This window comes from Gastrolobium bilobum, unplaced genomic scaffold (genome assembly GCF_033153095.1).
Source record: "Gastrolobium bilobum isolate Gb01-03AN ecotype WA unplaced genomic scaffold, APGP_CSIRO_Gbil_v1 utg14792, whole genome shotgun sequence".
In the NCBI taxonomy this organism is placed as follows: Eukaryota; Viridiplantae; Streptophyta; class Magnoliopsida; order Fabales; family Fabaceae; genus Gastrolobium; species Gastrolobium bilobum.
The window spans coordinates 46,562-118,650 of NW_026900099.1; the positions used below are offsets into that span (position 1 = coordinate 46,562).

The following is a 72,089-nucleotide window of genomic DNA, read 5'->3' on the forward strand; positions in this document are numbered from 1 at the left end:
AAGGTACTGTCAGCATTCATTTTGCATACTCATCTCCCCCCCCCCCCCCCCCCCCCCCCCCCCCCTACCTATAACTTTCTTTGAACCTGTTCTCTTGAGATGTGTGCTTATAAGAAAAGTTTGCCTGGTTGATAAGGAGGGTGATTTATTTTGAGCCGTTGAAAGTTGAAACTCATTGCCCATTTGCATGATATAATTCTTGCAGGGCCTTATAAAAGGTGGTTCTGAAACTGAGTTTATTGCCTGAAAAACTGTTTTATCATATGGAAATTCATCTTTGTATTAAAATTCATATCAATGAGCAGTATCTACCATATTGGGTCTTTAAATTTAAGTGGTCACAACACGTCTGTCTTTGAATTTGCAGGAACAACAAATGGTTATGCCTGGACATCGTGAGTCAAACTTGCAGAAAGAGCTGAACAGATACATTCCCACCGCTGCAGCATTTGGAGGCATATGTATTGGTGCCCTGACAGTGTTGGCAGATTTTATGGGGGCAATTGGTTCGGGGACAGGGATATTGCTTGCAGTAACAATCATCTATCAGTACTTTGAGACATTTGAGAAGGAGAGAGCCAGCGAGCTTGGCTTCTTTGGTTTCTAAGTCCCTCTTAGCAATTACTGTTGGTTTTGAGGGATCGTTGTACTTGTAGGTCGTTTAACACCGTAAGGGAGGACAGAGTAGTTTTTATCATGTTTTATCAACTGATGAAGTAGTATATCATTATAAACAATTTTGGATTCCCTTGAAATATACTTTGTGCTTATCGTTGAATCTATGAAAGTCTGACAACAATGGTTAAAAGTGGATCTTAAATTTATCAGCTTTAGTTATGGAAATCGCTTAGTGTGTAATTTGACGAAGCCTGGCGGTAGTTTTTACGTGAACTTCTCTTTTGAAAGAGTTTTTTTTGTTGTTGTTGATAAATCACTAAGTATTTTCTACATTAGGCAATCTTGTTCAAGGTGAGTCCATGATTAAGGCTTTAAATCTTGAGTTTTTTTATCTTTTGTAATGGAGTTTGATGATTCTTATGTTGTAGAGATAAAATTATTTTGTGAGGTTATGAGAAGAGAAGAGAGAGAAAAAGTAAGCATAAGTTCCATCTGAAACATGATCATACATATATTAGAAGTCACTTAAAATTATTTAGAAGTCACTGAAAATCATTAAGATGCATTAAAATTTAAAAATCAGCATGAAAATTGATTTTTGCATAAAAGTAATTGAATATTTTTCTGGGTAGAAAAGTAATCGAATACATGATGAACAATATTCGAATAATTTCTAGGTTTGAAGAAGTATTCGAATATTTCCTGAAAAGTAATTGAATACTTTCTGTTATTAGTGACTTAAACTCGAAGAAATTCAAATTTTTTGATGTCCACGACTATAAACAACTAATAACTCAATGGACACCTATAAATATATCATTAGGGTTCTGAACACAAGAATTAACACTGAAACACTCAGAATCAAGAAATCTCAGAATTGAACCCATTTTGGCTTGCTTTTGCACATTCTTGAGAAAAATCTCAATTACTCTCCCATCTTTCAATCTTTCTATTCTTTTTGTTTTGTTTGAACATAGAGAGGTGACTCTACATCTGTTTAGCAAGAGTGAATTGCTGTAATTATTGGAGAGACAATTGGAGTGACCCTAAAGGCATAGGTTAAGTGTGATCAAGGTGTGATCATAGACTTGTAAAATTCCAGTTGTAAAAATGTTTCTTCAAGCACCTGTTGGAAGCTTGATGATAATGAAAATGATCAACCTCAGTCTGGCGTAGCTCTCAAGTGGTTTAGAGAGTGAATCAAGATAAACCCCGATGTGATTCTTCCTTACCCTATCTCTTTTGCTTTCTATCAATTGAATTTCATTTTGATTCTTGATATATGTTATATTGAATCTATATAAGGATATATGATCATTACTTTTCTGTTTTAATTCGTTCTTGCATGAATTCTTGAAAAAGGTGTGCATAAATATTGAAATTATTTATTTTCCCTCTCAAATCTGATCTGCTGCATATTCTCTCTGAATTGATGTTATAAGAATTGTTTTAATTCTGTTTTGTATTGGAAAATAAGATTACATTCTGTTTGTATTGATCTTGGTTGAATTTCAAGTAACACACAATTCACCCTCCTCTTGTGTGATTGTTTAGCCATCTTTTCTTTTCAAAAAGAATTTTAATTAAAAAAATGTGGGGTTGAGATGTTGTTAAACTGTTATATGCTGTCATAAGTTATCTGCAGTTGCGATTTAAGGGAAGGGCTATGTGTGAGGCATCATTTATGTTGTAAATAATATTGATTTAGTTATTATTTAGTTTTTATTTAGTCATTTATTGTTGTATTGGGCCAAGCCCTTTGTTGTATTGGGCCAAGGTCTTTAGGTTAAAAGTAAGTCAAATATTCTCTATAAATAGAGAACCCCTTATACACATTATTTACAATTCTAAAATATATCAGAATACCCTTTTTCAAGTTGGTATCAGAGCTCTCGATCTGAGGGCTTTGCTTCCGCACATATTATCTTCTTTTTTTAAAAAAAAACCCTAATTTCTTTGCCTCTTGCCGCCATTAGCCGCCACCGGAAAAATTTTCCGGGGACCTTTTGGACCAAGGGGACCATTGTTGACCTTATTTTTCCTCCGATCTATCATTCTACGCAGTGTTCCTCCGCCACAAACGACCGAAACACCTCTGACCGCCTCCAATCAGATCTGTCTTCACAGTTTGGACCACTTTCCGGCGACTTTTCAACCGCGACCACCCACAGACAAGTGCACGCTCATCGGACGACCACACCAGAAAAATCTCAGCCGGCGAAGCCCATCCACGCGCTCTCACGCGCCGCCCCTTTCCCGGCGAGTGAATCCCACGCGCAGCTCCTTTCTCCGACGCGTGGAGGCGCGTGCGGAAGTGTTTTTGGACCGGACCACCACCATTCTTCTCGTCTTCTTGTCTTCTGTCTGGATCTGTAATTATTTTTCTGATCAGAGGTCATTTGATATTCTGTTTGGTTGATTTTATCGCTGGTTGTTAACTTTTTTTGTTAAAGAATGGTCGAGCATGATAGTTCTTCGATCTTATCTGGTAAGAGCACACGTTCTATATCTCTTCTTGCTTCTTGCACTGATTTTAAAACCTCATGGATTTTGGATTCTGGTGCAACTGATCATATGGCTTGTCGTACTGAGTTGTTTTGTTCTTATCATCCTACTGTTGGTAGTCATACTATATCCGTAGCTGATGGATCCCATAAATCAGTTATTGGTTCTGGTAACATTCAGATTCAACCTTCCTTGTTTCTTAAAAATGTTCTTTATGTTCCTCAGCTTTCTACTAATCTTATCTCCACTCAAAAACTTACAACTGATTTGAATTGTTCTATCACATTTTTTCCTTCTCATTGTCTTATTCAAGATCTTACCACGAAGAAGACAATTGGAGTTGCTAATGAACAGGATGGGTTGTATCATCTCCTTCCAGACCATGCTAGCAAAAATCAGTTATTAATGACACGTCATCCTTCTACTGCAGAGTCTATGATTTGGCTCCATCACAAGCGTCTTGGGCATCCACCATTTAGTCTTTTGAAGTCTATGTTCCCCTCTCTGTTTCTCAATAAGTCGGTTGAGACCTTTCATTGTGATGTTTGTGAATTTGCAAAACACCATCGAGTGTCATTTCCTTCTAGAACTATTAAAAGCAGGGAACCTTTTTCTCTTATCCATTCTGATGTTTGGGGCCCTTCTAAAGTGCACAGTGTTTCAGGTGCTAGGTGGTTTGTTTCTTTTATTGACGATTGTACTCGGATAACATGGATATACTTGATGAAAGACAAGTCTGAAGTACCAGAGATATTTATTCGGTTTCATCACATGGTTGAGACTCAGTTTGGTAAGGGTATTAAAAGACTCAGATCTGATAATGGTATTGAGTACGTCAATCAACGCCTGTCACAATTCATTTCAGACAGAGGTATGATTCATGAGCTCACATGTGTTGATACCCCTCAACAAAACGGGGTTGCTGAAAGGAAAAATCGTCACCTTCTTGAAGTTGCTAGAGCACTGCTTTTTCAGACATCTGTTCCTAGTTCTTATTGGGGAGAAGCAGTATTAGCTGCAACTTTTTTGATCAACCGTTTACCTTCACGGGTCCTTAACAATATCAGTCCTATTCATTCCATGACTTCCTTCTTTCCTTCTGTTCCCATATTGCAGAGCCTTCCACCAAGAGTGTTTGGATGTGTTGCCTTTGTCCATGTTCATAAACAACATCGGAGTAAGTTGGATCCTAGGGCTCTTAAGTGTGTCTTCCTTGGTTATAACCCTTATAAAAAAGGGTACAAGTGTTATCATCCACCAAGTCGGAAATTTTTTGTTTCTATGGATGTCACCTTTCAAGAATCTGAATCTTATTTCCTGGGTCCTCATCGTCAGGGGGAGAATAGTTCTTCAGAAGACTCGTCCCCTTCCTTCTTTGAGTCTGGATCAATCTTCTCTCTTCCTAGTGTGTCTGCTCCTGGTGTGTCAGAACCTTCAAATACACCTGAGATACAACCCATACTGTCTCACCAGCAACCTCAATCGTCTGAACCACTGGTAAGTCCTGAATCTCTTATTTCTTCTGAGTCTCCTGAATCTCCTGTTTCTGATTCTAATATTATTTCCTCTCATGATTTGTCTATTTCTTCTGATATCTCTAATGACTTACCCATTGCTTCTACTTCTGATGACTTACCTATTGCTCTTAGAAAAGGAAAAAGATCTTGTCACAAGAAAACTTGTTCCTCCTGTCCCTCTTGTACTCTATACCCTATCTCCCACTTTGTTTCCTCTGCTAATCTTTCTGTGCAGCACAAAAGCTTTGTTTCAGTACTAGATTCTATTGCAATCCCAAAATCAGTACATGAAGCCTTGAAAGATAGGAATTGGGCTCAAGCCATGCAAGAGGAGATGAATGCTTTGGAGAAAAATAAAACATGGGAGGTTATTGATAGACCCAACGGAAAGAAAGCAGTAGGGTGCAGATGGGTTTATGCCCTGAAATAATTCTGATGGCACTCTTAAGAGATATAAGGCTCGATTAGTGGCCAAAGGTTACACTCAAACCTATGGCATTGATTATGAAGAAACCTTTGCTCCAGTTGCAAAGATGAATACAGTGAGAATCTTGTTATCCCTTGCTGCCCATTACAATTGGGATATAAATCAATTTGATGTGAAAAATGCTTTCCTCAATGGTGAGTTAGAAGAAGAAGTCTACATGGAAATCCCGCCTGGTTTTGATTTTGTGAAGGGGGAAAATAAAGTTTGTAGATTAAAAAAGGCCTTGTATGGATTGAAGCAGTCACCTCGTGCTTGGTTTGGAAGATTTACTAAGGTTATGATGACCTTAGGATACAGACAGAGCCAAAGAGATCACACTCTTTTCTTCAAGCACTCCCAAAATGGGAAGCTTACTGTGCTCCTTGTATATGTTGATGATATTATTATCACAGGTGATGATTTTGTGGAGAGACAGATTCTGCAAACACGGCTTGCCTCTGAGTTTGAAATCAAAGACCTTGGGAAACTGAGATATTTCCTAGGGATAGAAGTAGCTCATTCAAGCAAAGGAATTTTTATCAGCCAGAGGAAATATGTTCTTGATCTTCTCAAAGAAGCAGGAAAGCTCGGGTGTAAACCCTCTAATACTCCTATTGAGCAGAATCACAAGATGGGCTATGAAGAAGAGAGTCCTCCAGTTGATAAAGGACAATATCAACGGCTAGTTGGGAAATTGATATATCTGGCCCATACTAGACCAGACCTAGCTTATGCTGTTAGTGTTGTCAGTCAGTTTATGCACGATCCAAAAGAAAAACACATGCAGGCAGTAGAGAGAATTCTTCAGTATCTTAAAGGTACTCTTGGTAAAGGATTGTTATTCCGACGTGATGGCAATCTATCTTTAGAAGTCTACACAGATGCTGATTATGCTGGATCTGTCACTGACCGTCGTTCTACCACTGGTTATTGCATGTTTCTTTGCGGTAACTTGGTGACATGGAGAAGTAAGAAACAAGATGTGGTTGCCAGATCAAGTACAAAAGCTGAATTTCGAGCTATGGCTCAAGGCATTTGTGAGTTACTGTGGCTGAAAATTGTACTTGATGATCTCAAAATAAAATGTGAGGGACCTATGAAGCTGCTATGTGATAATAAGTCCGCTATTTGTATAGCTCATAATCCAGTTCAACATGATCGGACTAAACATATTGAGGTCGACCGCCATTTCATCAAAGAGAAACTTGATAGCGGGTTGATTACCACTCCATACATTCCCACTGGGCGTCAATTAGCTGATCTATTAACAAAGGGGCTTCCTTCAGACAGATTTCAAGAACTTACTAGCAAGCTGGGAATGATAAATATCTATTCCTCAGCTTGAGGGGGAGTGTTGTAAATAATATTGATTTAGTTATTATTTAGTTTTTATTTAGTCATTTATTGTTGTATTGGGCCAAGCCCTTTGTTGTATTGGGCCAAGGCCTTTAGGTTAAAAGTAGGTCAAATATTCTCTATAAATAGAGAACCCCTTATACACATTATTTACAATTCTAAAATATATCAGAATACCCTTTTTCAAGTATTTATTAGGGACGGTGGTGTTGGTGGGGGATGCACAGGAAAGCTGATAAGGGATTGGTTCATACTTTATCACCCAACTCTCACTATTCTTTTTGATTCTTCTTCTATATCTTTCACTTTTCAATCAAACAAAATATATTGAATGAAGACAATATAATAAAACTTCTCTACACAGAGAAGGCCAAATTCAAATGTGGTTCAAGTTTGGTACATTGAGCATCTATTTTGAGGTAATTAATTAGGATGAAACTTAGATAAATATGATAGCTACTTATAATGTTGTTTCCTAGAAAAAACATATTATATATAAATATGTTGTTTCCTATGCATATAATAAAAATTTATTATATGTTTACGGAATATATATGTTCGCTATAACATCTTGGAGAAACAGTATAACATCTTGGAGAAACAGGCAGAGACGACTCAAACTTGTTGTTGTATGAATACATGTCAAATGAGAGCTTGGGAGAGTGGCTGCATGGTTCAAAGGAATTTACGGAGCATATATATATTCGCTATAACATCTTTTGTTTTTTTTAGTGTATTTAAAATTTTCTTTAAATTTTTTTTTGAGGGCACCACCACTAAATGTGCAGACATAAATAATATTTTCTGTGTCTGCCTCCCCCATGTAAATTCCTGATTTCGCCATTGGGTTTCATATATTTTTATATATGTTTAGGAGATAATTTTATCTCCTGCAACATAAAAGATATGGAGTAATTAAATAGGAGTGGGTAGTACTCTTTCAGATATTAAACGGTTTTTTTTTACCATTGTAGCCCTTATGTAATAATTAATTATCAAATTGACCTTGATTATAAACTATTTCAAAAATTTAACCTTGTTTAAAAACATATCACCAATCTGCCTCTGTTTGACCGTTGACCATCAAACCTATCCGAATATCCCCTCCTTACCCGGGTATTTTTTGAAAATTTTACTCTACCGGGTAGGTAGGGGATACCCGGGTATATTTCATAAATCTGATAAAATGGTTGAATTATTTACCCGAGTAGGGAGGAGATACGGGAGAAATTTATACCTAGACCGTTTGGAAGATTGAAGAAGATCTGGGAATGGGAGGTGAACCCTCAAGGCGGATCTAGTGACTGTATCTTGCTATCTTGCCCAACTTCGTGTTATCGTGTATACCGAAAGGAGTTTCAATGTCAGAACCCATTGTGGCGGACCCTCGTTCAATCGTTTGGTGCTTTTGTATGTATAATTTTTTTCCTTCAAATTTTGTGCGCCTCTGCTTTAAATACTACAGGAAAATTCCGAATGCATTTGACGTTTCAAATGATGTCTGCAACTGTCGAGTTCATTCATAATGATCTGATAATTTGGTAGAAATTGGGAAACGGTAATTATCATTCATCAGGATTCATGTGGGGGGAAAAGTCTTTAAAGACTGGAAAAGCAAAGCCATAAGCATGAATTTTCCAATACAAAGCTAAGAGAAAAGGAGGAACGTGAAAGAAGACATGCTACTTACATTGTAGATAAATATCTCAGTTAATAGAGGGAGATTATTTGCTACCTTTAAATGAAGACATGTTCAAGGAGATGCTGATAGAACCACTGCATCATATCACAGCCTTAATAAGAAATCCACTTTTACAAAAATAGCATTTAAAATGTAGGAATTAATTAGCAGGACTCTGCACACAAGTAGTTAAAAGCTTAAAAAATGGGCGTTGCTAGGACATAGTCAAATCATTGCTGGGTAACATCTTTGTGATTTACCTGGCTAGTACTTTCCTTACTTGGATAAATAATTCAACTATATTCTTAGATTTATGAAATATATCCAGGTATCTCCTTATGTCCGGATAGGGTAAAATTTTCAAAAAATAACGCTCAAACATAGGTAGATTGGTATTATATTTTTAAACAAAGTTAAATTTTTAAAATAGTTTATAATCAAAGTCAATTTAGTAATTAATTATTACATAAGGGCTACAGTGGTCAAAAAGTCGATATTAAACCCTTTGTAATTCCAGAGTAATTAAATAGGAGTGGGTAGTACTCTTTCTGGTACCAATGAGGCTCGATGTTCTTAGCAATACTTCTTCATCCATAATGCCTAAATTTTCTTCCTTTTTTATGTTCAAGTTGTGAAGCTTATTAATTGTAAAAAGGAACCAAGCACATAGATCAACTGAATGAATTGTATGGATAGGTATGATGTTCTAAAGCAGCCAGTAATGTAAAATTTGTTTAAACTCATTGAGCAATTATAATGTTCCGGCTAACTTGGATTGATTGTCCAACCAAGGATAGCTATGATGTTCTAAAGTTGTTCGTAATTTGGTTTATTTTGTTGATGTTACTTCTAGTTGTAGAATTAACTTGCTCTTTGGCATTCTTTTCCCTTAGTTTATAAAAAAAAAATACTAAATTACAAGAGATTATAATCAAAATTTTATTTTTAATAAATAATAATTATCCAAAATAAATATAAAATTTTATCTCATGAAAATACTAAAATATATAAAAAAAAATATAACTCATTTCTTTTAGTATTATCATTATCTTAATACTAAAGGTTTATCGTTTTCTATCAACATGAGATAAATTTATCACCGTTAACTTCAAAACTATGTCGTATTGAGAATTGAAAGAATTAATGAACAGTATTTTGATAAAATTCATATAACAAAAATCAAATAAATACGTAAATACATAAATATATTACAAGCCAACTTATTTTTTATGATATCAAATGACTTTTGCCTCATAACTCCAATGTGCTAAAAAGTGATATATAAAATTATGTACATGACAAATTTTCAATATATTTTGAATATCTCATAATTTGTATAGTTATAATTCATGAAACCAAAATTAAATTTGAGACAAGTGATTTTCTCTAGTTAATTTTATTGCAATATTTTTTAATCAAATTTATTTCAATTGCCTGAATTGAGCGACCTTATTAGGCGTGCGGGTTGAAGCTGAAATATTGAAATTGACATAATGTGCTCGAATCTTATCTTCTTTTTATGATTTTTAATAAAGTTATGTACCATATAACATGCAATCAAAATAAGAGCTTACTTTTAAAATTAAGAAAACAAGGCATGAAGAAAACAAGGCATGAAGAAAACGAGACATTTTATCCAAAATTGAGAATCCATTTGATCACATCTTTCACATAAGGGTGTCCATGGTCGAACTACTCCTTAGCATTGTAAAGGAGGTAATGAAGCCCCTCAATGAAAAAGGAGAAAAAGAGTGAGGGGAGGACAAATATTTTAAAGAGATTGAGAGAAAGAAGAGAAGAGAGAAGAAGACGAACTTACTAAAAAAAGTGGAGAAATGTAGAACAAAAAGTTTCTAGAAAAGTTGTCATTTATATACCCCTTTAATAACGGAAAATTGAATTACGAGACATTCAGCAATTGAAAACTGAGGCTGCAATTAAGGGTGCAGAAACCCCAAGGATCTGAGGCTCCCTTTTCAAGCCGTAGAAATTTCACCCTGAACTACAACCTCACTATTAATTTGCTCAAAGATCTAGATCAAAATAAACCAAGAAACCTTTGCAGGGACAAATAAAAAACAAAGTACGTAACTTGAGAACAAGCCATGTTCCATGTTTTTTTATTAGCTTGGAGTGCAGGTTATCTATGCTTTTTTTCTCTGTTGGACATTGACACACACAAATCAAGAAAACAAAAAAGAGAAAGGGAAGAGAAAATTCACACAGAGGTTTACCCTGTTCATCCAATATAAATTAGGTCCAACTTGTCTGTACTATATTCATCTCAATATAAATAGGATTTAGAAAACCCTAATAACAGCTATTCATGGACCCAAACCAAAACTACTAAGAAAAAAACAAATTACAATAAATTAGAGGCCCACAACGTCAATACCAGACATCTAAGGAATTGCAGTTGACTTTATGCTGACCCCACCAACAAGAGTTCTCATCTGAATAAGAAGTATGAGTCATACCTAAGATTCTCTGCCATGCATTATTATAGTAGACGCAACCTTTGGTGTTTCGGTATTTGTTTGTTTTTTTTTTTTTTTTTTGGTATCCTAGTATTTGGTTTTCAATTTAGGATTAAAAGTTGGTTTTAAATTTTTTCTGGTGAGCGAGATAATATTCTGTTTGTTAACAGATAAATATGTTTAGGTCATTTTTGAATTTTAAAATTTGAAGTGAAACTTTTAGTTGAAATAAATAAAAAATATAAGAACAAGATTGCAAAACTCTATATGGAAATCAATTATTTTGGAATCATCTCAAGATAATTCATGTATCATCTCAATTTTGGTTGTACAAGAAAAACCACGTTTTGAAAAATCAAAACAAATCATGTTACAAAACCAACCAACTATTATTTATATAATGTACACGTTTCCAAATACAATACATACAATCAATAAAACAGACGAAAACCCGTTGGGTTAAAATTAGATGAGTGAGTCTAAAATTAAAATTGTTTATTCGTTGAAATTATTGTATTTGAAGTCTAACTCATTTAACTTGTGTATCAAATAGACCAAACTTGATTTTGTCAACGAGTTGGTCATTGATTTGTTTATTTATTTATCTTATAAATTTCAAATAATATTAATATGGAGTTTGATTTTATAAATTTAATATGCCTTGAGTTTATAATTTATTTCTTTTTTGAGAGACATTTGAATTTTTGTTTCATTTAAGCCTTGTGATTTAAATTATATGTAAGGATATTCAAATTTTAAATTTCTACAAATAAAAGAACAGCTTAAAGGGGTGTATTGGATTGAGATTTCAAAGGATTTTAATGGATTATTTTTGGACAAAAAAATTTATTGGTATTCAATTAGGATTTTAATGGATTGAAAAAAAGTCACGTGGTATTCGATTAGGATTTTAAAAGATAATTTTAGAGTCCGTTCAAATTCGTTGGTATTCAATCAATATTTTAAACAATGAAAAAATAATCTTGTGATATTCAAAAATCTAATTATTTTAATGGATTTTCTATTGTATGAATTTCGTGAGACTTTTTAGTAAGAAATATAAATAGGGTGTCTCTCTCACAATCTCACCATAATCCTTAGGATTTCTTGAGATTTTTCTATTGAGTATTTTCTTCTTCCTTTAACAGGTTGATCTGCTCGAAATCGGGTTGCCATTGGAGCTTCGTCAAAACTCAAAAATAGTATATTTTTGAGCGATTTTCATCACAAAATAATCCAGAAACAACAAACCAACGATATTTTAATATAATCTATTTCAAAAATAGCATATTTTTGAGCCATTTTTTAGAAATGTTGGAAGTTTAAAAAATGATTTTTCAAGCTATGGGTCGCAGTTTTTTTTTGGGCACAAAAAGGTGTGATTTTTGTATTAAAAACAACATAAAAACAGTGAAAAAATAACAGGGGAACTAAAACCCTCAAACCAATTTTTCATTTTACATCAATTAAACAATATCAATTTAAAAAAACTTTCATAATATGAATCCCATATTTCGTAACAATACATTCATGAACGAAATTCATTCACTGTAGAAATCGATTTCAAACAATTTTTGTGTCAATATAAGCCCCAAAACAATTTAAGGTTTCAATGTATAAATTGAAAAAAATTTGAGAAATTTTCTATACTTTCATGTAATAAAACCCATAAATTTAGATTCAAAATTTTCTTAAGATATTCAATGAAAATATGCATATGATATATGGTTAGAAAACTTTCATCATGTAGAACAAAAATTCCAAGGTTTTCAATATCAATTGAAAAAAATTCCAAATGAAATTTTATCATGAACTTTAGGTTCTATATGCAAATTTAGAATTATTTTAATAATAAAAAAATTTAGGTCTTATAATCATATATGCATAGCTTTAATACCAAATGAAGAAGATAATTTTTAACCCATTGGTCAAATCCAAGAGCATGAACGAGAAAATGTTAATGCGTGGAGGACTAGTATAACTTTAAATATGTGAAGAGTTGTTGCTTAGTAATTTTAAATGTTTATTAAAATTTATATTATGTTTTACTAATTAAGAAAATTATATTAGGTTTTACTTTTTTTATTAATTTTATTGCATTTCTTTGTTATTTTTTTTAATGACTCTTGTAATTTTGAATGTTTGTTAAAAATTTATATGGTTTTTTAAAATGTTATAAATTCATATTGTCCTTTCAAATCTAATAAAATTTATTAAAATTCTTTAAAATCCAAACTTATGAAATCTTGATTGTAAAAAAAAGTCTTTAGAGTCCCTCCAATTCTAAATAGTCTTTTAAAATTTATAAACAATTTTCTTAAAAAAATATTTTAAAATCCTAATCCAAAACAGTCCCTAAACTTACAAGTTATCCTTATATAACTTGGTAACAGAATAAAATAGGTGAGACAATTTATTAATGCCCTGTAGGCCTAACATAACATAAGTAATAAAGTTGAGGGAGTCTTAAAAAAGAAAAAACTACATAATAACTTGCCAAAAGGCCTATTTTAAAATGCTCGTCTTTAAAGCCTACTACTAGTCTTAAAGCTAGATTTAGCAGAGGATAATAACATTTTTTATATTTTAGATGGTTTATGATATTTTCTGTTGAATATTACAATTTTGCAAAGATGGATTTATCCTTTTTTAACTTCTTGTATATTCATCTAATAGCTCAAATTTTTTAGACAATTTGTTCACGTGGAAGGATTCATTTACAAAATTTTTTTATAATTTTTTGCAAATTACATTATGTATATCCGGGAGAACATAGTGCAATCTAGTGTTCTCCCAGGAGAACATAGTGTAATTTGTAAGAGTTTGTAAACAAAAAGTTTGTAAATATAACTCTCCCCTTTGTTCATAACATCATTATAATTGGGATATGTTATTCTGCCTACTCTTATTTTGACTACATTTGCCAACCTCTTTCAATACCGTTAAATTACAATCTTATCCAATGGTGGAGATTTACTATATAAAATAAACTCTTTTACTCCTTTCTCTCTCTCAGTGCCTCTCATTCTTTCTTTCTCCTCTCCTTTCTCTATTTTTAATGGCGCTTCAACATCAAAAATAGGTGCAAGCTTTTTTCTCAATTCATCCAACCCAACCATTGTTATGAGCATTTACATAAAAAATTAAAAAGGGGTGTCAAGAAGAAATAAACTCAGATGCCCTATGTTATGGGATCAAGTATGCATGTTGTTGGGCGTAACATAGAGAGAACATAGATCATTTTCCCATTTCAAGGTAAAAAACAAGATAAGAAAAAGAAGGAGATAATTTGATTCGATTTCAAATTTCAACAATAAAATAGAAACGTTACGATAATTGTGGATTAATTCAAATGAAGGGATTCTTCGTAGTTTTCATTTTTTTGTATTTTTGTGATTTCTGTCGTGTTCAATTATATCAGATTCAAGAAATTTTGAAAATTATATTCATCCAGCAGAATTATCATGCCATTAATCATTGATTGTATTTAGATTTAAATATAAATTCAAATTATAAATTATGCAAATCGATATAGAGAAAAGGGAGGAGAGAGAAAGAGTGTGAGGGGTAGTAAGAAAAAAGAAAGGAAAAAATAGTTTATTTTATTCTGCAAATGTCCACCATTAGATAAGATTGTAATTTAACGGTGTTAAGAGAGGTAGGCAAAGGTAGACAAAATAAGAGTAGGCCGAATAACCTATCCATAATTTTGAGAGAAAAAATAAGTAATAGTTTATTTCAAGCTAGTTATTTTCCTTTTTTTTGTTTTCTAAAAGTTTTTTATTTTATTTTCCAGGGTGTTCTCACCCATTTCGATGAGATTAATCCTTTTCATGGCGTAAAATGAGAATTTTTTTCTCAATAATCCCAAAATACTTCACCTAAAAATCAAACAATTTTTTTTCAACTCCAATAATTCATTACCCCATTTACCAATGGTGCCACCCTCGGAGTTTTGTTTTCATTGTTTTTGTCGTATATCTTAAACACTTCTAGTTACAAGAGCCCAACGAAGGTGCATGCAGACCTATAGATGAATAAAATATAGGTTGGTCTCTTTTAAACAGAAGATTGTTGTTGCCTGCAGGGCCCTTTAACCCAACCAGTATCGAAGTGATGATCCACAGTTCCACAACACCTTTCTGTATCGTGAAATACCCCGAACGTGCGGTCCTATAATCTATACACAATCTAAACAAAATCCTATACCTATTAAGAGAATCCAATGAACTTTGTGTTTTGTGTCTTTTCCTTTGTTGGAGTTTGTAACTTTCTTCCCCTTGTTAAACACATTGTGACCAACCCGATCTACATGGTCGAAACTTATTAAGAAACAACATTTATGTCTTCTACTGGATGACTTGATACAAAAGATGAACATAATAAATTGTGAAATTTCCTTTACTAACTCTTGGCACGCACAAATGATTGTATTAGAAATGGGCATATACAATGAAAAATAAACAAAGAAAACGAATCTTTAAGCGTGACTAAGATGTCACTATATATGCAAATGAAACAGAAAATTTGTGTATTAAGAAGTATTAAAATAAAAAATAACTTCAGTTGGTATAAATCTCACGGAGCATTATTTCCCCCTTAATTGAATGACACGTATTATTTTTACTTGATCAACAATCCACATAGTTGGGGGGCTTTAAAATTTGACCAATGTTTTGAAACTCGAGGCTCAGCCTAAAGTTAAAAAAAAAAAAAAAAAACAAATTGAAAAACAAATTACAATTATCAAACTCGATTAATTACAAAGCTGATGCTAATTATACATTGTATACTTTAGAATGCACAAACTCATTATTTACAAATTTAAATAATCTAAACCGTTGTTTAGTGGCAGCTGTCCAGGGAACGGAGAAAATATCTTAATACTACCGTAATATTGTTGATTCATTATATCATTTTCTAAATTAGAAAAAAGAAAATAATATACTTGACTTTACTTATGTCATCCATTTTTTACTGATAATGACACAAGAATCCTATTTTTAGTAAGGGAGTACGTAATGCTCTAGCAGTGAAAATATGGTCAAAACTGGGATAGTCAAGCCTTGTAAAATTATTGTCTTTTGTCTACAACTTCCATCAATCACTCAATATACAGTTGTGGAGTCAGGGACTGGTTAGAAGGGACTATCCTCCCCCAAATTCATACAAATCTTTATATTAGACTATAAGAGTCGTGTGGTTCACGAAATTTTTTTGGAATAGTAGGGAAATGAGATAGATAGAGAAATGATTGGAAAGATAGATAAAGTGAGATAGGTAAAAAAATGTAAAAAAAAAATTATTTGGTGGGAAAAACTTTACTAGAAAAATTAGGTAACTTTATGAAATCAACAGTGCATTAAAAGCCAGATAACCGATTTTTCGAAAAATCCCACCTTCAAATTGGGTTTCTAAACAGTGCGGATATCTATGTTTCTCATAAACCTAGACAAATTGGATAGATGAGTTTTTAGTGAAAAACGTTGAAACAAACATGGTATTTCTAAAAGTCATACTTGAGAAAGATAGATATCCGCTAAAAAGCTCCCAACCAAACACCATCTAAGGGGCGTTTGGTTTGGATTTTCTTATGAAAAATCCAAGCATTACATATTGGTATTTTATGAATACAATGTTTGGTTCAATGTTTTTAAAAAAATTCCCAGCCAACTGATTCAGCTATGCTTTCACAATTCTTTGCAAAAAGTAACAATAAACACATACCAACAATGACACTTTGAAAGTGATATTGTAAGATAACTAGGCAAATGGGATACATAAAATGAAGGATTTGACTGAAATATCCTTCTATTATGGGCGAGCTACGTGGAAACACTCTACAACTTCAATTATGGGCTTTAGAAATTCTAAATTTCTAACTCTGCAAAATCAAAAGCTAGTCTCTGGCTTTTGTGTTAAAATTCAGTTATACTCTAGTGCAGTTCATTGGTTTTCCAAAAATATTTGTATTGATATTAAAAAATTAATAAGGGGTTATTTTTGTAATTTTATATCATTTACTCATTAATAATTTATCTTCAACCAAACACAGACTTCAAAAACTTTAATCAATTTGCCTAATATTATTTTACCTAACTAAACAGCTTTTTGTTTAACTTTCTACGTAATTCATTTTCTTTGCAGATCCCTCATAATTATATTTTTCTGATAAAAAAAATTACCGTACCAAATGCCCCCTAAAAAGTGGGATTTAAACTTCTAGAGAAGTTCAAAAAATTTTACTGACCCAATAAAATGTGGGGCACCCACTAATTTAAAAAAAAAAATCGTATATGAATCGATTTTCACTAACAGAAGAATATATTTCTACATCACCAGAAGAAGTACTGTATTTCTCTTAAAAAATATAATATAAAGTCAGTCCCCTTTATTCTTGTTTTTTTTTTTTTTTTTGATACATTGAAATAAAGATAGAAGCAAAGAAAAAGAAAACATAGAAAAGATTTGCCAAAGAAATTCCTAATGAATTTGTGCACATCTAGCAAAGATTGCAACCCTACTGTCAGCCTGAAGATGATACCATAATCCTGGAGGATCTTATTATTTCTTATGTATGAAAAAAAATTGAAGAAATTTTTAAATAAATCTAACAATATATCTACCATTTTGATGTTGCCTTGCCTAAATTAGTGTAAAATTTATTTTCTTTGTCTCTTTCATGAAATTTTATGGCATCGCCATTGTCAAACATGGGACAAGTAAGGTAATTATTTATTTTAAGAATGATTGGACTGTAATAACCAGAGACAGAAGAATGAGTAATAATCAAACAATCTCCATCCTTTTGACAAACTACTAATAAAACCATGTATACTTTTGAGGATACATGTCTACCATTAATTCTTACAAAAATTTAAGAAAAAACTAATAAAAACTCATTAATATTTGTCCCTTGTCATCTAAACTATAAACTTTTTCTATTTAATTCTTAAATTATAATAATTATTTCAATAGGTCTTTTCACTAACTCTCTGTTATAGTTTCTGCAATCCTGCTCGGTCATGGTAAATTAATTTATTTTATATATTTATTATTTCATCATAACTTAGAAAAAAATAAAATAAAATCTCAAATCTGCCGTTATCAAATGGTATTAAACCTCCTTTATGTACTCATTAGATTCACTTGAACTAAGCTCTATTCAAAATCTCATTTATTTTTATCTTTTATTATTAGTAAATATAAACCTTTTATTCCTGATCAAAATTAATTAAGTAAGTAAAAAAATTAATAAATAGCTAAGATTAAAATAAATGACAGATGCATATATTGCCACGTCAATAAATAGTTATGCGTGAATTACTTGACTCTACACTATATCCTATATAGCACCGATATTGACACAAAATACGGGACACAACATGACACTCTGACACGTTAATTCTAAAAAATGTTAGATTTTGACACGTTAGAACATGTTTTGATATTAAATAATAATTTTAATTGATGTAGTGTATATTATATTTAATATTCAATAATTTAACAAAAAAATGAAGCTAAACTTATAATAGCCATCAATTTTGCAAAGAAACATAATATATCTCAAATATTTATATTAAACTCAATAAAATGGTAATCATAATCCAACGAATCTAATAGTTGGAACTAAAAATGCAACACAACGTATCCTTTGAATCTTTTTTTGAGTCTCTACAACGCGCTATAGTGTCGGGAAATGTCGGACACGACACGTCAGGGTTTTTGAAGTGTCGGTGCTTCATAGACTACACCTGTTGACAATTAAACAAAATTGGATGAAAGAATATATTGTGATACTATAATAATTTAGATCAAATAATTTTTTTTTTTATAATTTCGATAGCTATTTGTAAACGAGTTATAGTTAAAGGAATCTGAATACTTTTTTTCCAATCTTACTTACTCATCTTCAACACCATTGGATCATAATCTTACTCTTTTTGAAATTCTGATCCAATAGTATTGAAGATAAATAAGTAAGATAGGAAAGAAAATAAGTAGGTAGAATATCATATCATAAATAAATAATAGTATATATAAAATAAGGAAAAACGGTTTGTCATTTTAATTGACATAAAGTTATGTCATTTTAAGAGAGATAGACAAAAATAATATTTTTTATTTAAAATTAAAATTAAAAAAACCACTCACTTTCTTTTCAATAATTTTCATTTCTTGTGTTATCTCTCTCCTAAAATGACATAATTTATATCTTTTAAAACGACAAAGATCAAACTCATAAAATAAAAGTTTATGCAACATTACCATGATAGAAAAAGGAAAACTTGAATTTATGAATAAGCACATGTTGTTGATCTGTCATGTAATTTTCAGTTGGGATATTACATTTAATGTTTTGATAATGAGTTTTATAAGAGTTATGTTGTAGAAAAAGTGATTGTGTAATGTTATAGAGATTCGTTTTGCGTGCTGTAATTTTATTTTATTTTTCCCTTTTATTCAAAAAGTGTGGGTCCCACAAGATGTGTGTGTAGAAAAGTTTGTTGTGTCATGTTAAATGAGAAATGTAAACCCCTTTGATAATATTATATTGTGCACATGCGAGTACCGTGGGATGAGTGCATGAAATGTGCATTTGTCTTCCTTTGATGGCTGCATGTACGTACCGCACTGCGATTCTGTGAAAGGGCCACAAGAATCATAGCTGCAATTGGGAGTGGATCCTTAAATTTTAACATCTATTCCGGCTACAATTCATAGGAATTAAAATTTTTGCTTATTCCGAGACTAGACCCGACAATGCTTCAATTGCATAAAGTTTTACATGATTCAAACTGGGTATCCGAATCAAATATGGTACGACGAATTATAATCATACAAAGGTGAATCAATAATAATAATAATAAAAAAATTAAAATAGATAGTTATGAAATCATAATCGTTGATTCATCTTTATATGATTGTAATCTTCACATATGATTTGTCCTTTAGAGGATTTATTTCCACCCAACGGCCGATCTGTATGTGTGCAAAACACAAATTTTTGGGGGAAAAAAGAGAGTAAAATATATTTTGGGTCCCCAAAAAAAATCGCGAGGCTCAATTTAATCCCTTAAAAAAAGTCGACTCGTGATCTTTCTGAATTCCAAAATAAACCCATGTTAGTCCTTTTAAGGGACTAAAATGGGTCTTTTTGAATTTCAGAGAAACTACAATTTTCTGAAGGGGTTAAATTTGGGCTCGTATTTTTGTTGAGGATCCAAAATGTTCTATTGTAACAATTTAGTTTGACTCTTGATTACTAATTTTTTATATCAAGTTAAATTTTTTTTTCTTGTTTATATTCTTTTGTATTTTAATACATTTAAAATTTTCTTTAAATTTTTTTTCTTTATTCTTTTATTCTAAATGTGCAGACATAAATAAAATTTTTTAGGTCCGCTATTGTTTTCACCCAAATCAGACTGAATTTTTAAGGTCAGGTCGGATTATCCAAGTTTGTACATTTATCCTTACCTGTATAAATTTGGATCAGGGTTTAATTAATCTCATGTTAAAGGAGATAAGCTATCTCATGTCATAGAGAGAAACTTGTGGGCTCCACCACCTGAAAAAATAAAAAAAGTGACACAGTTATCGAAGGGTGTGTATGAAGAAAACTTATCTCATGTAGCATGAGAATAGTTTTTCCCTTTAGGTCAATGATTGGTGAAAATCAGGTTGTTATAATTTAAGGTTTGGATTCCTTCTTCAGTTATAAAGAACTAACAAGAAAAAAAGATCATATTTCTGAAATGCGAGAATGTACATGATACTAAATAGTATTGATATACTCAACATGGGATCAATCTTAGGTTTTAATGTTTCTCCTCTTATATTTGCTAACTCATATCGTAATTTTAAAATGATGTTATTTTAAGATAGAGATAAATGTATTTTTGTAATTTTAACTTAATCTGAAGTTACATTAGTCTTTATTATTATAATTTTTTTCTCATTCCTAAAATAACACAATTTTAAAATAACATAAGATAACTACCAAGGGTAGCTCAATTGGCAACTGAGCTCCCAAGGTTTGTTTGAGTCAGGGGTTAAAACTAGGGGCGTTAAACAAGCCAGGGGCCTTACAAGAGCCTTTGGCTCGGCTCGTGAAGGCCTGAGCTTACATGTCTAAAATTGATTGTTGGACCCAGGCTTGGACTTGTATAAAAGCTCGTTTAATAAAAAGGCCTCGGGCTCCAATTCAAAAGCTCGGCCTTAGAGCCTCTCAGGCTTGCCTAATATATTATTTTTTTTATTTTTTTTATTTTTTTATACTACTTGTGATAGCCCTCTCTCTCTTCTCAATTCATTTCATCCAATTTTATTAATCAAACAGACTTTTCAAATGATTTTATTTTATATTATGCTATTTGAATATACATTAAATTTATGAATATTTATGGAATTACTAGTGCTGTTGATTGTATATTTTGCTTTGATAAATTTTTGTTGTCTTATTTTTTTTAAACAGGCTAACAGACTAAACAAGGCTTTTATTTTTTGTAAATGAGTCAGGTCACAGGCTGATATTATATTCGTAACAGGTAACAGACTAAGGCCAGTCTGACACATTTGAACACAGGCTCGGCCCGTTAAGACCAAAGCTCGGCTCGGCTCGGCTCGGCTCGTTAACACCCCTAGTTAAAACCCTGCCTCACACAAATTCTTGGAAAAAATTTTGGGCTAGAGGACGTGCCTCTCTCCTCGAATGGAGGATTAGTCCCATCCTTCCTCTGGTGGCGAATCTCAATGCACCCGCTGTTCCAATGAGGGCGTAGCTTTTGGGGTCGTACTCTGAGGACAAGGTGGCCAGAGAAGGTTGAATGAAGATACCTCCAGATTATACAAAAAAAAAACTTCAGATAATTTTATTTTATGTGACAAGAAATATTAAATCATTAGTCATAAAAACTTTTAACATGAATTAAATAGTATGTGTTTGTTTGATATTGATATATAGTCTCTTTTTTGGAAATATTCCAATCGGTTCATTGCTTCGCAACTAATCCGATTCGGGGCAGGTTCAGGATTAAGGCTTTAGTAGTAATAAATGTCACCTATATTATTAGTATTATTATTATATGAGTAAAGTCTTTTTTGGGTCCCTAATAAAAAACATGATCCTCACTTTAGTCCCTTACAAAAAAAAAATTTTGTCCCGAAGTCCCTAAGAATTCAAAGTTGACCCATTTAGTTGAAATTGTGATCTCTCACAAATTCAAAAAGACCCACATTAGTCCCTTAAAAGGACTAAAATGGGTCCACTTTGAATTTCATAGGGACCAGACGACTATTTTTTGTAAGGAACTATAGTGAGGGCCGTATTTTTTGTTAAGGATCCAAAAGAGGCTTTACTCTTATTATTTTCTTTTCGATTGAAGCTAGCGTATTCTTTTATCAATCCATGTTAATCCCTGAGAATTTGTTCAAGTGGCAATACGAGTCACATTACGAATAAACTGTCAAAAAGACATGGTTTAAATTCTAAAGAAAATCTTTGAATTGTGAATGATCTGATACTTATACCGAGTTGTGGAAATACCCGAAAAACTTGACTCATCCTTAAGGAATTGTTTGATATGAACATTAAAGGTTAGGTTGTTTTATGGTGATTCTCTATGATATGAACTTAATCCATTCCTCTTCAATGTCCTCCTTTTTATATGTTATATTAACGATTATTGTTAGTAAATATGGGGCAGTTACCAACTTGGCAGTTACAAGGATCGTGGTGTATCATTGTATACATGAATAAAAACGTGGATTAAGGCCACAATTTGGGCTTTCGGTTATACGGGCTCAAAATCTATCGGGTTACTTTATTTGGGTATAGGTTTCTCAGTTATGCATAAGTAGGCCTATCCGAGTTACAAACCCAGAACATTAAGCCCCCCGACTTGGAGTATTATACATGAAATACTCTGAGTTGCCAATATGGGTTTTTTTTATCTCTATAACTCAGATGAGGCGAGCAGTACTATCATTAAATTCTACCTGCCATTATACACATGTCCTTTTTTGCCTGATCTTAGTTTTATCAAACGACATGATATGACATCTTTTCAATCATTTCATTTCGAAATTCAAAACGACAATATTTACTATGCACGCTTAACTCTCCATCTCCCTCTCTTTATACTCTTCTTCCCTTTTATCTTTTCGTTTTTTCTTCTTGCTCTTCCTTTCTTTCTTTCAATTACATCTTCTTTTCCTTCTTGCCAATGCCTCCTTTTTCCCTCTTCAGAATCGTTGCACACCATAATAGGTAAGTTTTATTATCGTTCTATACTCGTCTTTTTAATCTTTATTTTGTAAACTTGTTTTTGTTTGTGTTATTGTTGGTTATCTTTTATTCCTCATTGTTGCTATCCATATTTTCGTTATAATGAACCCTCAAAATACATTAAAGGATATCTTTCATAAAGAAGACGTATCATATCAATTAAAGACCTTCTCTTTGCGAAAAACTATGCTCCTTGTTATAAGAGTTTTAGCCCTTGTAGAGTCCCCTTATTTCCTTTGCCGGGTTCAGGACGAATTATAGTATCTTTGCGTCCTCAACCCCGTTCCAATAGTACGTTGTCTATTACTTCAGTTTTTGAGTTGGAGTCTAACTGTGCCTTTCCTTCCAAGAACATGCCGAGGAATAGTTCCTACTGCTCGCTTTTCGCTTCTCGTTTTGCTCTTCTGCCCAACTTGGCGGACATAGAATGGGTTGACGAAGAAGCATTAGGACTTCGTTCATCTTATGAAAATAATTCGACTGTTTTGCAGTCGGCATTACACTCGGTACCCCTATGTCATGACTCAATAATTACTTCTTTTCAAGTTGAAGTTCCTGGCGAAAACGAAAGAATCTGTTCACCCTCCGGGCAAGGTGATGACGCTTTTTTCTTTGCGTACAAATGCTTATTTTCAGAACTTAGAATTTTACTACCCTTTACCGACTTTCAAATGGAGGTTTTAAGTTATCTGAATGTTTCCCCTTCTCAACTTCATCCTAACATGTGGTATTTTTTGAGAACTTTCAAACTAATTTGTCGGGCTTATGAATTCACCTATTCTGCCCGGGTATTTTTCTGTCTTTTTGCTGTGTTCTGTAATGCCATTGAGAAGGGAAGTACCCGTCACATTTGGGTTTCTTTAAAAGCTCGCCCTGGACTGAAATGGTGTACTATATTTGAAGATAGTTAAAAAAAATTTAAGGAAGATTATTTCAAAATTTGTGCTCTTGAAGCTCTCCCTTTTACCCCATCTGCTTCTTCATCCTCTTCTCAAAATGCAACACTTTCTGCCTTTTTTTTAGATCAAGACGGACTTCCTCGGTTCCCTTTATCTTGGAGTCGGGCTCATTATACTCCTTCTGCCCACGTGTTCTTAACTAATCCAAAGAATTTGTCGGATAACGAGTTCGAAACTTACGATTAGCTTAAAGGCTTAGCTCGTCAATTAGCAAAGGAAAATGCCTCTATTGCTCCTCGCCCAATTTTAGAAAATGGACATTCCTCGGAATGGGTTGAAGAAAATTTAGTAAGTAAATATCAATATTATTTCATAAATTCCACCGTATATGTAATTTCTGACTCTCTTCTATCTTTCAGATAAAACCATGGATCTACATTTTTTTGCTCGGATGAAGAAAAGTGCTAACTTGAAAGGGGCTTCAACTGAAACCCCTTCTGTTTCTGGTGACAAGGATTCTCCTTCTACCACTCCTTCCACCATTTCAGCAACATCTGCTACGGGCTCCACCCCCACCGATACAATCTTAGTTGATGTAGGTTCCCCAGTTGATTCTGGCGACATCCGCCAAAGAAAATAGGTTCGAGTAAATGACCATGACAAAGATACAAATGTTGTTGCTGCTGACTAATCTCTCACTCCACCAACTTCTCTTGGTGCTCCTCAGACTTAAGGTCCCATTTTTCTTGATAAATTAAAACCTACTTCTATGCAGGTCTTCGAGATAAATGGGATAAGTTTTCCCTAGATCAGTTCATCACCAAGTTTACAGCTCTCCGGGATAACGACATCCGAGAAGCACATTTTTTTGAAATGGCTCTCTTAGCTCTCCCTGATAGTCATCAACTTTTGTCTGACCTTCAAGACCTTCAGAACTACAAAAATAAATTCAGCACTAAACAAGTCGCTCTCAAAAAGCAGGCTGAATCTTCTGAGTTCATTGCTCAAGGATTTCAAATACAATTGAAGGAAGCTCAAACTTCTAAAGCAATTGCTGAGGAGACTGCAAAATCGATTGCTGAGAAATTAAAGTTTGCCGAGCATAAATACTCTGAGTTGATGAAAGAGCGTAATCAATTCAAGAAAAATGTCTAAGATTCTGATCTCCGGGTAGCCGAGTTGGAGTTGGAAGTTGACACCCTGAAATCAAAGGTATCAGGCCTAGAAAAAGCCGCAGCTAATGTGGACAACAAATAAGAAGCTTATGGTCATCAAATTCGCGATTCGGTACTAGATTAAGTGGGCTTCTACAACCCGGGAGTTGTTCCCCAAGACTTGAACAAAATTGAAACTTTTAACTTTGTGGAAGATGGCAATCTGTGCACATATGGTGAGGAAGGCCAAAAAGTTATCCTTGCATCCCACGCTTTAGAAGTCGGCACTGTTAACCCGGACTCCACAAATGTTACCAACTTGGAAGATGCTTTCAGACAAAGTCAAGATGTTTGAAGGGGTGGTATGCCACCTTTTATAGTTGTACCTTTTTTGGGCCGAAAATGTCGGCTTTTGCTTGATGTATTAAACAATATTTACTTTGTTAAATATTCACTTTTATTTTAATTTCCTTATCTCCAAGCTTTTTATTTTTTATCATAACTTTACTTGCTTCGGAGCACTAATTGAACGAGTTCCTCATAATCTACATATGGCTTCTAAATCCTTTTATTTTACTTTCTTTCGAATACCATGTAATTTTTGCCCGCTTCCGAGTAGGAATTGAACGGGTGCCCAAGAGTCCATCTCTGGCGTCAAGGAACTTTTTGTTTGCCCGCTTCCGAGTAGGAATTGAACGGGTGCCCAATAGTCCATCTCTAGCGCCAAGGGACTTATTATTTGCTCGCTTTCGAGTAAGAATTGAACGGGTGCCCAAGAGTCCATATCTGACATGAAGGGACTTTCTGTTTGCCCCGAGTAGGAATTGAACGGGAGCCCAAGACTCCATCTCTAGCATCAAGGGACTTTTTCCTTGCCCACTTCTGTAAGAATTTAACGAGTGCTCAAGAGTTTATCTCTGGCATTAAGGGACTTGTTATTTTACTCCTCTCTTTACTTAAATTGTTTTGTCGAAACTCACTGATATTATTTCCTTAAAATCCAGTAATACAAACTAACTGAAACTCAAACATACTTCCTATCTTTGAAATTAAAATTTGCACATCAAATTTAAATACTCCCTACACCTAACTTGAAATTATAAACCTCATTAATAATAAAGAAACATCTACACGAGTTACTTATCTTTGAAAACTTTAACTGAAATACCTCTTCAACTTATCTGCATTCCAATGCCTTGGAATCAACTTCCCATCTAAATGCTCAATTTGATAAGCTCCTGTATGAGTACGAACTGCTACTCAGTAAGGGCCCACCCAATTAGCCGCCAACTTTCCATCCACCACATTCTCATTCCCTATATCTGCTCTCCTCAGCACTAAATCTCAGACTTCAAAAGATCTCTTTATCACAGCTCGGTTATATTTGGTCGCTGCACGTTGCTTGGAAGCCATCTCCACAATAGCTGTTTTCTCTCTTTATTCTTCTAATAAGTGCTAATCACTCTTCATTAATTCACCATTTACTTTTTCTTCCACATTCTTCCTCCTCCAAGAAGGCTCTCTGACTTCAACTGGTAACATTGCATCAAATCTATAAGTCATCTTAAAATGTGTTTCTTGAGTTAGATTGGATTGATGTCCTCTACTTCCATAGCACATTATCGAGCTCTTCTAGCCATTTTCCTTTACAATCTTCTACTCTCCTCTTCAACCCATAAGTGAGGATTTTATTGGCGGATTCCACCTACCCATTTCTCTGGGGATTTTCCACTGCTGAAAAACGATGTATTTCCCCCAAGTCGGCTACTGCTTGTCAGAACTTTATGTCTATAAACTGGGTTTCATTGTCAGTAATGATTATTGTTAGTATGCCGAACCTACAAACAATCTTACTAAAAAAGAATTCTTGCACCTTGCGTGCAATAATAGTTGCTACGGGATCCGCCTTTATCCACTCTGTAAAGTAGTCAGCAACAACAATTAAGTACTTAACTCTACCTGCTGCTCTGGAAAATGGGCTTAACTGATCTATCCCCCACTTATAAAATGGCCATGGAAAGAAAATTGTGAATAACTCTCCCCGGGGAGCTTAGTAGACATTGGAAAACTTCTGACACTGCTCACATTTTTTAACATGACTCCTGGCGTCTTCCCCCATAGTAGGCCAAAAATATCCTGCTCGGATGGCTTTTCTTGCCAATGACTTTCCTCCCATATGGTGTCCATTGATGCCTTCGTGAATTTCCTCCAGGATGTAATCGGTAGCTGGTTAAGGTACACACTTCAATAAAGGCGAGTTGAACCCTCTTCTATATAACTGTCCTTCTAACATTACAAACCATGTCGCCTTCCGTTTTAACTTGGCGGCTTATTTCTTGTTTCCTAGTAACTCTCCATCCTTTAAGAAGGAAATAATTGGGTCCATCCAAGTACCTTCCTCTATCATCCATAAAACACTCAGAGCCTGGATATTCTGTTGTATTACGGTCCTTAAACTTCTCATGGGCTTAATACTCACCAACTTGGAAAGTACATATGCTCGAACATTGTCGTTTCTCCAAATATGTTTTAATTATAATCTCCCCCATGCCTAGTGATCACCATTGATTTGTGATGTCGCCAATTGCGAATCACTATTTACATGTAGGAACTCGACTCCGAGCTCTTTAGCATGAACAAGCCCCGCAATCATGGCCTTATATTCAGCTTGATTGTTACTCGTGGGAAAGTCGAGTGATAAGGATTATTCCACAGCAACTCCTTTCGAGTTCTCTATGATGATTTCTACCCCACTCCTTCTTTTATTCGAGGATCCATCCACCTATAACTTCCACCAACAATCTACTTCTTCATTTCCAGGATGCGTCATCTCGACCTCAAAGTCTGCTAACGCTTGTGCCTTTATTGCCACTCAAGCTGCAAAACCAATATCAAACTCTAAAAGTTCAACTGCCCAAGTGACCATCCGCCCTACCAAGTCCGACTTCCTCAGTAACAGCTTTATAGGTTGGTTAGTTCTGACAATTACTTGGTGACACTGAAAATAAGGATGGAACCTCCTTGCCATCGTTAATAACACAAACGCCACTCTATATGCTGATAATGAATTTAAGCACCTTGCTTATGAAATACGCAGGCTTCTGACTTCTATCTTCTCCTTCTCGGATAAGAACCGAGCTGATTGCATCCTGCGACATAGACAAATATAAGTATAAAATTTCACTTGGTTTCGGCTTGCGGAGGATAGGGGGGATGACAAGATTTTCTTCAGGTTCTAAAAGGCAACTTCACATTCTTCTGTCTGCTCAAAGTTATGTCCTTTTTTCAACAACTGGAACAATGGCAACGATATATGAGCCGACTTGGCCAAAAATCTGGACAAGGTTGTTACTCGCCCATTCAACTTCTGAACCTCTCTGACACTCCTTGGGGATTTTCATCTCTAGCACTGCCCGACATTTATCCGGGTTTGCTTCAATTCCCCTTTCTGTCAACAACCCCCCCCCCCCCCAAAACTTACCTGCAAGAACCCCAAATGCATGCTTGGTCGGGTTCAACCGTATATGGTGTTTTCTAATCTGTGCAAAAACTTCTTCTACGTCGGATAAATGTGTCTGGATGTATATCGACTTTACAATCATATCGTCCATATACACTTCCAATATCTTTCCCATCTGCCCCTTGAACACATTGGTCATCATCCTCATATAAGTAGCTCTTGTATTTTTCAAACCAAAAGGCATTACATTATAACAGTAAACTGCGTCCTCTGTTATAAAAGCTATATTTTCTTGGTCCTCCCTTAATATAGATATTTGATTATATCCCGAGTATGTGTCCATAAAAGAAAAGACTTTGTACCCGGAAGCACTATCTACCAAGTGATCAATACTTGGAAGAGGAAAATGATCTTTGGGACAGACTTTATTCAAGTCTGTATAATCTGTCACTTTCTCCATTTCCCATCCGGCTTCTTTATCAACACCGGGTTTGCTAACCACGTTGCATACTCTATTTCATGTATAAACCATTCCTCCAACAACTCCTTCGTTCTTTCTTCAATGGCTTTCCTCCTTTTCGGGCAGAACTTCCTCTTTTTTTGGGCCACCGGCTTAGAACCAGGAGCTACTGACAATCGATGACATGACAGATCTGGATCTATGCCGGGCATATTTAACGGCTTCCATGCAAACAAGTTTGCATTCTTCCTTAGTAACTCTCTTAACTTGCCCGCTACTTCTTCCTCTAACTTGGGACCCACTTTAGTAACTTGCTATGGAAATAATTACGACTTGATTTGCCTTCATGTTAGCTGTATTTCCATCATTTGCCACAAACTTCATGGCTAACTGATTTATAGACAAAAATATCTTAAACTTTTTCATAAACAGCTGCCCAAAATAACATTATAAGCAGACACAATGTCGAATACGGTCAACGACAAAGTCACCGTCTTATGAGTAGGTGTCTTTCTTAATGTCAATCTCAAAGAAATATACCCCAATGGCTTAATCTTGTCCCCGGTAAATGCCAACAAATCTGCCCCACAAGGCTCCAACTGATCATGATCTAAATCCAATCGTCTAAATGCATCCCAAAAAATAACATCCTCAGAACTTCCCGGATCTACTAGCATTCTATCTACTCGATAGTTTGCTAAGAGCTAGGAAATAACTAATGGATCATCGTGCTCCGGGTTAAACATTTCATCATCTAAATCATCAAAAACTATCTGCTTGCCTATTTTTCTCCTTTCTTCTTTATAGCGAGGTCTCTATGAAATCGCCATACAAGCCTTCAAATGTATTTTTCTGGCGTTCGTAGATTCACCTCCCCTAAATAGCCCCCTGGCTATTGTGCAGACATGTCCGACTTGAACATGATTAGATGGGGGTGACTCTTCTTCCGTCTTATGATATTTCTTTATCTTCTTTCTTCTTTCTCCTGCTGGGCTCCTGCTTCTGTCTTGCCTTTTATATCTTCTTTCTTCTTCTTTGAATCCATCTGCTCCTCTCCTCCATATGTATTTCTAAAGTTTACCTTCTCTAGTTAATTGTTCAATATCATTGCGCAAATTGAAAAAGTCATTTGTGAAATGCCCATATCCCCTATGAAATTCACACCATTTGGATTTGTCTGTCTATGCGTAAGTTGACCTAATGGGTGGCGGCCTTGGTATATTTCTCATCTCCGCGTTCATTACTTCCTTCAAGATATATGCTCGAGGAACATTTAAAGGAGTAAATTCCCTAGGCGAGGTCTTTTTTCTTCCATTTCCCCCTTCCAACGGTACTATCGAGCCTTCTACTTTGTGTAGCTTCTCGAAAACCACGTTCAATCTCCTTCTGGGATGCTCGAAATTCTTTTAAATCAATATACTTCCGAGTTCTCTCCAATAGTTCTTCCTTTGTGGCGGGCCTCTTTTTTGCCAAGGAATTTGCTAAGCCGCATTGGTTGCAAACTAGTAGTAAATAATAACATATATGTCTTATTCTCCAAGCCTCTAACCTGCCTTGCTTCCGATTGAAAATGCTCGTAGTACTCCCTTAATTTCTCCCTGGGCTTTTGCATTACTCCACACAAGTTATGAGTAGTCTTTGGTTGTGGTCTGCGATGTGCAAACTGTTGGACAAAGCGTGTTGCCAACTCGGCCCAACTGTCAATTGAATTCTCCGGCAATGCAGTAAACTACTCCAAGGTTTGCTTCCTCAGAAAAATTGGAAAGGTTCTACACAATAAAGAATTTGTTTCGCCATAAAGAGACATTGTTGCTCAGAAAACCGTTATAAATTCTCGGGGATCCATGCTACCGTCGTATGCCTTCATATCACTTGGTTGTTTGAATCAACTCGGAATCTGCTCCGCCCTTAATCTCTAGGACACAGGTGTTCCTGATGCTCATTGCGTAGTCGGTACTGCTTGATTCTGCAGCTGAAATGGTTGATATGGGGCCATTATTGCATGCAGATTCACCTGATATGGCCCTCCCAGATCCGGGTATATTACTTGTAATCTATTTTGACAAGGTGGAAATGGGTAATCTCCTTGGAATCTATGTAGAAATGGCGAGCATGTCTGATTTTCCACCTGTTGTGCGTTATAATGTTCCTCTCTCTCATATTGATTACCCTCCTGGTAATGGCCTCTGTATTCCCTGTGAACCTGTTCTGGGCATGATGATAGCCATGTGCCTAGTGTTGATATTCCTCACGACGGGCATTATGAAACCATCATAACGACGCCCTCTAGCATTATGCTGGTCTTCTTCTTCGCCAACATAATGATGGCGACTAAACTCTAGCTGGTTCTCCTGGCAAGCATCTGGATGCCCGTAAAAGTCATATCTATCTCCTTCTTGCTGAGCTTGAAGATGCTCATATTCCCTTCTTTCTTGGTAAGACCCATTCCTATCCGACTCCCGAGTGTATTTTGCATGTACTTGCTCTTGATTTCTCTGGATAACTTCTTGGCCCCTACTTTTGTTATCTAGCCTTCCTTGACTCCCCTAAGTGATGATGATGGTTTCCTTGGTGTACACCCTCTGGCCTCCTAGGATGAGACAGAGGGATGTAACTAAGAGCAGGAGATTGCGAACCTCTTCTCAGATTTTTCTACAGATGCCTGTTCTTATTCTGTGGTCTTTCTTCGGAATGATGTCTCCTCCTTCTCCTTTCGTGTTGATGCCTGTTCCCGATATCTTCTGCTAGTTGAATTAATGTTTGTCCTATAGTGTTTAAAGAATGACTCTTAGCATTGGACCGGAAAGAGTTTTCCTCATCCTCTGTTGGGAGTAAACCATTTTCTCTCCTTCACTCCTGGTTATTATTATTACTAGCTATTAACAAAGGTGGGAATAAACTTTACAATCCCCACAGATGACGCCAAATGTTCGGTATGAACATTAAAAGTTAGGTTGGTTTTATGGTAATTCTCTGTGATATGAACTTAATCCCTTCCTCTTAAATGTCCTCATTTATATATGCTATATTAACTTATTAGTGGATATGAGGCCGTTACCAACTTAGCAGTTACAAGGATTGTGGTGTATCATTGTATACGTGGATTAAGGTCACGATTTGGGCTTCCGGGTATATGTGTTCAAAATTTTTCGAATTACCTTATCCGAGTATGGGCTTCTCGGTTATGCATAAGTGGGTCTATCCGAATTACAAACTCGAAACATGAATGATTAAGGTCATAAAAAAAATCCATATTACATATAGTTATATGCTTTTCCGTTCATTTAAAAAGTAACATGATATGAAGATAACATGAAAAATAAATAACGACTTTATACTTCTCCTCGCCTGCAAGATCGATTGAAATATTCATGCAATTAAATACTGCAAACAATCAACAATGAATTGGAAATTATTGGTTTATACTTTAACCAACCAATACTTTATCGTTTCCTATATTCTGCTACACCAAACACATTCTCGGCAGTCAGAATTTTGAACATACCAAACAAATATATAAATTTTGAACACCAAGTCACCAACTAGGCTTCCACTGTTCCCCATACACCACAAAGTTACAAAATTGCTGGTAACATCAATCAGAATTAATGAACGTATGATTTAAAAAATCTAAGAAACAAAACGAAAAGGACGTGCAATTATGTAAAGTAAACCTAGTAGATTCTTATGAGAGTCATTGATTAGTATGATATTTCCGGAATATTTTATACTTTTTTTGGTTGAATTAATTTATATTTATACACATGGTTTGTTCTCTCCATTAGTTATAGGGGTTATTCTTTATAATCTAAAGTTAGAAATTAACTGAATTTTCTATAAGTTGGTATGCATAATTGGCTTAATTAATTGAGAGATGCAAGCTAGCTCTCAACATAAAATATTACTTCAACCACATGTATATATATAGCTTGCTATATTTATACAAGACAGAGACAAAAAATAGAGAGTATTGAAGACAAAGTTGGAATAATGAAAATGATGCCTTTTAATTGTATTTAATTAGGCGTGTTAATATTGTTTGTAACGTATTCTGTGTTATCTGACTATTCCGACCATTCAAATATACAAAAAGGGACATTAATACATTATTCTCTGTTTTTAAAGAAGAATATACATTATTCTCTGTGATCAAGAGTTGCCAACTGGCACAAATAAAAATTTAAGACAAAGTAAACTAAGGTTCAAAATAAACAATTAAACAATGATCCAATTAAATCTTTGTTCCAACTTTTTAAAACAACTGTTATTGTTAAATATATTGAAAGGGCACAGTTTTGAGTGGGCAAGTAAACACCCCATTTTGCTGTGTCAATTTGCTTTAATTTGTTACACAAAAAACTTTATATTCTTACAAAAAAAGAAAACTAGTCAACTTTTATTTATGTTTTTGATATTTAGTGGAATAAGTGTCATCTTAAATATTACAAACTGAAGCAGTTCAGTATTGGTTGGCATGGAATGAGAGGCTTTTTTTTTCTCTTCTTCTGAAGGTTGTAATATTAAATATAGAATTATTTAAAAAATTAAAAAATGATTTAACTAAATTTAGTTTGGTCATATGAACTATCACTTTTCCCCTGAAAATTTAATATTTGGCTTGAGGGTTAAGTTAACTCTATCTGTTTACCAAAAAAAAAAAAAAAAGTTAACTCTATCAAAAAGGGTTACACAAAAAAGTATTTGATTTGAACATATTATTTTTTTATAAATCATATTTATTTGCAATTAATATTACTAGTATTTAAATTACCTAAAATATATCTTATTGATATATTTGAACATGATTTCAAACAATTAGTAGAAATAGTTAATAACGGACAGTAAGTTTTAAAGTTTCTGTTTCTTTTCTTACTTCTTTGATAATTTTGGCAAAGGAATAGACAAAACGGTTTTCACTTTTCACCTTTTCTTTTTCTTTGACAAGGACAAAACACACAAGTTATCATTGAAAAAAATAAAATAAAACATACACACAAAAGTTTCAAGTACCTTTTTATATTCAATTAGACAAAGTTCCCCATTTTAAGGAAATAACAGGGAAATGTGAGTTATTTTATTAAATATGATAGCATACTAAAATAATAATGACTAACTAAACTATAGAAGTGACATTTAGTGTGTAAAATCATTAATTATTTTCATAGTAAACAACATTTGCACAGATTAAACAATGCATGTGCATTATTTACAAAAAAAAAAAAAAAAAAAAAAAACCAATGCATGTGCACAATTTAGATATTATTAAAAATTCTACGATGATACCATATATTTTCTACCAGCTTACATGTTAGTAAGTGAAAAGTTTATAAATATAAATTAATAGGGAAAAGTTATATTTATAATTTTATTTTTACAAATTATACTATGTAGTAAGGTTAACACATTCTAGTACACAATGTATTATCTTTAGTATATAGTGTAGTTTGTAAAAAAAAAAATTGTAAATATGAAGATGATTATATTTACAAACTAAATTGTTTATAAGCTCTTACAACCAAATTTTAACTGTTAAGTTTCATCAATCTAGCAATTACAATTTATTGGGTCACCCTTTTAATTAATTATTAGCTCAATAAATTATAATTGTTAAATTAACAGAAATCGACAGTTATAATTTGATTGTATGAGTTTGTAAACAATTTAGTTTGTAAATATAACTTTTTCATGTAAATATAACCCTTCGCAAATTTATACGAATATTAATTTTTTGAGTTTAATGTTTTTGCTTTTGTCTGCATATTATATTCACATTAAAATGAGTGGATCCCATTAATCTTTTATTTTTTTTTCTCTCTTTATATTTGGATCTACTCAGCTCTATGTAAGTGGTAGAAAAAAAAATTTATAGCAAAAACAGAAATAATAAACTCAAAAATTTTATTTTTAAAATTGGTCATAAAAATTATGACCCCTCGATTTTAGGGAAAATACTGAATAAAAATGGAAAAAGAAAAATGGAAAGCAATAAAAATTATGGCTAACGGTCAACAACTTCTGGTCAAAGCATTTTCTCATAAGCATGAAGCAGGTGCATATGGTAGGTATCTGCAATTATAGATAGAATGGTCCCTGCCAATTGAAATAACGCATTCCACATGGTACGGTTAGAAGGGAAATTGTGTTTGGGTTTTATTAATCTCCTTTTACATAAGATAGGTATCTTATGTTGTAGAGAGAAACTGAGAGAGTCCCATCATTACAAGAAAAAAGAAAAAGAAAAAAAGTGAAGTTCAGAAATCGAAGTGAGAAAAAATAAAATAAATTACCTTATGTAAAAGGAGAGAAATATTTCCCATTATGTTTTTCATATAGGAGTGCCATGTAAAGAAAAATCTAAGACTCAAGAATCTTAAACAAGGTTGTGGAGCCTTGCAAAAATTTCTTTTTATGTAATTATCACTTGTAACAAATTTATATAAGAAGCTTTAGAAATGTTATATTTATAACTTCTTTTTGTTTATAATATTTTATAATTAAATTTTAACTGTTAATTTTTAATAATATGATGGTTATAATTTATTGAAAATTAATAATTAATTAATAAATATAATCAAATAACTTATAGTTATTAAATTAATAAAAATCAACGATTAAAATTAAATTATAAGAGATTATAAGCGAAAAATGGTTATATAACCTCCCTCGAAAAGGTTTATTCTTGTTCTTATAGACTGATACAAGTTTTAGTTAAATGTATTTATAGAAATTAGTTATATTGTTTTTCAATTGAAGAGATTAATCTCAACTTACGATATAATAGGAATAACGGGTAGTGTTGCTTTTATTTTAACTTTTTTGAGAGATGCTCAAACTACACTGCTATATTTTATTTCCAAATATGGAACTTTTTTTTTTGGGTAAAATATATGGTACTTTCGTTTCTTATAAAATAATGTGTTCTATTTTAGTATATTTCAATATAAATAAGCTTTTTAAGAGTTTTTTTTTTTCCCACTCTCAGCGCCGGTTGTTATTAGTTATGACTATGAGTAATATATTATAGACTTTCTAATTTTAAAAATAAAATGAAAAATTTGAATGAAATCTCGAGACTGATAATAAATAAAATTCAAAACTATATTTTATCTTTTAAGTTCTTATGATAAAATTGTTCAAAAATAACTGTCACAACTCACAGGGTGATGGGAAAGTGTCACTGAGTATTAGAAAATATCATATTTGGTTCAATTTTTGTTTTAAAAAATACTAGGCAAATAAGAAGGTTAGGAAATGATTTTAGTGTTGATTTTTGGGTGAAATTCACTGTTACAAAATACCACTTAAAAAATGATATTTTGAGATAAGTGGGGAGTGAAAAAACAGGTGTGAAGTTTTTCCCAAACATAGATTTTACAAATTTAAATAAATTTCTCCGGTAATATTTCGGTCAACCAAATATCTTTTTTAAACTTTTTCATCAAACTGACTTTCTTACCATTTCTCCAGTAATTATATTTTTTTAGTAAAAAAAATTTTCTCCTTTATCAAACGCTTCATAAGTAATATAAAAAATACCACGTGTAAACCACATTAATGCTAAGAGGTTTTTTTTAAGGGATTAGTGTTTCTCATTTTGTAGGAGATAAAATTATCTCCTAGACACAGATAAAAGTATGTGAGATTCATATTTTTTTTTCTCTCTCTTTTCTTCACATGGCCTCACATGGGTCCCATACACTTTTATGTATGTATAGGCGATAACATCATAAACATTAATCTATTTTTTTAATGGCAATAATTATTTTTTTGAAACGCATACCACATTACCACGTGTAAACCATTTACACAACTCACGTCCAAACGCGTTACACACAATACTTCCAATTAATGAATCTCGACCGTTCATTTCTGGAAGTACTTACGTTAGATCGGAGATCTGAGTAAATTCCAATAACACCCTCTACAAAATAGAAATATCCATGGCTTCGAAACGCAACGGATACGTAATATAAAGTAATCATAAGGGCATAAAAGTAACAATTGGTGACGTTTTAAATTCGCAAAGCAAGGACAGTTTTTGAGTAGTGTCCTTTTTCGTCATTTCAAATAATTTATCTCTCCTGCTCTGTTTTTTCTTCGTGCTCTGCTTCGCTCTCAGTTCTGACTCTGATTTTCTCTCTCTCTCTCTTTCCATTTCCATTGAACTTTCTCTCTCTAGAAATTTCTCTGTCCTCCAGCTGTGGTATTTCTGTATCTGCCAAAGGGTAAAAACCCCATTAGTCTATTCTCCACAGAGCAAAAACTGAAGTTTTTTGTTTTGTTTTCAAAGCTCAGAGAAAAAGCACAGCATTGAAGAGCTTGGAATATACACACACCACAGTGCTTGGTTTTCCATTCATTCTAGGAACTATTTCAGTATTGAGGTTAAGTTTTGAAAAACATCATTACCCTTTTTATTTTTTTTCCATTTTTTATTTGGTTTTACCATATACTAGTTTATATGAAACTGAGTCAGTGATTTTTTTGGGTTTTGCTTCCGGTTTGAGGGTGAAAGTGGGTGTTTTTGTTGTCTTCTGAGGGAAAAGTTTTCAACTTTAAGGTTTTTTTTTGTTGGGGTTGTAGTGCTCGTTAGGGAAGCGTTTTTGATGATGATGCTTCTTTTGTGGTTTTTCATGTTGGTAGTTTCTGTGGGTTGTTGTTGTTGTTGGTAGTGGTGCTCATTGTTTTGGTCATCTTTCGGGTGTGGTGTTGTTGTTTGTGTTTGGAGAAAAGTCTTTTCTTTTTATTTTTTATTTTTTATTTTCTTTCTATTGATTTTTGTGTATTTGATCTTGATGGATGATGGTTTCTTCGTTGCTTCGGTGTTTGGTTGCAGTGGTGTTTCAGGGTAGCACTTGGAGTTGGAGAATAACGTATAATCATATTTAATTCTTCTGACTGTTTTCTTGAGATTTACGTTTCACAATGAGAAGAAGTAGTTGACACCTTCGTATACCCCTCAATTTCTCGGGATATTTCTCACGGTATGTTTAATTCCTGACTGAGTCATTATTGTGATGATTAAATATAATGGTTTTTTTTTTTTTGGTGAATGTGAGAAAGTAATGCATAAGGATATGCATCATTTATGCAGTTGTTTCTTGTTTATATCGGCTGTTCCAATGTTAATGCATTTTTTTCTGGCAACATTTATGACTTTTGAGTGTTGTAATAATATGTGTAGGAGTTTGGTGTTTGCAAAATTGGAAATTTTGGTTTTTGAGGTATCAACTTACTTTATGGTAAAATGTGGATTTTTATGAAAGTATAAAAAGAATCTGATATAGTATGATTTTGACTTTTCTGATAATAGGCATGTGAACGTCTGTCATAATGGATGTTGAAATGACATTACCGCTTGGAAAGATGTTATGTGTAACAGTAACTTTATCTTTTCAGAAAAGATTTTCCTTACTAATTTATGATTTCTATTTCTTTTTCTTTTTATTTTTTATATAACGATAATGTTTTTTTGTACCGAATGTTTTAATGAGATTTTACTGTAGAGTTATCATATATTCAGTTATTCACAACCAGTCAATTTTGCTTTTCTTTTTCTCTTTCTCTGTGTGGAAGTTTCTGTCAGTATTAATGTGCATGAAACATTTGTTTTACTTCATAGTTTTTCTAGAGTTACTAACGTACCTCATGGACTTTTTTTTTTTTACAATTATTAATATAATTATTTTTTTATATCTTTGTCGAATTTATTTTTCTAACACCTTGCACGGCTTTACTTTGTTTTTTTTTTTTTTTTTTTTTTGAGAACCATATGGGAATGTATCTCTAAGAAACGTTACAGTTTATTTTATATTAAGAATAATGTGGGTGGAAAACAGTCAATGAAAGTTAAAAAATAATAATGTTTGAATGATTTTTTGTAATTTTGTATATTCTTTATATTTTACCATTATGGCACAGTTGTAGACAGTACAAGTGCTCAGAGGACATGATTTTAGTCACGGGAAACATAAATTATTAGTATTATTAACAAGTACAATCATCTCAACGTCTATTCGTCTAAACCATGTCTTTATTTGTTCCATGGAATATATAATATTTATGAATTATGTACTGTTGGGTGATAAATTTTCTAAGTGCTGTGTTATTTTAGGTTATGTTAATTGTTCACGGAAAATAACTTTTATAGGTTCCTAGTTAAATGGGAAATTATAACTCAATTGTTACATTAACTTTTTTTTTTTTTTTCCTTTTCCTTCTTGATGTTTGACACATAACCCCTTGTGAAACATTTTCCATTTGTCATGATAATAAAGTTAGGATTTCCATGTCAGATATTCACTTTGATTGGCCAAGTACTATCTTACTGTAAAGCTAGATCTTGTAGATATTGGATATGCAGAACTCAAGGAATCCTAAGGTTTATTAATCAGGCCATTATATATATATATATATATATATATATATATATATATGAGAGTCGTAATTCAAATATGATTTTGGAATATCTAATAATTGCCATACAAAAGTTGTGGTTTACCTGAATTTATGATTGGATTTCACCACTCCTTTGTAAAACATGGGAAGGGAATAGAATCAGTGTTGATGGTGACTGTCTTTAATCATTATTGCTTACATAATAATTCATGTCAAAGAAACTAATTGACCGATTACATATTACAAAAGAAGATATGATTAATTCACTTATGGACCTATTGCATACGCTCCTTGAAGGAAACTAAACAAGGCCTGATCAACTTGTCAAATCATAATAAAGTATGTAGAAATGATGACCTTGTTTTCTTGTTGGGAGATGGTGTTAAATTAAATCAAGGTTTACAGTTTTTGCTTTTTCATGGTATAAAACATTGTATTTTACTAGGAAAGTGGACGTACACAATTTTAGGGTGATGTATTAAGTGAATCTTCTTTTTTGCCTTTGATTGTTATATAAGTCCCTTAGTTTTCATTTTTTAAGAATCATGTATTAAATTGCTAAGTGCCATCTTGGACAAAGATGCTTAGTATTACGTGGATAAACTACAACTTTGAACTTTTTATTGTATCTTTAGATCTTGTACTTCAGTTTCTATTCTTTTTATTCCTGTAAGTTGTGTTTTATATGAAGAACAAAAAGAAAAATTCCTTCCTTTACTAAAGGCATCGATCTATGTGTTAAAGCATTTTACTTTTCTTTAAACAAATAATTTTCACCTCAACATTCTCATCATGATCACCATCATCTTAAAACTTTATTGGTCTTGTGAATCCTTTTGAATGTATTGCCACTGGAATACATATCACAATTCTCATCTTCATTTGCAATTATTGGGAACACTTATGCAGATGGAATCAATGAAGCCATCAGCAGTGACCCCAAGTAAGAAGTTGGCTCGCAGTTTTGCCAAGGTTCTTCATCTTAGAGCACTAATTGGAATTGCATCAGTTGATGGGTTGAAGAATGTTATATCTGATGCAAATCTCAAAGATGAAGGGAACATGGATAAGACTACATTAAATTGGTCTGAGTCTTTCAACACAGATGATGATGAAGAGCTTCAGGAAAGAGTGGCCACAGAAGCTCTCCTTGCAAAACTGTTTGCTAGCATTTCAACTGTTAAAGCTTCATATGCTCAGCTACAGTATGCTCAGTCACCTTTTGACCCTGATGGAATTGAAGCTGCTGATCAATTGCTAGTGTCTGAGTTGAAGAACTTGTCTGAACTAAAGCAATGTTACTTGAAGAAACAATTTGATCCTTCACCAGAGACAGCAATTCTTGCAGCTGAATCAAAGGAGCTGAAGAGTGTTAACAAAACATATGAAATTACGGTGAAGAAGTTAGAATCACAGGTGCGGCTTAAGGATTCCGAGATTATGTTTCTTAGGGAGAAGCTAGAGGAAGCTAACAGGCAGAACAAGTCAATAGAGAAGAGATTAAATCAAAGTGGGGCGTTATCTGTACTTGATAATCTTCATATATCAGGATTAAGTCCTAGCCATTTTATCACTGTTCTTCGCCACACGGTTAGGTCCATTCGGAACTTTGTGAAGTTGATTGTGGATGAAATGAGATCTTCAGATTGGGATATTGATGCTGCAATTGATGCTATTGAGCAGAATGTGGTTTACTGGACAGAAGACCACAAGTGTTTTACAATTGAGTCCTTTCTTTGTAGGGAGATGTTTGATTCTTTCCACTTCCCTAATTTCTCCCTTCCAAATGAGTCTCTTCCAGATAGAAACAAGCAACAACAGTGGTTCTTTGGGAGGTTCAATGAGCTTAAATCCATGAAAGCAAAGGAATTTCTTGCTGAGAAGCCAAGATCATCATTTGCAAAGTTTTGCAGGATCAAGTACTTGAGACTTGTTCATCCCAAGATGGAAGCATCATTCTTTGGTAACCTGAGCCAGAGGAACCTTTTGAATGCTGGAGAGTTTCCAGACACTGCCTTCTTCACATCATTTGCTGAGATGGCTAAGAGGGTATGGCTCTTACATTGCTTAGCCTTCTCTTTTGAGCCTCAAGCTTCAATCTTTCAAGTGGGGAAAGGATGTAGATTCTCTGATGTGTACATGGAAAGCGTGAATGATGAAATGCTCCTCTATTCAGACCAGACAGTGGAATCAGATCCACAAGTGGCTTTCACAGTAGTTCCAGGGTTTAGGATTGGTAAAACTGTTATACAGTGCCAAGTGTACCTCTCACCACACCAAACCATGGTAAAAAATTTCACTTCCACAAAGGAAAGGTGACAACTTTTGTGGTCAGGCACTGACCCCATATCACAAGTTATTGAACTGTAAGGCATTCTTTTTTCTTAATTGAACTTTTTGGAAGAAGGGAAAGGACATGGCCCTTGCTGTGATGCATGGTAGCTGATTGTGTTTGTGGGGACTTGATCTCTGGCTAGGTTCAATGGGGGTATCTTGTCCATTTTGAAAAGAAAAAGGTTGTGGACCGTTGCATTGGGAACAACCTTTTTGTTTAGAATCTTTTTTAATTTATGCAAATTTATGTAAGACATGCCCCCAAATTTTGTTGATATCAGGCCAGTGACAGAGATTGTCTAGCTGTAATGCATCTTTAGACATTGCATGATATAATATGTACATAATAATATATGGGGGGGAACATTATATTATAATCTTTGTTCTGCCCAATTTCTCTTTTTTTTTTTTTTATGGGTTATATTTATCTCATTTTATATGAGATAAACAACTCTCCTACACACAAAAAGGAGTTGGGTTTTACCACTTTTTTTTTTCTCTTATCTTATCTGTGGATTCTACTTATATTTTTATTTTTATAACATGAGATAGTTTTTTTTCTACAATGTAAGAAAATGTATCTTTTTTTTATTGCTACTTGTAGCTGTGGATGCCCCTAAACTATGATTTGACAGAAGAGGTATTGTTATTCGTCATTCCTCTTACGGAATGCTGTCTCTAGTGGTTAAACCTCAAGAAAAACAAAAATAAAAAAAATTCAAATGCCAATTTTGCCCTTGTAGATATGAATATCATTTAATGGAGTGAACTAATTCATAGGGACTGTTGTTAATGTGCGGGACACATTGGGTTTGTGAATATATTGAAAGCTAATTTGGGCCCCACGTGAACGAGGTCTGTGGGGAAGGGACATACATTTGAAGACAATATTTGCTAACCTTTCTTGTCCCATAAAGGAGGATGTGATTCTTGATGGTATGCATCTTCATGTAATGTTTCCAAACGTTACAGATATCTGCTAATGCAAGTAATTGAGCATATTGTGATGTGGCTCACATGGAAGAAGTGGAAAGTGGAAAGGACCATATTAGATCTTTGGGGCTAGTCATGTCTTTAAAATCTTGGAAAGATGCCATCTTTTTTCTCGGAAAATAATTGTGGGTCATTTCTTTTGCTCCTTTCATTTCATTAGAGGTGGCAAAGTGGTCTATTTCACTCGACATCAATCCAGTAAAAAATGATTCACCTAGTCTTGTTTGGTGGGCAAGACGGGTTAACCCACTGGCCTAAATATATTTTACATTAATCCGTCCCGCACATCAACTTGTCTAACAGCGAGCCAGCCCAGCCGGGTCGATTTTGCTAATCCTACCTTTCACAATGTTTAGTCCATGTGGCAAAGGCCAAAACCAGCTATAAGTTGTTTTCTCGATAAATACTCTTCTATTATCTTCTCCCGAGGGCACTCCATCTTATTCACTAGTGGGTTTACAAGGTTTTTATTCCTATAAATATCACTCTTCTACAATTTTGACTATAACTACCAGAGTCTCGCACCTCTTTCTAATTCTTAGTGTTTGCCTTAGATTATACACGATGATTTTATTGTTGAGCTTAGGCTAATATTTTTTTCTCACTTGATCACTGTTACATCGACATACTTTATAGGTTAAAATTTTTCTAAGGTAATTATAGTTTTTCAAGTTTATGATTGAGTATAATTGTATGTCTAGGTATTTATTTTGAGTTTAATAATAAAAAAAAAAACACAAGTGAGATTATTTGCAGTTGAATGGAGCCACTTGTACAATTGAGACAATTATTGATGATGGTGGCAATCAATTCAATGTACCAATGAGAAATATCTATGGTATTACAGTTGTACTATTCATTCAGTACATCTATCCAATAAAAAATGAAAAATGATTATCATGTTTGTATGAAAAAAAGAGAAATATATTTTTTTTATCCAAGTGTCACTTGTTGAATGACAGATGTACCTACTACAGATGTACAGAAGATGATCTCGTACCAATGGGCCTTATGGTTTCTGGAAATATGTGATGGGTTCTTTTTTTGAGGATCATAATTGGCTCTCCTTGTTATGTTGTCTGCATAATGACAATTTTAATTATACTTGCACACACAATACTATTGGTTCATGGGTCTCCCTCCTCGTTGGTGGTTCGACTTTCCTTTCCCATATTCTTAGTTAAAAAATTCAGCTATTTTATATCTATTCCCAAAAAGAAAAAATAATGACCATCTGATTGATAATAATAAATTAGGGAGAAGAGGAATGATAGATTTAGATTTTTGACCATATAAAAATTAAAGGGCTTATCTACTTAAAAAAAGAAGAAGGTAAAGGGCTCTAGCACATGGGCTTAATGGATTTTTTAAAACTGGACCAGTTAAAAACTTATTATGATATTAATTTTGTGGTGTTAATCTTATCACCACTATACACGTCTTTTGTGGTATCGTTATTATGGGTTTGCAGTTATTTGGCAAATGAGTTTTCTAATCAACATATTATGGAAGCTTCCATTCCTTCTTTTTCTTTCTTTAGTCATACTTATACATGGAGGCTTCCATTCAGCGTATATTCTCTTTCTTTGCTTAAATTGGTTCGAATATTTCTTCATGAGATATTGAGATGACTACACTTACCCTTTTATATTTAATTATTAATGAAAAAAATAAGATGCAAGGGTGTGACAATTTGTGGAGGCCCTCATCACATGTTATTAACATTAGATTCTCTTTTTGCCTCTTAATATAAGTACAACCTGTCATTTAAAGGAAATGTACAAACACTCTGGACAATAAAACTCACATTTTTACATGAATCCTATATTCAACAAGAGTGGATTAGCATAAAGACTTATACCTTGTTTGGCAATTTTTTTAAGTTAAAAGTTATTTTTAAACTAAAGTTAAAAGAAAAACTTAAAAAATAAAGATAAAAAGGTGTTTGTTGATTATATAAAGCTATTATGATGGTTTTGATGGACGGAAGATGAAATAATTTGTTATTATAATAGATTATAAAAGTAAAATTGGTAAATACAAATTTAAAATAAGGGTGAAATTAAAAATAAATATGAGAACCCTATAAAGTTAATATATGTCTTAAAAAAAGTTTCTCTAGAGAGCTTTTAGCTTTTTTATTTTATTTATTATAACAAAAAAGTCTTGTTATAATAAAAGCTTTTGTAAAAATATGTTTAATTAAGTTTCTTCTTATAAGGAAAAAAGAAGATAAAAATACAAATTAGGTGAAGATTACATTATTTACTTTATATTATATTTTTTCTAATATACACCTCATACAAGAATTAATTCATCCAAAAAATTAAACTATTAAGTGAAGAAATAAAAAATACATTAATAATTTTATATTATCTGTCTCTAATGAATTACATTTCAAGCATCTATAAAAGCGTGTTAAGCTACATTTTTGCCAATATAAGATTAAGTGGATTTGTTTGGGCGAAATTTGAAGTGCCAAAATAGGCCCGACTTAATAGAATAGGTTGGTTGAAACAAATGGGCCAAGATAGACTCAGTTTAAAGTATTAAAATATGTTTCAGTTATGCCAGAAGAGATTAATTTAGTGATGGAATATAACAATTACATGATCCAATGTAAAGATAGGTCAATCGATGTGTATACAAGCTAGCTTGGACAGATCTTCACCACACACAAAAAAAAATTTCACTCGTTAGAAAATAGGGATAGGCTATTTTGCTTATTTTTATTTTATCTATCTTTGCCTACCACTTTCAATATCATTAGATTACAATCTCATCTAACGGTGGAGATTTGCATAATAAAATAAATCATTTTCCTTTTTCTTTCTCCTCACTGTCGCTCACGCTCTTTCTCTCTCCTCCTCTTTCTCTTTCTTCAATGGCGCTTCAGCATAAAAAAAGTGTAAGCTTTTTTTTCAATTCATGCAACCCAGCCATTGTTATGAGCATTTACATAAAAAATTGAAATGTGGTGTCAAGAAGAAATAAACCCAGATGCCCTATGTTATGGAACCAGGTAGGCCTGTTGTTGGATGTAAAACATATCTTTTCCCAACTTCAAGGTAAAAAACAAAATAAGAAGAAGATAAGTTGATTCCTTTCAAATTTCAACAGCAAAGTAAAAATGTTACGGTAGTCGTGGATTAATTCAAATGAAGGGTTATTCGTGGTTTTCGTTTTTTTTTTTTTGTAATTTTGTGATTTCTGCCATGTTCAATTTTATCAGATTCAAGAAATTTTGAAAATTATACTCATCCAGCACAACTATCATTCCATTAATCATTGCATGGATTTGATTCAAATATAAATTCATGTTGTAAATGACGCAAATCGATAGAGAGAAAGAGCGTGCGCGACAGTGGGGGGAAGAAAGGGGAAAATGTTTATTTTATTCTGCAGATCTCCATCATTGGATGAGATTGTAATCTAACGATATTAAGAGAAGTAAGCAAAATAAGAGTAGGCAGAATAATATATCCCTAGAAAATAAAATTGATAGTTTGCACGTAGATGGTATAATTTAAATCTTTTAATAAGATTAAAAGTGGATGATAGGTGAAATATAAAATGTTATCTAATACCTAGATTCTCTAATGTTTCTTCTCATGATATAAGAGAGATGATGCAAAAGCAAGTTTAACGGACCATATACAAATAATAATAGTTGAACCGCTGATGGTTCATAGATATACCCTTGGCGGGTATATTACGTTGATCTAAGAGTACTCCAAGCAGCCACGATATAAACTAAGGCTCTCTTAAAGCTTTCCATGTACGTATATCAAGGGGGAGTGTGTGAAGGTGAAAATGAGTAGAGAAGAAGATGAGTAGTCAAGATGGAAGATCTTCCCTTCTATGTGTGAGGGGAGTATTTAAAAAGAGAAAGTCTCTCTCAAGTGTGGGAGAGAGAAAGCATAGGGCTGTCACCTGGCTTGCCTAGCCTTTCCAGGCTAGGCATGCTGAACCCTCTGCCTAATGAGCAGGGGCAGCAATGCAAAAAAAGGGGGAATGACCCAATAATGAGCTTCCATGACTTTTTATGGATGCCATCAAAAAAATTCTAGATATGAGCTTTGATATTGGACCCCACTGATTGAGCCTACAAATATGAGATGACCAGAACAATAGTATTTCTTTTTATGTATTTTTACTCAAAACATGAGAAGATCAAAATTCATTATTATCCTATTACTAAACTAGTAATTTGTTTTATGCGTGTAAGGCATCATAACAATAACAAAGAAAGAGATGGGCTTTCAATCCATACAGAAAAGCATACCTTCATTAGATGCATAGGAATAATGACACTTCGATTACCTAATATTGACTAGTACTAAGGAAACAAGATCACTGAAAACTCTTACAATAGTGAAAATATTATTATACTTATTTAATACATGGGAAATTGTAACTCAATATCATTAAAATGTAATATAGAGAGGAAGAAGGCGAATGTCAGAACTTTATAGTTGAGAACAAACATGACCTTTTTTGTGTGTGTGTCATTTTTGGGTATCAATAAGATTAAGATATCAATAATGTCCAGCACCAGGGCTGGGAACAGATCCAACAAGGAACCTTGCCCTGCCACTCATGTGATAACTAGTAGCCACACTTGAAGGTAGGGTCCCCTGCAAAGAGCGCACCTCTTGTGTCTCCATTTTGAGAATCTTTCGAGCATATAAGAATGAGGAACAGTATACCAAAACAAGAAGAGTGATGACTAGAACAGAATTCAAGCGAGCCATGTAGTAATGTGTTTGTGTAAAGAAGAGGGTAAGGTACTAATGTGTTTTTTTGATATATGCTGAAAGAGAGAATGGCATATGGTGCTATTTATAATATTTGAATCTTCTCTTATGTTTCTTGTGTTATGTTATGAGTGAGAGAGGCACAAGAACAAATAAAACATGACAAGGGTGGAAGAGATAGAGACGTGAGGATTAAGCTATTAGGCCAATTGAGTGTACATGGTTGAAATTTGTATAAGGAATAAAAGGGTTCATGGTACTATAAGAAATTAAGAATGTTAAGTGTCCTAGAATTCCCTGTAGATGTTGGGTTAGGTACATGGTGATATTAAGACATTCATTGTTCTTGCTTGTTGGCTCCAATCTCCTTGGAGTTGCTTATAAAGTTGAATATTCTTCATCACAAGGCATTTTACATTTTGATCTCATATGAGAGTGCATTCTTTCGTAATTCATTGGCTAACAATTCATATTATGGTCTCCACTTTGACATTCCATAGTGGACCTATTCTCACAGAGCCATCGATGACACTAATGCATATTGGTTTCGTGAATGAATTATACATGTCAACTTCCTTTGACTTGAAACAATAGGTGGCTAAATTAATAGTACTACCTCAATGCTTTGATGGAAGAAATTATTGAGAGCTCTTTTAGTTCATGGTAGGGGCCAGAAGTTTTGATATCCAGTGAAGTGATTAAGGTCAGCGGCACTTTTGAAATGCGAAATTGACATTATTGATGACTTTTGTTCTGGACCGCTACATAAGCCTAATTCGTTAGGCAGGATATTAAGACCATATAGGACTAATAGGAGTTATATACTTACATCCCTGCATTTTTAGAATGAGATTTTTAGACCATCATAGAATTACTTCAACTTAAAACCCTTTTTAAAGAATAACTTCAACTCAAAATTTTCAAAATTTTAAGGTGTTGGGTAAAGGCTTTTTTAATGGTTTATATTATTCTCTAATACACCCTCTTACATAAGAACCCTTTGGACTTGAAGCGCGGATTATTGCACAGGTCCGGTTTTTGGTTTACCTTATATTTATTTAATTTCACAAGTGAGGGACGGTGAATATCGAACTCGTGACCTTGTGGCCACTTAACTTTGATACCATGTAAAGAACCACTTCAACCCAAAACCTTAAAGTATTGGGTGAGAACCTTTTTAATGATTTATATTATTCTCTAACAGTAAATGATCTCATTCCCTTGCACAACACACTTCATACCTCATGCATCATGTGAGTGTGTTTGCCTCATACATAATGGGGCCCATAAGGGCAAAATGGTTAGTCACTGAAGAGACATTTTTTACACATCATCTCTGGAGCTGAGCTGTTGGTCTACCATGCTCAACACATTTTTCTTAATTCTTAGCCTTCGCCTAAGATATTATTCACGATGACTCATCGCTGAATTCATATATATATATATATATATATATATATATATATATATATATATATATATATATATATATGAGTTTTATAAGAGTTATGTCGTAAGAAAAGTGATTGTGTAATGTTATAGAGATTCATTTTGCGTGCCGGAATTTTTTTTTGCTTCAAAAAGTGTGGGCCCCACAAGATGTTGTGTGTGTAGTAAACTTTTTTGTGTCATGTTAAATGATGAATGTAAACCCCTATATATATATATATATATATATATAGGGTAAACCTACTATCATGTAACATAATCTAAAATATTTTTCCTACTCAAACAAAAATCATGTGGGTCCCATACATATAATAAAAATAAAAAACAAAATATGCTGGTGCAGAAACCAATGGGTGAGTAGGTAAAAAAATTTATATCATGTTACATAATATTAGTTTTCCCCATATATATATATGGGTTTTATAATTCTCATTCAACATGAGAATTAAAATTTTCCTACACACCCTTCGATTTCCGTGCTGACATGGGTCCTACATATAATTTTTTCTAACACATGGGTCCCACATACTTTTTATCTTTACAACATGAGAATTGAAATCTCATTCAACATGAGAAAATCAAACTCCTATATATATATATATATATATATATATATATATATATATATATATATATATATATATATATATCTTCATAAATTACTGTTACATTGAGATACTACATTGAGAGAAACAAAACCAATTTCCATCACCCAAACAGCGGAACTTTAATAGTTATAGAATTTCTTCTTGAATGATTGTTTTTTTTGTTAAGGTGAAGACAGAAAAATAAAAATAAAAAATAAAAGCCACAAGCAACTAAAAAGTGATGAATGAGTTGTATTATTCATTTGTTACTTTAATGGTAAGACTTGTATATCATATAAGGGAATTTGCCTACAATTGGGAAAAGTTGAGCATACATTAGCAAGACTGCTATCCTGTTGTGTATCAGGTATGTGTACCTATCAAAACTTTAAAATGGTAATGCGATATGCATGCTTGTATCAACTGAGACTTAGTTGTTTAAGTAATCGAGGTAGGAAGTGCATTTTATTAGCCACTAGATCAACTCTCGTAGTTATTGTTACTTATCGATCCCTTTTGTTTATTTTATCACCATAAATTTTCTGATGCAGTCACATAACACAACTCACCCAACACAAGGAAGAGATACATAAATTATGAGTGTAACGACTCGAAATTAAAAATTAAAATAATGGAGTCGCCACCAATTTTTTTTCTTTTAAAAAATTGGAAACCTTTTTGTTGCAAATTGGTATTTTAAAATTTTTAATCAAGGTTCGGGAGTCTAATTATGCACAGGAAAGGTGGAAACTTAATCCTACTCTACCCGTGACACATCCGTTTAAAAACTGTTACCTTAAATTAATTGTGCGAATTATTAATAGCTTTTAAAAATATCTGTTTTATCCCTTAAAATAAATATGATTATTTAAGAAGAAGGAAGACTAAAATATTAAAATTTTATTTTAGCTTGATGGAAAAAGTTTCGCTCCGACGTATTCTCCAGTGCAGTGAGGAATTCAAAGCTGTGTCGTTCTTTTTGTTTGCGTGCTGATTATTTTAATTTTGAATTTAGAAGTTTCAGATTACCAAGTTGTCACAACTAAAATAATCTGAAATGAAAATTGCAGGATTAACAAGCTATCTCAACTCAGCTAATCCTTTATTAAAAAAATAAATAAATTTTATTTTAGCTTGACGGAAAGAGTTTCGCTTCGACGTATCCTCTGGTGCAGTGAGGAATTCAAAGCTACGTCGTTCTTAAAAAATATTTATGTATTAGTTGCTTTTAATTTTTTAAAGAAATTCATTTTAAAAGCTTCGGATTATCAAGTTGTCACAATTAAAATAACCCGAAAAATACTACGAGATTAATAAACCGTCATGGCTAAATTAATCCTTAATTAGGAAAAATAAATAAAATAATATAAAATAATAATTTAAAACTAGCTTGGGTTATCAAGCTGTCACAACCAAAATGTCCAAAAAACTATGAGATTAACAAGCCATCTCGACAGAATTAATCCCTAATTGAGTTTCTAAACTACATAAGAAAATTTCTAGTAAAACAAATAAAGAGCACAAAAACATACAAAAGTAATAAACAATTATAAGAAAATTTCTAATAAAACAGATAAAGAAAATAAAAAAGGCATGCAAAAAAATAGACAATTATAAAAAAAATAAAGAGCATAAAAATAGACAATTACAAACTAATAAAGCAAATAAAGAGCATGCAAAGTCATACAAAAATAGACAATTATTACCCAATGGGTGCAGCTCAGTTGGTAACTTGGCACTGAGTTAGTGGGGTTGGATATGTGTTCGATTCCCGCTGAATGCATTCTTGGGGAGGGGGCTGAACCTTTAGCCATCACTGTTCCCCCGCACTCCGGATTAGTCTCATAGCCGGCTCAAAGAGTCGAAGCTCGTGGGAATACCGGAGGGAGCCAACTCGTCTCAAAGAGATAATTAGGGTTGGGTAACTCCAAAAAAAAAAATAGACAATTATTAACTAAAGGAGAAGGTAAGCAGACTTACCTCAAAGACGACAAAACTTGGTGTACAGAGCCAAGTTATAGAAAACAGCCTCAACTCAAAAAGCTCGATGCCCAAAAATGTACTATGAGGTTAACAAGCCATCGTGGCTAAATTAATCCTCACAGATAACTAAGTTAATAAGTTGTCACGACTAAATTAACAAACCCCCTAATTCTACTCAAAAATAAAATTTTTACTATGACACTAGCTTGGTTTTAATCTTAAGCCGAAGTATCTTTAAAAAATATTACTATGACACAAACTTTAATATAAAGCCCAAGTGTCTTTTTTAACTTTTGGAATAGTCTTTTTGTGTTTTTTTGTTTGGTTCTCTCCAAGTGTGTGTGGGAAGGAAGGGGAATGAGCTCTTTATATAGAAGGAAGGAACGAGAAGTGGGCAATATGAGACTTCTTAGGAAAGCTTTTTTTTAATGAATTTGAACAACCATATCTCACACCAGAGGGCTTAGCTTGAAAATCGGTACGGTCATATTGAAGTATAATATGCCTACCAACTTTGATGATGATCCATCGGTTCAATTGAGAGAAATAGCTCTCTGAAAACTGCTACCCGAAACATTATGGTGGTCTCAAAAACGAATAGCCCTCTTTCGACATTTATATCTCACACCAGAAAACTTAGTTCAGAAATCCGTCCGGTCAGATTGTAGTATTGCATGAGAGGAACACACTGACAAAATTTGAGGATGATCCAACGGTTCATTTGGGATAAATGGCCCTCACAGAATCACTACTTGTCATAGAAACGTCCAGGAGAACTGTTTCGATTTTGAATTTCATGGGAATGATATAGACATCAAATCTAGAAATCCATATGTCGATATGAAGGACAATGAGTCAAGATCTTGCTAAAAAAATTTCAGCTAGATCGGATGGTGGATGAAAGAGATATCGCGGCTGGAACAGGTCCTACTCAAAACTGTTATTTTTCCGAAATGGTCCTCCTTCCCTTTTCCATCTATTTGATTGCTCTCTTCCTTTTTTTCCTTATTGAAGGACAAAAATATGTGTTCATAATTTTTTTCTTTTTTGATTTTTATTTTATTTTTTTGCCCTTTTTAAATATTTGGAATAAAATTTGGTGTTCACAATGGGCCTTTTTTTGATTATGTTCTATTTATTTTCTTAAAATCATTTTGTAAAGTAATTAATAAAATAAGTATTTTTTTGTGTTTCCTTTGTTTTGAAAGTCAAAAGTTAAAATACATAATAAAAATTACTTAAATATGTAGTTTAAATTTGATTTTAAAAACTATAAAACAGATATAATTGTAGAATTACTTTTACAAAAAGATATTATCAAACAAGTTTTTTTTTAAATAAAAATTAAAATTATTTTTGAAAATAAAATTCAAAAAGACCTTATACTTTCCCAAAATCATTTTTTTTTTCAATTGGGTTTGTCTATTCATCTCACTTCGAGGCCTCTTATGGGCGAGGTCAAAATCCTTTCGAGAGAATTTTTTATTCATGAGTCAAATGATAAATCATAATAAGCAAATTGACATCATATCTGAACTCAAAACTTTAAGACAACAGAGTTTTAGATATATTCCACTTATATGATACTCATTTATTTATAAACAATAAGACTTCCACTTACCCTCGAATTTCATTTCCAACAAATGCTAGTGTTGTCATGTTCATGGGTTGATATACATGTAAAAACACTAGCAAAAAGCAGTATGCATAGACTGAACCATGCTCAGTTTGCTTTTGTTTGTCAAAAGATTCTATATAGCATTCTAAATGGTCAATGTCTAGAATAGAAAAGGATAGAATAATATCAAATTAACTTGATTCTATTACGAGCAAGAATTGTAAACAATTTTCAATACCTCTTTGGGATTAATACATTTCGTTCTTCTTCAGGGTTATGGTGGATTATATACAGCTTTGACACAGTTTATCATGAGCTCTCATGCATTTCTATTGTTTGTTTATCTAAACAAAGAAAGTGGGCATCATTTCCTTGAGGCAAAAAAATTACTTTCTTCGGAATGTAGCAAGTTGTTGCAATCATCTTTAAACTCGTTAGAAGGATATAATATAAAAATCATTTATGAGTCTTCACTTTTAAGCTTAAGCTTCTAGATGAGATGGTTGTTTTACATGGTCGATGACCACGAGGTCGTGAGTTCGATTCTTATAGCCCCCGCTTTGTAATGGAATTAAGTAAGTACAAGGTAGAATTAAAAAAAAATAAACATGTACAATATCCAAGCTTCAAGCTCAAAGCTCTCTTGCGAGAGGGGATGTGTTAGAGACATATAAAATTATTAATATAAAGAACTACTTCAACCCAAAATCTTAAGGTGTTGGGTAGGGGTACATTAATGATTTTATCTCTCTCTAACAAAACTTTTTCCCTTATTATAGAGGTTACTTGTTCTAAGCGTGCATTTCATTGGGAATTTCCATCCGAGTAACATTATCTTACTCGAATCCCTTTTATATATTTATTTTTCTTCTCGAATGTAAGTCGATATATAATAACCATTTGGTGCTTCATACCAATTTACATGAGCTTTACTTTATGTTAGAAAAGATAGATTTGAATTTTGAATTTATCTGAAAGTTATGGATCATTACATGGAACAAAAAGACTAGGACAGAATTCTTGGGAATCTCGTACAAGGTATTTGAGTAGTGATTCAATGTTAGGTACACGACACTGACCATTACAACTTTCGGTAACTTTATAAAATGCATATGAAGATGAGAATTGCATGTTGTTAGCTATACACACTGTGATTCTTATGGTGAACCCTAAACTTTTGCTGCTCGAATGGCTTCTTTATTGTATAGAGAAGTACCAACTTTTGGTAACTTTGATTGCTCTTATTTTGCACGGACCTCATAGCCCAAAGCACTGAGAGATTCATTTAAGAGGCATTTTCCCCATTCTTAAAGTGAGAATCATACAACCAGATATTAGAGGATCTATCACTCTCAATATGATGGGCCACTATTGGTTTATAGACGCAAAAGAATAAAGAAGAATCACACCTAACAACAACAACTCAGTGGAATATGAGCAGATCAGGCCCAATAGCAGCAGCCCAATGGAATAGGAGCAGATCAAAATTTAAGGGAATTAGGGGAACAGACAAAAAAAGAGTTTCTTAGTAAAGTTTCCACGTGGGATGCGTTGAATGGAGAAGAGAAAATTGGAGAAAATGGTGCTGAAGTGTTGAGAAGTCAATTATAAGTGGGGAAATACATAATAGTGGGGGAGGAGAAAATAATTAAGATAGGTATTTGGGAAAGGGAACTCAATGAAGATAAGTATGTTTCTTTGTTGAGGGAGATAGTTGTGGGTTTTTTTTATCAGATGGAGTTGATTCTATTGTATTGAGTCGTTCTTTAAGTGTACAGTGTCTTATATTGTCTCATCTTATTAGTATGTTTTTGGAGTTGTTAATGATGTCTTAGATCTTATAGTCAATTACTATATTATAACTTGGTCTTTTTGGAATATATATATATATATATATATATATATATAGGGGAAGGATATTGTAACAACCAAGTTGTGTTACTACCAAGTTACTACCAATCAATCTCATTGTTAGATCGATTATGTTGATCCAACGGTAATATTTATTTCCATCTTTGTATGGTCATGATTTTCCAAATTTAATACTTTATATTTATTTCCACCTTTGTATGGTTATGATTTCTCATATTTAATGCTTTCACTTTAAATATGGGGAATCACAACAATAGAAAGATGGAAATAAATATAACCGTTGGATCAACATAATCGATCTAACGGTGAGATTGATTGGTAGTAACATGGTAGTAACAAAACTTGGTTGTTACAATATACTTCTCCATATATATATATATATATATATATATATATATATATAAACACATATATTGTCTGAATTTGGTGCCATCAATTGGTATCAGAGCATTTCACTATGTCTTCTGGTTGCAATCGAGCGGCACATATAGTGATGCTGACATTGCAGTGTTCGCCCAGGGCTAGTAAAAGACAAGCGTAAAGCCGGTTCGCGTAGGCGTCGGGGCTGCGGAGCATGGTGAAATATTACGATCCTACTAAAAGGTATGAGACTTGAAGTCACACATCGGTTATATGGGTGACGAATATGGGGTTTATATAGATTTTAGGCTCTCCTACCTCTTGAACTAGCTTTTGGGGAGAGGTTCTCCTAAGGTTCGTATCAATTAGTATCAGAGTTATAACAACACTGGAACAAAAAGAAGAAGATGCATAAGTGAAAGGTGCAGAAAAAGGAGAAGAAAAAGAAGGTGCAGAGAACAAGGTATAGAAGAAGACGAAGTTTGCTGAAGATGATGAAGCAGAAGCGGAAAAAAATGACGATGGAAGTAGATGAAAAGAAGAAGATACAAAAGCGGAAGAAGTAGAAGATGCAAAAGAGATCGCACAAGAAGAAAAGAATAGAAGAAATCGAAGAAGGACAAAGAGAATGGAATCTGGCGTTGAAGATGTAGAGGGGAAGAGAAAAGGAAAAGCAGAATTGGCCTTACAAAAGTTGGGTTAATTTCTTGACCTAATGGGCCTAGCCCAAAAGAAATGTGTGTTAGAAGAAGAAAAAAAGGGTTGTATCAAACCCATCAAGATAACTTCAACAAGTTTGTTGGACCAAGGACCAAAACTTAAGATGATTAAATCTGAAATAGTGCCGAAAATAGTCATAGGCGTAGAAAAAAAGGCCACATAGGTCAGAATCAGTGGATCAACTAAAAGTGATACACATGTGTGTAACTTGGTCTATATGCTTTAAGCAATGGGAACCAAGTGGAATTTTGAAATGGGAGTATTGATGGGCCTTTAGTAAAGTATCCAAGCCCATTAATTAGGAATTAGTTATATATAGATGTTTAGGGTGAAGTTTATTTATGCTGATTGATATTTGTAATTTGGGAATAAGGAGAGGAAATATGGAAGCTCTCAAGGCTAGGTTGTTGTCTTGGAGTGGAGTTTTTTCTCTTGTTCTTTCTATTGTAATTGTCTATTAATCTGTATCTGGTTTATTCTTGATATCAATTTCAATGTTATTTTCCTGGTTTAATCAATTTGGTATCAGAGCATTAGTTCCCAAAATCCATTGTTTCGGATAGGGATTGGGTGTTTACTAGCAAATTTTAGGGAGAACTATTCAAATTTTCGGACACCAAGATGAAATTCAGTTCGACATATCACCCATAAATAGATGGACAAACAGAAGTGGTGAACTGCACATTGGAGACATATTTGAGGTGTTTTGCGAGTGGTCACCCTAAGAGTTGGGCTAAATGGATCCTTTGGGTCGAATTCTGGTTTAACAACACATATAATAAGTCTATACAGATGACTCCCTTTCACACGTTATATAGGCAGGATCCTCCGCCTATTACTTAGTTTTATAAGAAGGCAGCAACAATGGACCAGTGGATGCAGGCTAGAGATGTTGTTTTCGCTAAATTAAAATTTAATCTCTGTAAGGCCCAAGAGAGAATGAAAGCTCAGGCAGATCAAGTAGAAGAGAAGTCACTTATGAAGTGGGGGATAAAGTATACCTCAGATCCAACTGTGAAACCAATGCACTTAAAATGAAGAGTTCATTTATATAAGACTTTTGATGATAACAAACAAGCTTAGAAGCGACTTCAAAGATAATACAACTTGCTACAATCAAAAAGTCCAAGGAAGCAATTTAACAAGACAACAAGAGCAATCATTCAACACACATGATCAAGATCAAAGATCAAGATTGCAGCATATCCTTGAGAGCTTAGATCTAAATGTAAAGGTAATTGATTAATGATGCTTAAATGAGCTCAAAGGATATTTAACTTTATGCATGCATTATCCATGACATTAATCACTTGAAAGCTTTATGAAAAAGACCCTTGACATATTTCGTAACCTCAAAACATTTTCAACAAGTCAAGGAATTACATTAAAAGTGATTAGAGGCAAGTAGGCATGCTTTACAACTCATAAACCTGGAATATTTATGTTCTGTCAAGAAAGTATTCGAATACTTTCTTGACTTTATTCGAATACTTATGCTGTGATCAAAGTATTTGAATACCTTAAGAAAAGTATACGAATACTTGATGAAGTATTCAAATACCTATTCGGTAGTAAGCATTCCAACGGCTATAAACGACTAGTTTCGTACCAACACCTATATAAACTCATTTATTACGATTCAGAACACCTAGAATTACTGTTCCATTGATTTTGCTATCATTCTTGATTATTCTCATTCAATCAAATACATTCATTACTTGTTCTTACTCATATTGATCATAAAACTCCTTTGAGCTTCGTTCTTGTTTCATTGATCAATACCCATAAGCTTCAACTTGTATAATCTGTACTTCAAGAGTACAAACTCATTTCTAAACACTCTCATTCTGTTTGTTTGAGTTGAGGGTAGTGAGACCCTAGTGAAAAGGTTACTCATAGCCTAAGAAAGTGAGTGAAAGTGTAAGGGTTTCAAGAACCAAAATTCTTGAAGGTTGTAGTGGTTTATCAAGTACCCTTGAAGCTTGATCATTTAGTGGAAAGTTGAATGAGCGGCTTCAATATGGACGTAGGTCACAGTGGTGGTGACCGAACTAGGATATATCGTGTTTTCAATCTCTCTAACTATTTATCTCTTTACATAAGCATTGTTAGAATACTTGAGTATATTTAAAGTTACACTTTGCATATTATTTGCTTGTATTAATTTCTATTCTTTAAGCTTTGCTTGTGTCAAAATCATATTAACTCAAGAAATTCGTTCTCAAGAAAGAAAATGAGGCATTTTGCGAAAATATTTTTAAAACTCAATTCACCCCCCCCCCTCTCTGGAGTTTGAGGCCACTTGTCCAACAAGTGGTATCAGAGCTTGGAATCTTGTATAAAAAGCTTAACCGCTTCAAGAGTAGGGATGACCTATTTGAACAATGATATGCCTCTTGAGTGAACTTCAACCACAATATCTCCTTTCTTTAATGGCACCGATTATGCTTATTGGAAAAGTCGGATGCAAATTTTTCTTGAGTCTATTGATTTAAGAATTTTGGAACATTGTTGATGAGGGATATCAAATTCCTACCAAAAAGGATGAAAGAAACAATGATGTTCCAAAGAAAGTGAAGGAATTTTCGGATGAAGAAATTAAAGAAGCAAAATGGAATGTTAAGGCTAGAAATTTGATTATCAATGCATTAGGTAGAGATGAATATTTACGTGTAGCTTCTTGCAAAACCGCAAAAGAAATATGGGATGTACTTGAAGTAACACATGAAGGTACTAGTGAAGTTAAAGTTTCTAAAATTCTTGGATTAACTAAAGAATTTGAATTATTTGAAATGAATAATGGTGAACTATTCAAAGTATATGCAAAAGAGATTTACTCACATTGTTACTCATTTGGATGCATTAGTAGCTTCATACAATAATTTTCAATTGGTAACTAAAGTTTTGAGAAGCTTGAATAGGGAATGACAACCTAAGGTGATGGCCAAATCTTGGGAGGATTTGGAGTTGCAAGAGTTGTTTCCATCTTTTCACCTTGGGGACAAGGTGAATCTCAGCGAGGGAAGTAGTGATGGGCCACTATTGGTTTATAGACGCAAAAAAATAAAGAAGAATAAGGTCCAACAGTAGTAACTCAATGGAATAGGAGCAGATCAAGCCCAACAGTAGCATACCAATGGAATAGGAGCATATCGAAATTTAAAGGAATTAGGGGAACAGACAAAAAAGGAGTTTGTTAGTAAAGTTGCCACGTGGAATGTGTTGAATGGAGAAGAAGAAAGTGGAGAAAATGGTGCTGAAGTGCTGAGAAGTTAGTTATAAGTGGGGAAACATGGAATAGTGGGGGAGGAGAAAATAATTAACACAAGTATTTGGGAAAAGGGAACTCAATGAAGATATGTTCGTTTCTTTGTTGAGGGAGTTGGTTGTAGGGTTTTCTTTTATCAGATGGAGTTGATTCTACTGTATTGAGTCGTTCTTTATGTGTGCAATGTCTTATACTGTCTCATCTTGTTAGTATGTTCTAGAGTTGTTAATGGTATCTTTGCTATTGTAGCCAATTATTGTATCACGATTTAGTCCTTTTGGAATATATATATATATATATATATATATATATATATATATATATATATATATATATATATATATATATAGTTTTATAAATGTTATGTTGCAGGAATGTGACTTTGTCATATATATATATATATATATATATATATATATATATATATATATATAGTTTTATAAATGTTATGTTGCAGGAATGTGACTTTGTCATGTTATAGATAGTTCATTTTCGTGCTTCAGTTTTTTTTAATGAGAGCCTCACAAAATCTTGTCTCAGCAAGAATCTCCTCCTTTTCCTGTAACATGACAAACGAAAACCCCACACACATATATAAACACATATATTGTCAGAATTTGGTGTCATCACAATACAACTCACCATCATAGACTTAGTGGTGCTCTACACCACTCACAATAGTGAGGTCATAGATAAAACGATTATAGCTCACATTATCTTTCATCATTAAGGAATATTTTTTTTTTTTGGGTACATTGCCAGGAGGTATCCCCATTCAACCTTCTCCGGGCACCATGCCCTCGGGGTACGGCCCGTTTGGGCTAGCCCCTCATTGTAACAGTGGGTGCACTAAGCTTCGCAACCGGAGAAAGGACGAGACTAATCCCCCAACCGAAGATTTTTTTGGCTTATCCTCTGGCCCCCAAAGATTTTCCAAGAAACTGCTTGAGGCAGGGTTTGATCCCTGCACCAAACAATCCCTTGGGAGCTCAGCTGCCAACTGAGCTACCCTTGGGGGTTATATATATATATATATATATATATATATATATATATATCACACACACATACACATACATAATTTACCCATTGAAGGGGTACCTTACATCCATTGCATTTATGAGTTGTTATTATGTCAAAATATCAAATCATTTTGTCTATTACACATTCTCGTTTCTCAATCACCTTTGAGATATACAAACATTGACTCCCTCAAGAGTTTTAGTCTATACTACGGTCTTTCAGAGCATCTTTATAATGGCATATTTTACCTTGGGTTTGTTTTTTCTTATGTTACTTTAGATAACTTTATCTAATGTTCGTCAAAACGATGTCGTTTTGGGACGAAAATCATGGTATTTTTGTAATTTTAATTTATTTCAGGGTTACAATAGTCTTTATCACTCTAATTTTTTACTTTTTCAACCTCAAAACGACGTCGTTTCGATGAACATTAGATAAAGTTATCTAAAGTAACATCGAAAACTTTTTTCCCTTTTACCTTATATGCGGTACAAAGTTAAGCTCACTAACACTAACAATTGAGTTCTATTTTGAATTTCATTTTAATCTATAAATGACAATTAAAGTTGGATAACAAAACATTAGGTTAGTAAATCACATAATTGTCATTGTATCAATGGCTACGTTAGTAAATCATAAAAGATTAATTGTGAACCTTATAATTAGCTACAAGCGAAATGAAACATTATAATCATATTATTTATATTAATAATAATTATAAAATACTTCACAATATTAATAAAATAACTAAATTTTTCACATATAATAAAATGGGAAAACATGAGACTCATGCAACACAAAAAAAATGGATGAAATCCACTAAGGAAAAAAATGAGTCTCGTTTATTTTTTATGTGTTACATAAGATAAAATTATGTCATGCAATATAAGAACATATTTTCCTAATAAAAAAGGCAAATCCACATCACAAACAAACAATCATATCACTGTTCTAAAACTTGATATATTTTTCTTATGTTGTAGGAAAAAAATTATCTCATGTTGTAAAAATAAAAGTATAAGTGAGACCCACAGGTAAGAGGAAAGAGAAAAAAGAGTGGTTGGACCCAACCCCTTTTTGTGTGTGTAAGAAAATTGTTTATCTCATGTAAAATGAGATAAAGATAACCCTTAAAAAATATTTTACATTTACCATTAAAATATATATCTTGACACATTATTCAATGAATTTGACTATATTAATTACATGAAATATCAAAATCATTAAATAATGCGGCAATATGCTACTAAATACAAATACAAAACATTTAGATAATAACATAGAGAAATATTTTTCTCAAGTTACATAAAAATTTTTATCTCATGTCACAGACACATCGCAATCCGAGTCAGTATTTTTTTTCTTTTTCTTTTTCTTTTAACCGTGGGACCCACCCAATTATATCTCTACATGAGATAATACTATCTCACATAGCATGAGAAAAACATTGACATAACATCAAAATTAAAACTAACCCTTTAAAATAATTAATTGTATACAATACATTAACAATATGAACACTAGCCCTTAATAATTTAAAATGTCTCTTCTCGTTTGTTTAGGCTTACAAGCATAGTACTTAAAACTAACATGACCTGTCATCATAAATTTGACACTTTTTTGTAACACGCGTGAAAGTGACTTTTGTTTATAATTTACTGGACCGTGCTAAATCATAAGAAAATGACAACATATAATACAGAGTAAATATCCTTCTTGATTCTCAGTAAATTTTACGATACCTGTTTTAGTCTCTAGCAAATAAAGAGGCCCATCATGATTTCTAAGAAATTTAAAATGGACTCATTTAGTTAAAATTGTGGTCCCTCACAAATTCAAAAAAGACCCATATTAGTCCCTAAAAAGATTAAAATTGAACCATTTTGAATTTTTTAGGGACTACGATGGACCTTTTTATTTGCTAAGGACTAAAGCGGGTATTATAAAATTTGCTAAAGACCAAAAATAGTATTTACTCTATAATAAATAATGCAACTCATAGAAGAAGAAAAAAAATCTAAGCAAGGAATGTTAATCATAGAAAACTTGATCACTTTATTCATGATCGCTTTAATAATTTTTTTATTTATACATTAAAATTTTTATACTAATTAATGATAGAATAAAACATATTAATTAAGAGAAATATATTTATCAATTTAAATAACAAAACTTCCTATTATTTTAAATGAAACAATCAAATTTTGTTATATATTTACTAGCATTTACATTCTAAAAAGAGTATTACGAAAGAAAAAACCTAAAAAATCAATTAATATATATATTATTTTAAAAGTAGGGTTATATTGATAATTTTTTTTTTACGACCTATATTATTTTTGACCAGTAATACACTACTCAAGAGTGTGTTATCGGTCATATATAGAGTAATTTATAAACAAAAAATTTGTAAATATAATTTTCTCTTATTTCAATTGAACTAATGGGCTCAGCTCGGCATGCCGACCGTCCTGCCGGCTAAACAAGGCAGGAAAGGTTGAGTTTTATATTATTTTTTGGCAGGACAAATCAATGTAAAATAGGTTTGAGTTAACGGGTCAACCCACTCCCTCCACCAAATAGGATGGATAGGTGAGTTTTTCAACCCATCCTAAAAAATGGGATAAGACAGGCCAACTCACTTTTTGACCGTTAAATGAAGGGGCGGGTCACAGAGCTCACTTTGTTATCTCTAATTATGTTCTTAAAAAAGTTAAATGATAAATATTTTTTCATTAATTAATTTTTATTTTATTTTGTTTTATTATTTTTAAGTCTTAAAATAACATGATTTCTAATTGTGGCGCCTTTTCAAGGCGCTTTCTCGCTTCACACTCCACTCCCTGCACTTTTTCTTCTTTCTCTCTCCTTTTTCTCTGTCTAGAAGAAGAAGAAGAAGAGCACTGAACAGAGCAACAATGGCGGGTTACAGAGCAGACGACGACTACGACTACCTCTTCAAGGTGGTGCTGATCGGAGACTCCGGCGTGGGAAAATCGAACCTTCTCTCGAGGTTCACGAAGAACGAGTTCAACCTTGAGTCAAAATCCACCATTGGTGTCGAGTTCGCAACCAGAACCTTGAAAGTCGATGCCAAAGTCATCAAGGCTCAGATCTGGGACACTGCGGGCCAAGAGAGGTCCTTTTCATCATCCTCTCTCTCTGTCTCTCGTTTTTGTTTTTTTCTAATGTGTACATGTTTGGTTGCTTGCTTTGGCTGATTTGTTTAGATGGAATGGAAAATCACGATGAAGTAACAAATGGGTAGTTAAGTTCTAGTTCTCTAATTTGAGTTAAGTAAAAAAGTTTTTTTTTTTTTTTTTTTTGCTTAAAAAAAAAGTGCTTTTGAAGGTTAGTTTTGGTTGAATGGATCTAATTTTCTTTCGTGATATCAAGTTACTGATGCTTGACTCGGGTTTTATTGGGTCGTTTGTGTTTCTCTTATATTTGGGTGGATCGTGATCTTGTGTGAAAGTTCACTTGAAAAGCTTGAATGGTGTCCAATTTAAATAATATTGAATTAGTTTTTAGTGTTTTAAGGAAAATAAAAAATTATGTGTTTTTGGAGTTAGCTTAGTTATATACTTCCATGACGAGTAATGAAATAAGTGTTGCATCTGATAGATTCAGTTTATAGAGTTAAAAGTCAGTAATTATTTGACTCTTAGAGATCAGTAGTGGAACAGGGATCATTAATGATAAGGGGGTCTAATATTCTTGACTTGTGTCTTAAAAATAAACCGAATGTCATTGATATGAATCCAATTTTGAAGCATTGCTAATTTTACACTTATGTATTTGCCTCATTATTTAATGAATTTGACATCGCGTGTGGTGGTGAACATAGTCAAATTCATATTAATTGAGGTGTCAACACCAAATACAAGATTGGATGATGTTAAAAAAGTTTTCTAGTGACGCTGCATCAAATTTAAATTGAGAATGATTTATGTACAAAATAAAAATAAAAATTGAGAATGATTTCATTTATTTGATCGAATGTATCCTTTAGGTTATAAATATTTCCTAATATAGAAATTTGTAACACTTGAATTAGTATCTTGATTATTATAATTAATATTTTTAGTATTTAGGAATGCATCGAATAGGAAGGATGCCCAATTCAATCATAAGTGCATTAATAAGTAAAACCATGTTATGTTCAGTTGAACTTGGCTAATCCCTAAGCAATATTTGACGATATTGTGCTACATTCGCCTCTTATAATGGCTCATGCACAAGCAGTGCTTTATCGCACTGATAGGTGTTAGTTACTAGTATATTGTTAATAAAATATTGACCTTCTTCTCTTTAATGAAAACTGTTTATACTCTACATATTTGTAAATGAATATTCCCATTGGGCTCAAATTTAAATTTTCTGTTAGCTTTTTCATTTTTCTAATATTATTTTCTTCATGATCTGACTTTGGAATTATTGCATCAAGCACTTGGTTTGTGATTTTAGTTCCACAGGTAAGCCCTATGTTGAACTTTAGCTTTTGCTTTTCTACCTTTTAACTTGGGAAGGATTTGGAATGTTGATATGTGTGAGTTCTGTAGGCTTTGATTATCTGCGATCTCAGCTGAACTGTGGCACATGTAAAGCAGTTGGGCATCGTTGTTGCAAAATAATGTCAAACATCAACCTTAGTTAAGCATATGCCAATAGAAATTGATTATATGCTTTCCATTTGATACGACATGTCATATGAAAGATTCCTTGAAAAGGTTAAAATTTTGACCTTTCTTTAGGGTCACCTAATCAGAATGTAGAAATGTAGAATTTTGAAGAATCATTGTATTCTACAGACTATGGTAAACTTGATGCACCTTATAGAATGGAACAAGTTGCATTATCCCAAGGAAAATTGTGTCCAGTAAGCAGGGGTGGAGCATGGTGTAGTTTCAGTCCCCCGCTCCGCCCAGGCCTCTGAGAAATACAATTTATATATTCGTTTACCTGTGATAAGTAATTTTGTTGTTGTAGGTTCTAGGTTGAATTGCAGACACATTCATGATATTTTAATGAGTTATAGTCTTCATTGCACTTCTCATTACATCCTCAATCTAATTTCGCAATCTTTCCCACTTAGTCATGTAAAAAAAGAAAGCATCAAGTATTTGTAGAGGATGATAAAATAATGGGAGGATTCAAGTGATGTAGAGTGCCTCCTTTTTATAACAAAACACTACAACCACTGCAACATAATGGGAAAAAGTTATATTACAGTTACAATGTTTGACCCGTAGTTCTGTTTACCATCAACTTTTCCCTTCAAGATTTCAACAGTACGATAGCTCTTTTTTTCTTCATTGATTTCCTTGAAAGAATTCTACTTTGCCCCCCTCCCCCTTTCCCCAACAAAACCCTTCTAGCAGACCCCTGCTGGTAAGAATAAACTACTGTTGGAATTGTACTACAGATATCATTGGAGAGTTTATAATTGACTGAAAGAATCTCTATTGGCACTTGATAGTTGCATCTGAAAGGCTAAAATCACATAGCTGTGTGGAACTATGGATGTGTGGCAGAGATGTACTGTATTTTGGACAAAGCTATTTGGTTGATATTTTCTTTCCAATGACTTTGTATAATTGTACCACTTGAGTCATTAATATATACTGTGTATTGCCATCTATAGATTATTGATGAAATTATTTATTTTTCCAACAAAGTTTGCGCTGAATGTGGAACGTCTTACCCCATTATAATATATTTGCAGAAGAAAAGAAAAAAAACCAAGAAGCCTTCATTTTTATTTCATTTGCTGCTATTTTAAGCAAGAGGTGGTTAGTAAACCGGAATTATCTTGTGAGATAATTGCTTGAAATATGATGCGCAAATTATTAGTAGTACTAAGGTATGTACTTTTCAGTCATCTTGAAATGCCCCAATGACTTCGTATTGACTCTAATCTTTGTTTAGAGGAATTGTGAAATATGTGATTATCCAACTTACAAAATTTTAGGTATGAAATTGCAGTTTAAGTTCTGTAACCAATGCCAAGACTAAGTGCATTCTTGATTTCTGTCCTTTTGCCTAGTGACCACCTTAATGAACACAATTTTTTGCATTGTTGCTTGACAATATCCAAATTTGTAAGTTGACTTTCCTACCAAATTACATGTTGCTAATTCAAATTGTTTCTCTTTGTAGGTATCGCGCCATCACCAGCGCATACTATCGTGGGGCAGTTGGTGCACTTCTTGTGTATGATGTCACTCGCCATGCGACATTTGAGAATGTTGACAGATGGCTGAAAGAATTGCGGAATCACACAGATGCCAACATTGTTGTGATGCTTGTGGGGAACAAATCAGATCTTCGTCACCTTGTAGCTGTATCAACTGAAGATGGGAAATCTTATGCTGAGAAAGAATCACTTTACTTCATGGAAACCTCAGCTCTGGAGGCTACTAATGTAGAGAATGCGTTTGCTGAAGTTCTGACTCAAATCTACCGAATTGTTAGCAAGAAAGCAGTAGAGGGTGCTGCTGAAAATGGAACTGCATCTGTGCCAGCCAAAGGAGAGAAAATAGACCTTAAAAATGATGTGTCTGCACTGAAAAGAGTTGGTTGCTGCTCAAGCTAAGATTGGAAATTGGAAAACTATAATTCAATTGGTTGCTATCGGATATGTTGTAAGTCTAATATTCTTGAGAGATACGAACTAGAAGAAAAGTGAAATTAGCATGTTAGACTCACTTTGTAACCTTAAAAAAAAAACCATGTTTCATGTTGCAAAAGGAGCTACTGAGGAAGCAAGTTGGTTGCTACTAGGCATAGTTTTTCTTATTGTAGTGTTGTTAATGCTTTCTCATGCAAAGAGAGGTTCAAGCTTGGAATTGATTGAAACATTTGTTTCATTTAAGTTTTTGTGTACTATTCTGTAGTTATCGTGGTTCAACTATTCACACTTTTTGATAGAATAGAATCACATACGTAGTGGGAATAAGTTTCTAAATAAAAAGGGTCAATTAAAAAAAAGATTCCGTTGCCGGGACTTGAACCCGGGTCTTTCGGGTGAGAGCCGAATATCCTAACCAACTAGACTACAACGGAAGAATGATAAGGGACATGTTTAAAATATAAAATAGTAAAAACATATTTTTGAAGTTTTCAACAGCAGAGGCTGATGGGACTTATCTTCTCAAATGCCTTTGTTTTATTTTATTTTTCTCTTCTTTTTTTTCTCATTTCAATGATTTTTTTTAGGGAAATATTACTCTCCTTCAACATGAGATATCATCTCTCATTTTCTCTCTCTTCGATTTTCGTGCCTCACTTTTTTCTTTTTTTTCTTTTTTTTTGTAATGGTGGGACCCACCTATTTTCTCTCTACAACATAAGATATCTATCTTATGTTGAATGAGAGTAATAAAACCCTTTTTTTTATGGTAACTGACCAACTGGTAAGTACAAAAAAGGGTACTTTATATTGATTTTGTATACTATATGTAAACCCCACCAATTTATGTCACTTGAGCCATTGACTTGACTCAGCTAGTTAATGTGTCTAATTACAATTAACGACTATAGCAAAAAAGATTTGTACATAAAAGAAGCAAGTGACATGATTTTCATATTAGTTAATCTTACAAAGTTTAGTGTAAAATTGTATACAAAAAAAAAAAGTTTAGTGTAAAATATGTTGAGGAAAGGGGCATGTTATATTTACAAACTTTTTTGTTTACAAATTACACTATGTAGGACCGGTTCTACATTAATCACACAGTGTACGACCGGTCCTACATTAGTGTAATTGCAAAACAAAATTATAAACGAATCATATCCCTGAGGAAAGATATCTTGTGTATGCAATTGAAAAAATAATGTTAATCTGGGAATAACTCATTTCAATTCAGGCTAACGGAGCTGATTTCGTTTCCTTATGAGTTTATTTTGATGACTAGCTTCTTAAATCTCAGAAGAAAAAAAGATCAAAGACCACGTCAATGATTTGGTTTAGTCCTAAGTTTGGGATTAGGATTAGTGGAATCCACGATTTCTAGAAATTAAGATCTTGAATATTGTTGTTTGGTTAGTAGATTGTTGTTTGGTTAGTAGGTTGTTGTAGGTAGGTATGTCAAGGAAAGATAAAAAAAAATAAACGTTTCGTAAGCTAGGGGGTGACCATAAATTTTGTACACGAGGTCAATTGACACTGAATATGAAACTTGTAGTTGGGATGGATGGTCTAAGAAAATGTGCTTGGAGCTATGTTTTTTAATTTTAAAACAAAGCTGCGATTAAAATGCATTAAATTAACTACCTTCGCAGAACAAAATTGAAATTTTTTTGTAATAAAAGATTATTATTACATCGTGCTATTTGCAACTTGCAAGTCAACATTGACGCAATACTCAAAACCTTGAAATTAAGAGGAAGAGACAAGTTATAAATAAATAACATGAATACTATGACTATGGCCATACATGCACTGACTTAATCTTCTTTTTCTCAGAGCAGGATTTTCACAGGCTAAAGCATATAGCAATGGGGAAGAAGACTGTTCACACGGTGCTTTGTATTGATTTCACGGGACTTGTCATGGCGCTTGTTATTGTTCTCACTCTCTTGGCCATCTGCTCCCCTCGGAAGCGGACTATGGTGTGTCGCTGGCCTTAGAACTATTTTTCAGAATCTGTTGTCACTTGTCTTGTCACAGACACGTTGCTGATTTCCCTCAATCTTAATTTTGTTCTATTTTGTGTGTATGGGCTAAATGTTCATTCCACTCGTTTCCTTACTGTCATGTGATTTTATCTTTCTGTAATCCATATAGCAAAAACTGAATAGAACTTCTGTTCTGTATGTGATGGAGGAGAGTTTTGATGTGCTATCTTAATTTGCTCTCTTAGATAACCAGATTCTATATGTAGTATACTAAGGAGGAGAAGTAATATTACCTGCTTGTATGAAGAGTTAATTGAATCCATTTGCTGGTAGAAAAGCTCCTTTCGTTTTTTTTTTATTATTTATTAATACATAAAGCTCCTTTGATTTTGTTATAAGTACAAAGCTGCTATAAAAGTTTCGGTACTATAAGGAAGCTCCTTTGATTTTTTTTTTTTTTTAATACATGAAGCTCCTTTGGTTTTGTTATAGGGGAATATTACTCTAATGTTACATGAGAATAATTTTCTCATGCTACAGAGAGAATTCAAATGGGACCCATCATTAAAAAGCAAAAAAAAAAGTTCATTTTTTCTGTAGTTACTGCAGATAAGTTATCTGCAGTAAGCCTAATACGACGTCATTTTAGAGAGAAAATCGTGGTGTTTTTGTAATTTTTTAATTTATTTTAGGATTATAACAGTCTTTATAATTATAATTTTTTAATATTTCAATCCCAAAGTTACGTCGTTTTTGGAGTAAATGCATATAACTTATTGCAGTAACTGCAGAAATATTTTTATAAAAAAAAAGGGTACAATTTACGAAATGAGAGAATATGAGATAACTATATCATGTAAAATGAGAGTAGTATTTTCTTTTGTTATAAGTACAAAGCTATTATAAAAGTTTTGATTCTATAAGGAATGAACTAATATTCTCCTTAGGGGACGTTTGGTAGAGAAGAATTTTTTTTTTATCCGAGAATCACGATTTCGAAGAATATGATGGAAACGTGAATTTTCCGAGAATGTTACCAAAAGGTTGTTTAGTAGGCCAAAATATTTCCTAAAATATTGGGTTAATATTTTCCCACCATATGAAATTTCTAAAATACTACATCTTCAATGGTATTTTGAGTTGGGATTCTTGTGTGTAAAGTTAAATCCCAAGAATGTAAAAATCCTAGGAAATGTTTTTGGATTTCCTTCTACCCAACATTGGAAAATAAGAATCCAAAGTTATTTTCTCATAATTTTAAAATTTACCTACCTACCAAACACCATCTTAATGTTTTCCCATGGTTCATTGGTTACTATAGGAGAAAAAATTCTATGGGACATTTGATATAGGAGAAAAAAAATTACTAAGAAAATAATTTTGTCGAAATGTGATGACAAATATTTTTTTCTAGTTAAGTTACAAAAATGTATTTGGTTGACCAAAATTTGTCCCGAGAATATTTGATTAAGTTTACTAAGTTGATGTTTGGTTGATTGTGAAATAATAATAGGAATGTGGAGTTATTTTACTAACATAACTCCACTTTTTCTTTTTCATTCAAAATTTTTGGTCAATATTATTTTGGTTACTTTTTACTTCTCCATGCAAAAAATTATACCACCTAATCTATGAATTTTCTAACAAGATAGCCGTATAAGAGTTTACACATAGCAAAAAAAATCAGGCAAATTTTTTATTGAAAAAAGATTAGCATTTATTGGTACCAAACATGATATTGTAATTGTCCGTTTCAAACTTTTCAAGAAATTCCAATATGATCTGGGTAACAAACACGTTGGAGTAGTCTTTTGACTAAAGGCTTTATTTTCATAAATTTGCATGTGGAAATTAAAGTTTATTCCGGATATTGGTTGTACAAAGCAGTGTTATTAAACCTGACTCGGACATCGATCCGGTCGGGGTACTGGATCACTGGGTCACTGGTCGGATCGGTGAGTCACTGGTCTGACCGGTTGATCCGGATATATATAAATATATAAAAATATATATAAATATGAACATATAAATTCAATTATATTATCCATATCTAAAATGAATTAAACAAGGTTCATTAGATAAGCTAAAAAACATGAAACATAAATAAATAAAAGTGCATGTTATTACTATGTCAATTTAAATTGCAACTCAGAATCCTCATAAACATACCTTTTAATGACATTGAACTCATAGTTTTCAAATTCAACTACATTAAAATAACATATGTCACATTCTCTGATTTATTATCCCACAAATTACTTCAGTATTGAAAACTAAGAAGTCATTGTGGAAGAGTATACTAGCAAATAAAATTACAAAAAAAATTTAAAATAAGTTTTACATTTTTTTTAATAAGATTAAACAATTTTAGTTTTTTTTTTTTAAAATGCATGACCCGACCGGATCACCGGGTTTGATCGGGTTTTGATCGAATTTGACCGGGTCGATGCATGACTGATCCAATACTTGATCCGAACCGATCTGATGACCGGGTCGGGCCTGATTTTACAACACTGCTACAAAGTACTAGTTTGTAGATAATGACAAGTAAAGTACTGTGTTCTTGATTTTGACAAAAAAAAAATGATGGTCTCGGATACTGATCCTTCTTTCATAAATGAATATTTCATCGGGATGTATCGTGAAGTCTGGAGTAATTTCATTCTAGAGTAAAGTAATGGTCCTTAATCAAATTTATGCGACTTATTTTAATTTCTTGAAAAAAATTTAATTTATAATTCTTTTAAATTTAAAATAGATTCAATTAATTAAAATTATATTTTCTTTAAAATTCAAAGAAAACTTATATTAATTTCTTAAAAAGATTAATATGAATTTATTTTGAATTTTAAAAAAATCATAAGTCAATTGTTTTAATTAAGAAATTAAATTGAGTCACGTAATATTTATGGAAAACAAAACAGAAAAATGTTTGTATTGTCAACTCGAAGTGCGAGAACTTTTAATTTGAAAATTAAATTAAATTAAATTTATGGTTGCTGGGATCTAAAATCTCATTCCAACGAGAATATCTTTGGTACTAAAAATGTACTGAAAATTCGGTACATCTTCCATTCATACTGTGACATGTGTCTTACTTTATATCAAATCATTCTCTCTCCTAATTTTAAAATAAACTATTTATTATTGATTTGACAAAAGTAAGACACGTTTCACAATATGAGTAGAAGATGCATCGAGTTTCTGGTGCATCCGTAGCACCAAA

At 33.1% G+C, this 72,089-nt stretch overlaps 3 protein-coding genes and 1 non-coding gene across 4 annotated transcripts in view; 3 read left to right on the forward strand and 1 right to left on the reverse strand.

Moving 5' to 3' along the window:
- LOC133295294 (uncharacterized) overlaps window positions 1–806 on the forward strand; it is a 3,538-nt gene extending 2,732 nt beyond the window's left edge. The window contains exons 6-7 of the mRNA XM_061494100.1: window positions 1–3; window positions 368–806. The exon at window positions 1–3 is cut by the window's left edge and continues 133 nt beyond it. Of these exons, the coding sequence (XP_061350084.1) occupies window positions 1–3; window positions 368–607 (243 nt within the window). The 3' untranslated portion in view covers window positions 608–806. The remainder of the gene's footprint in view (window positions 4–367) is intronic.
- Window positions 807–37,070: 36,264 nt separating this feature from the next.
- LOC133295295 (protein GRAVITROPIC IN THE LIGHT 1-like) lies at window positions 37,071–42,072 on the forward strand. The gene is made up of 3 exons (XM_061494101.1): window positions 37,071–37,266; window positions 37,719–37,866; window positions 40,190–42,072. The coding sequence occupies exon 3, from the start codon at window positions 40,190–40,192 to the stop codon at window positions 41,597–41,599; it is 1,410 nt and encodes a 469-aa protein (XP_061350085.1). The 5' UTR covers window positions 37,071–37,266; window positions 37,719–37,866; the 3' UTR covers window positions 41,600–42,072.
- Window positions 42,073–63,107: 21,035 nt separating this feature from the next.
- LOC133295298 (ras-related protein RABA1b) lies at window positions 63,108–67,080 on the forward strand. The gene is made up of 2 exons (XM_061494105.1): window positions 63,108–63,383; window positions 66,404–67,080. Exons 1-2 carry the CDS (start codon window positions 63,163–63,165, stop codon window positions 66,837–66,839), a joined length of 657 nt encoding a protein of 218 aa, XP_061350089.1. The 5' UTR covers window positions 63,108–63,162; the 3' UTR covers window positions 66,840–67,080.
- A 156-nt stretch (window positions 67,081–67,236) lies between these two features.
- TRNAE-CUC (transfer RNA glutamic acid (anticodon CUC)) lies at window positions 67,237–67,309 on the reverse strand. The gene has a single exon. It is a non-coding gene; the product is annotated as a tRNA-Glu (tRNA).
- Between the last annotated feature and the right edge of the window lie 4,780 nt (window positions 67,310–72,089).

Coding starts and splice junctions, on each gene's coding strand:
- LOC133295295 (XM_061494101.1), top strand. CDS start 40,190: ATGGAATCAATGAAGCCATCAGCAGTGACCCCAAGTAAGAAGTTGGCT.
- LOC133295298 (XM_061494105.1), top strand. CDS start 63,163: ATGGCGGGTTACAGAGCAGACGACGACTACGACTACCTCTTCAAGGTG. Junction 63,384..66,403: donor GACACTGCGGGCCAAGAGAG/GTCCTTTTCATC, acceptor TTCTCTTTGTAG/GTATCGCGCCATCACCAGCG.